The sequence below is a fragment of the Sciurus carolinensis genome, chromosome 11 (assembly GCF_902686445.1).
Source record: "Sciurus carolinensis chromosome 11, mSciCar1.2, whole genome shotgun sequence".
In the NCBI taxonomy this organism is placed as follows: Eukaryota; Metazoa; Chordata; class Mammalia; order Rodentia; family Sciuridae; genus Sciurus; species Sciurus carolinensis.
In genome coordinates, this window is record NC_062223.1 from 23668863 (window position 1) to 23740951 (window position 72089).

The following is a 72089-nucleotide window of genomic DNA, read 5'->3' on the forward strand; positions in this document are numbered from 1 at the left end:
GCAAGAGTTTGTGTGTGTGTGTGTGTGTATGCATGTTCATGAGTTTTGTGGGAGGTGGGAAATGGACCATTTGTGGAGTGCTGCTTTCTCTGTATTTAGCTAACTGCTATATTTTATGTCATTGAATTGTTCCTGCACCTATTCTTTTAAAGGGCTATTCAGATAAAATATCTTTACTCGTTCAGATTCACTCTTGGTTTCTTTTCAGCAAGAATTCTGGCAGTTCGTTCTGAGCAGTGCAAGGTACACCCCTTTGGGAACCAACTTTTAACTGGTTCTTTGGCTAACAGTAAAAATCATCCCTACCCATGGTTTCAGGTAGTGTCAGGCTGATTATTTCATTTTAAAATTATCCACATTTATTTGCCTAATGATTTTAATAACCATTGAAATCATCACCATGGTCCTTTTTTTCCTCCAAATTAATAGTCCTAAAGTTGTGATTTTCTAATTTCATGTTTTTTCCAACCATGATTTCTTCTGAATGACCTCATTGTTAACTGTTAAATGACTTTAAAATGTAATTCATACAGGAAAGATTCACTGAATACATTTTCTTTAACAACTTCCAGAGTAATGAATTGCTATCGCACCAATTTTCATAATAGCAAAATGATTCCTTCCTTCCATACATTCTATATGGACTATAGTAGAAACTGCTAGCAGAGATTCCTAGGTATGATAATTCAGGGAGTGCAACCTTTTGGCTAATAATACCAGTGTGCTATCTAGAAATATTGAAAAGATTCTCATGTTAGTCTTTTCTGAAAGACAAAATTAATTTTTATGCCCTCTTCCACTAAAAGTTTCAGCAGTGCTGTACAGAAAGAGTACTAGATTTGTAGTCAGAGAAAGAATTCAGTTCCTGTACCAAGTCACATTAGTCATTTCTCAACTAGTTCCTTCAAGGTTGGTTTAGCCATCTATGCAACAGATGTAATTGTTCTTATCATGTGTATCAACAGAAGATGACTCTTTCAAGTGCCAGACCTTACACTTAGAAATTTCACAGAACCAAGGAATGAAGGTAACAGAAAGGAATGGTTTTTTATTTTGGTGTTTTTTGTTTTGTTTCATTTCATTTTAATCACAGAGCATATCTGCCTTTATCTCCCAACACTGACACAATACTTCTGTGACACAATCCAAATGACCTTAAAAGTCAGGCACTCATTGGCATACAAATGAACCAATCAGAAAAAAAAAAAAAAAAAAAAAAAAAAAAAACATTCTTAGAGTGACTGTAGCCCCCATACTACATGATTGATCATGTTTTGTGCCTATTTTATATCTGAGTTCAGAGACTTCAAAGAAGTAGTTGTTTAATGGATCAAAATCTTATGGAATTCATCTCAGTATTAAATATTTTCCTAGACTTATTTATCTTAAGGATGATAACCTGCCCCAAATTAAACCAATTAGAGTCCCTTTATAGTCCCAAGTGACAATTGAGAAATGTAAAAGTATAAAACGTGTTATGAATTCTTACCTAAAATCTTGAGTTAATTTCATGAGAGTCAAAGACTATATTTTGATCAATGTCTAAGCAACAATGTGACATGTTCTCTCTCTCTAAAACTTATGGAATAAAAAGAGGGAAAGGAGCAAATATTTAAGCATTGAAATAAATGAAGTGACAAGACACAAAAAATCAGAAAAATAAAACCACAATGCACCCAAGCATTGCTGAATGTCTAAGTTTGTCTCTGACGCCCACTATCCACCACTCACTAGGTGCTTTGTGTTGTTTTTTCATTTATTAACCACATATTTAATGAATTTCTACTGTATTCCAGACAACATTTAAGACTCAGATAATTATTTGCTCTTCACCTCATGAACTTGCCATTCCAATTACAGGGAACAGACAAAAAAATTGTCAAATAAGTCAGGCCCCATGTCGCAGGTTTGTACCCAGCAGATTAAGAGACTGAGGCAGAAGGATCATAAGTTCAAACCTGGACTCAGCAAATTAACAAGAGTGTGAGCAACCTAGTGAGACCCTGTCTCAAAATAACAAGTGAAAAAAGGGCTAGGGATGTGGCTCAGTGGTTAAGTGCCCCTGGGTTCAATCACTGGAAGCCCTCCCCCAGGAAAAAAAAGAAAGAAAGGAAAAAAAAAAGACCAAAAAGTCTACTCTTGAAAGAAGGTAATCATAGAGTGTAATAAGTGTAATGAGAAAATGCATAATGCCCTGGGTTTGATCTCCTGCCGTGCAAAATAAATAAATAAATAAATAACCTCAGAAAACAATTTCATGAGCGATTAAGGAAAAGTTTTCAAGGTAACTTTGGAATTGAAAAATAAGACCTAAACAATCAGAAGTAACCAGCTCTTCTGTGAAACACAGGAAGAATACTTTCAGGAATCCAGGCCACGGTGAATATGTACAATGCTACTTTGGGGTAGAAAATAACTTACAGAACTTAGTTTTTGGTGATGGTGCCGAGGAGGATGTCAATGGAAGAGAGTGTAACTGGATATAATAAGGAGAAGGGAATTAGTAGAATCTGGTAATAGATTTTAATAGTACATTTTAAGTGAAGATTTTAGTACGATTTTAAGTGAATTTTACACACCGGAGAAATTTTAAGACAGATGAACAATGTGACCACCTTTAAGTTTTAAGACTATTTCTCTGTTATGAAGATAATGAATTGTAGTGATTTGAAAACAAATGATGGAGCAGAAGTGAAATTCAAAGAAACAAAGAGTTAAGCAACAGTTATGGGATTTTCCAGATGCTGACTGAACCAAGAAGGAGAAGCAGGACCTAGAGGTTAATAATTGGAACAATTAGGAACAGAAACAAGGTACTCTCAATGTAAGTCTTACAAAGAATTATGTGGGAGATATATAAGCAAAAGACAGAGCTAGTCAGGAAGACATGTGTGAGATGATTTTGGCAATTGGGTTGATATTGATGATATTTTGAATATGAAACAATGGAGTAATCAAAGTGATGCTTCCAATACAGTGTTTTGAGGTGTTCATAAAATAGTCACAGTCATTTGGGCATGTTAATATTTTTGTTTGGAGCATATTAGTGCAGTTAATTTCACAGGCATTTGAGAAACTTCAGTCTAAATCATGAAAGCATATTTTTTTACTTCTATTTCAAAGTTTTTATTGAAATAGTAATCGAAAATTTTAACACGTTCCTCATTTAATCTGCCTCATTTTCAACTGAAGAGCAATTCTCTCCCAATTGCCACTGCTCAAATGGAAGTCTTTTTAAAAAAAAAATCTAACTATACAAACTCATTTTTTATATAATTGCATTAAAACATTAGCAGATTTATTTTCCTGACAGATACAAAGTTTATGTAAATATGTTAACTTATGGCATTGGTACTGTATTGTTTCTATGTACATTTTCTTTATGTCATCAGAATTTACTGATAATTTTCTTTAAGAAATTTTTTGTCTATAGTTATGCTTTCAAAGAGGGGCTTAATTTTGACTTTGAGTAGCTATGCATCTACTTTTCTTAATGAGACATGATGCCAGCTTGAATTTGAAAACATGTATAAATGTCTTCTATCTGACACCACGGTATTTCTGAAAAAAAGTTAAAAATATCACAAACAAATTAGGCTAAGTACTATATTTTTTGATTTTAAGGAATTAACAGTATCTTCCAAAATCAAAGTAAAGTGAGTTATTTTGAGTCATGGTTTGGATGTCTTTAAGATCCTTAAAGAAAAATAAGATGAATATTTTCTACCCACCTCTAATGAAGAATCTGCTTCAGGTTTGAGTCTCTGAACTGCAGCAATGAGAATCCATGTGTCCTATATACCTTGGACTCTACCTCTGAGGCACAGGTGGCTCTGGGATCCACATATTTCCTGTTATATTCTCAGGGAAGATGCCAACTAGGATTGGTTCCTTAACAGAGCCTTCCTCCAGGAATTCTCCGTAAACACTTCTGTGTGTTCTATGTAGCAGTCTGAACCACAGACTGTCGATTCCATGACATCTCAGGGATACAGTGATTGAAGTGTGTCTGTCACAACTCATTTCCAGGTAGAAATTCATTATTTCACACATGGGATACATAAGAGCTAGGAACTAGTCATCTATCCATCAAATCAGAACAATCTGTATCTATAAGGGACATGTTTATATGCCACCATCTCTGTTAGGTTTTTATCCCTTCTGCTTCAACAATATAATTGGAATTGAAAATATTTCCTGGAAAGTTATAAAGTGGATATTAAAAGAAGGATACTCCCTCTAAAAAGCAGTCCTAATTTAATAAAATTATTCTTTTAGTCTCTCCTTTATGCTTGCTGTTCGTGTCATAAAAGAAGAGTGGACAAATAAAGAAACAGTCAAACAGCATTTAAGAGCAAAGTGATCTGTTGAAAATGACTAAGAATGATCTAATGTACAAATGATTCTTAAATATGTGCACTTCCTGCATATAATGTCTATAAAAATATATGAAGGACAATATGCGTTGGGGAAATTGTCTTCTTTGTGGATTAATCTTATTTGACTATACACACACACCCCCACACACACACACACACAATACACAGGCTTGTCTCCTCTAGACTTTAATTTAAATTTACAAGTGGGGATATAGGGCATGATGAACTTTTTGTAAATGCACATTGTACAATGATGCATACTCTGTGAGAAAATAAGGAACAGGCACATTCACAGTAAATGCTCAGGGGTGGTTATCTGATGATGGTGATGGGATTGGGTAAATAAATAAAAATACAAGGTTTATTAATTTTTGAGAGCTGCCATAACAAAATACCATACAATAAGTGAATTAAACAATGTAAATTTATTTTCATACAGTTAGGAGTCTCAAAGGTCAAGATCCAGGTGTCTTCAGGCTTGATTTTTTATTTTTTTTTTTGGTACTAGGGAATGAATGCAGAGGTGCTTAACCACTGAGACACATTCGCAGCACTTTTTAAATGTTTTATTTAGAGACAGGGTATCATTAAGTTGCTTAGGGCCTTGTCAAGTTGCTGAGGCTGACTTTGAAAGATCCTCCTGCCTCAGCCTCCTGAGCTGCTGGGATTACCAGCAAGAACTACCATGCCCAGCAGGTTAGATTTCTTGTCTACACCCCTTTGGACTGCAAATGTCTGCTTCCTCAGCTGTGTCCTGGTGTGGCTGCTCCTGGCCTATATTTGTGTCTGGTGGACCTCCCTCTTTCTACCCTAATCTCCTTTTCTCATAAAGGAACCAGTTGTATTGGAATAGGGCCCATTTTAACTCAATTGCCTCTAGAAAGACGATTTCCGAATACCATTTCTTCTCAGTACTAGGAGTAAGTGTTATCATATATGAATTTGGGGGCAGACAAAATTCTGCCTATAACTGGAGGAATTAAAAGTAAATTGAAATATCCAGCATGAGATAAAATGAGAAATGTAAATATTTTAAATTTGTTATCTAAGGCCCCCAAACAAAACAAAACAACAACAGCAGCAACAACAAATACAAATCCAGAAATAAAGGACTTGTGGATGTGTCTTCTACAACTCTGTTCTGAAGAAGTATTACAGGTTATTAAAAGACAGGAATAAAAATCTTCATAAGGTTATTATTCAATGTGGTAAAACATTGCAAACAAAATATATACTTTGAGATTTTATGTAGTAAATTGAGATATACATATATGTCAGGGACCAAGAAGAAGTTCTCATTCTGAGGATGTTCTGACCTTTACGATAAGCAGCAGCCCAGGGAACATTTTGCAGTTGCCTCCCCTGCACAAACACCCTGCAGCTGACTCAGGCACCCTGCAGCTGAAGGCTGACAGATTCCTGGAGCATGCCCCCTCCCCACTTCTGGCTGATAGTTCTGCCTATGGCCCGCCCCCACTTCTCTTCCAGGATTTCACCTTCCGGCAGACGTGAACTTGTACCTTATCAGGAGCCCAAAAGATAAACACAGCCAACCAGCCTGTGTCTCATCAAACCCCTCATTCCCTCAGCATAAATACCCATGAGAACAATAAAAATTTGCAGCTTGATCAGAATTCCTGTCTTGCTGTCACTCCCTGTGTCTCTTGTCCCTTTCATTCCTTCTCTCTTAGGTTAGCCTTCCTAGGTTGATGTCCCGCGGGCCGGGACACATACAGTGTGTATTCTTTTAAAAGCATCATAGTTTATTGAATGGTCAAACTTTATATGGAGTATAAAATACTTAAACTCATAGAATCAGAGAGTGGAATGGTGGTCTCAAGGGCTTATCTACAAATAACCACTTGGTGGGGTCAGGAGAGATTTTGACCCTGGGTCAAAAGTTTCAGTCACGGAGAGTGAAGTTCTGGGGATCTAATGTCCAGCAGGGTGATGCTAAGTAATGTTACTTGACTGTATATTTGAAATTATGTTAGCAGCATAGACATTAATTGTTCTTGCTATGCCCACCAGAAAATTTACTAGTGAGCTGATAGAGATGTAAATGAGATAGACCAATGTAAACATCAAGTTTTACATTTCACATATATAATATTTTAATTTAATAATTACAACTCAAAAACAGGATAAGTGTCATATTTTGTTGATCTCTCTTAAAACAATAATAATTCACATACATGCATAGCATATGTAAATGTTATTTCTGTTCCTAATTCAGAATATACGTTTCCAAATGGCCTTTGTGGTACATTCCCCAGTTGCATATTCCAGACCAAAATTGCTTTATTTCTCTTCGGATCAGTTCACCTGTTCCAGAGCATCATATAAAAGGAATAACAAGAAAAGTCTGTGTCTGGTTTTTGCTATTGAAGCCCATCCATGCTGCTGAATGCATGGGCTTTATTTCATTCTGTTGTGGAGTAGTACGTCATTTACCAATGTGCCATAATTTTTCTTTTTATTTTTTGATAAACACTTAAAATATTTTCCTTTTGCATGATTTTGACTACAGTATCAGTAACATGAGTATATGTGCATTTATGTGTACACATTGTCATTCCCTGTAAGTAAAACTCCCCTAGGTGAAGTTAGCTGCACATTTAATTTTATTTAAACCTGTCTCCCTATTAGCCAAAAAAATGTATAGCTGTTCATTCCAAACAGCAATGTGAGATAACTTCTGGAACCAGAGATAGCAACTGATATTTATTTTATAAAAATAAACTGAACATATTAACATTAAGGTAACTCTGAATGTATTCTCATTGCAAATTTTCTATGTCTTGGATTCTAATATGTCTTGTAGTATTATATTCTTTTTCTTATATCATAATGATTATGAATAAATATTTACTATCTATAATTAAGAAAAAAACCGAGGAGTTAAGAAGGGGAGGCATTGAGAGACTGGGACTGAAATAGAGCCACAGGTGAGTCTGCCCACTGGGTAAAGCTCGGCCCGGGGGGCAGGCCCAGATAGAGGTGGCTTATCGGAGCCGGGCAGGGCAGCTAGAGTCATCCACAGGCAGCCCTGCGCACTCCGGCGGTGGGCCCCGCCCACACAGCCAGCTTTTCCAGGTTCTCGGAACGGAACTGGCCCGCTGGTGAGAGCCTTTCTGACCAGAACAAGCTCCGAGTCCCGGAGCCAGTGCAGCTCAGCGTACTCTGGCACGCAAGCAGATTCAGGGTCCAGACAGGGCAGCCAGAGACTTCCCCAAGTAGTCTGAACCCCTGCGGTGGGAGGTGCCGTTCAAGGCTAGCCTCTCGGAGCTGACCGCCCAGTGAGAGACTTTCTACATAGAACCAGCCACAAGCCCCCGAACCAACGGAGAGCCTCAATCAGCAAACAGCCTCTGGGATCAGGGCAGGGCAGCCAGACACCTCTTCAGGCGGCTCTGCCCACTCCGGCTGCAGGCTCTCTTCTCGGGGCGATCCAAGATGGCGGCCTAGAGGGAGACTGCACCCTCTGTCGCTCCAGAACCCAGGAGTTAAGAAGGGGAGGCATTGAGAGACTCGGACTGAAATAGAGCCACGGGTGAGTCTGCCCACTGGGTAAAGCTCGGCCCGGGGGGCAGGCCCAGATAGAGGTGGTTTATTGGAGCCGGGCAGGGCACCTAGAGTCTTCCCAAGGTAGCCTTCCACACTCCGGCAGTGAGCTCCTCCCACATGGCCAGCTGCACGGTGCAGGCCCACAGTGAGAGCATTTCAGCACAGAGCCAGTTCCAAATCGTGGAACCAGTAGGGGGCTAGGGGCAGTTTTCTTTGAATACGCTGCTTTATCAGATTCCTCCAAGACATCAGGCTACTGAAGACTGGGAGGTGATACACTGGAAATCTACTGGGACACTCTAAGCCAATAGCGGAAAACTGCAATATCTCAGGGTCCCACAGACAACTGACCAATATGAGAATACAAGGGAAGAAAATGTCCCAAACAAACCTAGATACTACATCAATAAAACCCAATGACAGCACAGCAGAAGAAATGTCAGAAAGGGAGTTCAGAATGTACGTAATTAAAACGATCAGGGAAGCAAATGAGGAGATGAAAGAGCAAATGCAGGCATTGAAGGAGGAGATGAAAGAGCAAATGCAGGCATTAAATGATCGCACCAATCAACAGTTAAAAGACCAAGTACGGGAAGCAAGAGATCATTTCAATAAAGAGTTAGAGATACTGAAAGAAAACCAAACTGAAATACTTGAAATGAAGGAAACAAAAAACCAAGTTAAAAACTCCATAGAAAGCATAACCAATAGAATGGAGCACCTGGAAGACAGAACCTCAGACATTGAAGACAAATTATTTAATCTTGAAAGCAAAGTTGGCCAAACAGAAAAGATGGTAAGAAATCATGAACAGAATCTACAAGAATTATGGGATATCATGAAAAGGCCAAATTTAAGAATTATTGGGATTGAGGAAGGCTTAGAGAAACAAACCAAAGGAATGAACAATCTATTCGATGAAATAATAACAGAAATTTCCCAAATCTGAAGAATGAAATGGAAAACCAAGTACAAGAGGCTTATAGAACTCCAAACATACAAAATTACAACAGACCCACACCAAGGCACATTATTATGAAAATACCTAACATACAAAATAAAGACAGAATTTTAAAGGCCGCGAGAGAAAAGAATCAAATTACATTCAGAGGGAAACCAATAAGAATATCAGCAGATTTTTCAATCCAGACCCTAAAAGCCAGAAGGGCCTGGAACAACATTTACCAAGCCCTTAAAGAAAACGGATGCCAACCAAGAATCTTATACCCAGCAAAACTTACCTTCAAATTTGACGATGAAATAAGATCCTTCCATGATAAACAAAAGCTAAAGGAATTTACAAAAAGAAAGCCAGCATTACAGAATATTCTCAGCAAAATATTCCATGAGGAAGAGATGAAAACAACGATGCAAATCAGCAACAGGAGGCTCTAGCCTAAAGGAATAGCCAAATAAAGGAGAAACCAAATCATGTCAAAAACAAATCTGAGTCAATTGACTGGGAATACAAATCATATCACAATAATAACCCTGAATGTTAATGGCCTGAATTCATCAATCAAAAGACACAGACTGGCAGATTGGATTAAAAAGAAAAATCCAACAATATGCTGCCTGCAAGAGACTCATCTCATAGAAAGAGACACCCATAGACTAAAGGTGAAAGGATGGGGAAAAACATACCATGCACATGGACACAGCAAAAAAGCTGGGGTATCCATCCTCATTTCAGATAATGTGGACTTCAAACCAAAACTAGTCAGAAGGGATAAAGAAGGACATTACATGCTGCTTAAGGGAAGCATAAATCAGCAAGAGATAACAATTATAAATATCTATGCCCCGAACATTGGCTCATCCACGTACGTCAAACAAATCCTTCTCAATTCCAGAAATCAAATAGACCACAACACAATAATACTAGGCGATTTTAACATACCTCTCTCACCACTGGATAGATCATCCAAACAAAAATTGAATAAAGAAACTATAGATCTCAACAACACAATCAACAATTTAGACTTAACCGACATATATAGAATATACCATCCAACAAAGAACGAATACACTTTCTTCTCAGCAGCACATGGATCCTTCTCTAAAATAGACCATATTTTATGCCACAAGGCTACTGTTAGCAAATACAAGAAGATAGAGATACTACCTTGTACTCTATCAGATCATATTGGATTGAAATTAGAAATAAATGACAGAATAAAAAACAGAAACTTCTCCAATACCTGGAGATTAAATAATACACTATTATATGATGAATGGATAACAGAAGAGATAAGGAGGGAAATAAAAAAATTCTTAGAAGTCAACGAGAACAAAGACACATCATATCAAAATCTCTGGGACACTATGAAAGCAGTACTTAGAGGAAGATTTATTTCATGGGGTGCATTCAAAAAAAGAAGTAGAAATCAACAAATAACCGACTGAACACTACAGCTCAAAGCGCTAGAAAAAGAAGAGCAGACCAACACCAAAAGTAGTAGAAGACAGGAAATAGTTAAACTCAGAGCCGAAATCAACGAAATCGAAACAAAAGAAACAATTGGAAAAATTAACAAAATAAATAGTTGGTTCTTTGAAAAAATAAACAAAATTGATAAACCCTTAGCCACACTAACAAAGAGAAAGAGGGAGAAAACTCAAATTACTAAAATTCGGAATGAACAAGGAAACATCACAACAGACATGAGTGAAATACAAAACATAATTAGAAGCTATTTCGAAAATCTATACTCCAACAAAACAGAAAACCTCGAAGACATCAACAAATTTCTAGAGACATATGAATTACCTAAACTGAACGAGGAGGACATACACAACCTAAATAAACCAATTTCAAGAATGAAATAGAAGAGGTCATCAAAAGCCTACCAACAAAGAAAAGTCCAGGACCAGATGGGTTCTCAGCCGAGTTCTACAAAACCTTTAAAGAAGAGCTCATTCCAATACTCCTCAAAGTATTCCATGAAATAGAAGAGGAGGGAACCCTCCCAATCTCGTTCTATGAAGCCAATATCACCCTGATACCTAAACCAGACAGAGACACATCGAGGAAAGAAAATTTCAGAACAATATCCTTAATGAACATCGATGCAAAAATTCTCAACAAAATTTTAGCAAATCGCATACAAATATATATTAAAAAGATAGTGCACCACGATCAAGTGGGTTTTATCCCAGGGATGCAAGGTTGGTTCAACATTCGGAAATCAATAAATGTCATTCACCATATCAACAGACTTAAAGTTAAGAATCACATGATTATTTCAATAGATGCAGAAAAAGCATTTGATACAATACAGCATCCCTTCATGCTCAAAACACTAGAAAAAATTGGGGTAATGGGAACATTCCTAAACATTATAAAGGCCATCTACACTAAGCCCATGGCTAATATCATTCTAAATGGTGAAAAACTGAAAGTGTTCCCCCTAAAAACTGGAACAAGGCAGGGATGCCCTCTTTCACCGCTTCTATTCAACATCGTCCTTGAGACTCTAGCCAGAGCAATCAGACAAACCAAAGAAATTAAAGGGATACGAATAGGAAAAGAAGAACTCAAACTATCCCTGTTTGCTGATGACATGATTATATATTTAGAGGAACCTGGAAATTCCACCAGAAAACTTTTAGAACTCATAAGTGAATTCAGTAAAGTAGCAGGTTACAAGATGAATGCTCATAAATCCAATGCATTTTTATACATAAGTGATGAATCTTCAGAAAGAGAAATTAGGAAAACTACCCCATTCACAATAGCATCGAAAAAAATAAAATACTTGGGAATCAATCTCACAAAAGAGCTGAAAGACCTCTACAATGAGAACTACAGAACACTAAAGAAAGAAATTCAAGAAAACCTTAGAAGATGGAAAGATCTCCCATGTTCCTGGATAGGCAGAATTAATATTGTCAAAATGGCTATACTACCAACAGTGCTATACAGATTCAATGCAATTCCAATTAAAATCCCAATGATGTACCTTGCAGAAATAGAGCAAGCAATTATGAAATTCATCTGGAAGAATAAAAAACCTAGAATAGCTAAAGCAATCCTCAGTAGCAAGAGCGAAGCAGGGGGTATTGCAATACCAGATCTTCAACTCTACTACAAAGCAATAGTAACAAAAATGGCATGGTATTGGTACCAAAATAGACAGGTAGATCAATGGTACAGAATAGAGGACATGGACACAAACCCAAATAAATACAATTTTCTCATACTAGACAAAGGTTCCAAAAATATGCAATGGAGAAAAGATAGCCTCTTCAACAAATGGTGCTGGGAAAACTGGAAAACCTTATGCAATAGAATGAAATTAAACCCCTATCTCTCACCCTACACAAAACTCAACTCAAAATGGATCAAGGACCTTGGAATCAGACCAGAGACCCTGCATCTTATAGAAGAAAAAGTAGGTCCAAATCTTCAACTTGTTGGCTTAGGATCAGACTTCCTTAACAGGACTCCCATAGCACAAGAAATAAAAGCAAGAATCAACAACTGGGATAGATTCAAACTAAAAAGCTTTCTCTCAGCAAAGGAAACTATCAGAAATGTGAAGAGAGAGCCTACAGAGTGGGAGAATATTTTTGCCAACCATACCTCAGATAGAGCGCTAATTTCCAGAATCTATAAAGAACTCAAAAAACTCTACACGAAGAATACAAATAATCCAATCAACAAATGGGCTAAGGAAATGAACAGACACTTCACAGAAGAAGATGTACAAGTAATCACCAGATATATGAAAAAATGTTCAACATCCCTAGTAATAAGAGAAATGCAAATCAAAACTACCCTAAGATTTCATCTCACCCCAATTAGAATGGCGATTATCAAGAACACAAGCAACAATAGGTGTTGGCGAGGATGTGGTGAAAAAGGAACACTCATACATTGCTGGTGGGGTTGCAAATTAGTGCAGCCACTCTGGAAAGCAGTGTGGAGATTCCTCAGAAAGCTTGGAATGGAAACACCATTTGACCCAGCTATCCCACTCCTTGGTCTATACCCAAAGGACTTAAAATCAGCATACTACAGAGATACAGCCACATCAATGTTCATTGCTGCTCAATTCACCATAGCCAGATTGTGGAACCAACCTAGATGCCCTTCAGTTGATGAATGGATAAAGAAACTGTGGCATATTTATACAATGGAATATTACTCCCCAATGAAGAATGATAAAATTATGGCATTTGTAGGCAAATGGTCGAAATTGGAGAATATCATGCTAAGTGAGATAAGCCAATCTCAAAAAACTAAAGGACGAATGATCTCGCTGATAAGTGGATGAGGACATATAATGGGGGTGGGAGGGGTTAGCATTAGGTTTAGGGTTAGGTTTAGAGTTAGGCTAAGGAGAGCGGTAAGAATGAAGGAAAGAAGGACTGTATAAAGGGAAAAGGGTGGGAGGGGTGGGGGGGAAGGGAAAAAAAAGAAACATCATTACCCTATGTAAACGTAAAAAATAAATTAAAAAAAAAGAAAAAAAAAAGAAAATGTGGTATAAATAAATAGTGAAATACTATTCAGTAATAAAAAAATGATATTTTGAAAAAAAAAAACATTCTTAGAGTAACTGTAGCCCCCATACTACATGATTGATCATGTTTTGTGCCTATTTTATATCTGAGTTCAGAGACTTCAAAGAAGTAGTTGTTTAATGGATCAAAATCTTATGGAATTCATCTCAGTATTAAACTTCTTTGCTTTCTTCATGGGATTTGAATTCATCAGTCCATGCTTCCCAATCACCTATACAAACCTCACAGAAAAACATGCTATAGGTTTAGAAACATGTTAGGTTCTCTTTTGTTCTGTTATTCATTAGGATGAAACCATCTCTTGCGACTGCTTCAGTGAAACAGGACTTTTTTGTCTACCAACTTCCAGACAGCCTCTTTGACAACTTTGTTCCTCAGGCTGTAGATTAGGGGCTTCAGCATGGGGTTGTCAACCGTGTAAAACACAGAAGCCACTTTGACAGTTTGCCTGGAGTTTTTGGAATTGGGAACACAATAGAGGGAAAGGATGGTCCCGTGGAAGTTGGTGATGGCAGTCAGGTGGGAGGCACAGGTGGAGAAGGCTTTGTGACGCCCACTGGCAGAACGGATTTTCAACACAGTCTCAACAATAAACACATAGGAGGTGAGGATGATCAGTAGGGTACTCACCTCATTGAAGGTGGCAAAGCCAAAGAGCAGCAGTTGGGGGAGGTGGATGTCAGAGCTGGAGACAGCAATGAGGGCTGTGTACTCACAGAAAAAGTGGTTGATGACATTAAATCCAGAAAAACTCAGTCAAAGAACATAGCACAGGAGCACCAAGGGACCAAACATACCCCAGATATATGACCCTGCCACCAGCAGGGCACAGAGTTTCTGTGACATGACTACTATATACAGCAGGGGATTACAGATGGCCACAAAGCGGTCATAGGCCAGCACTGCCAATAAGAAAGACTCAGTCACCACAGCTGTGCAGGACAGGAAGTACTGCAGCATGCAGTTGGAGTAGAAAATTCTTTTATCTGCCAAGACCAGGTTCTCCAGCAGCTTGGGGGTGATGATGGAGGAGTAACAGAAGTCAACGAAAGAGAGGTGACTGAGGAAGAAGTACATGGGGGTGTGAAATTTGGGGTTGATCTTGATGATCACGATCATCCCATGGTTTCCCACAATGGTGATAATGTACATGAGCAGAAACACGAGAAAGAGAGGAACCTGAAGCTCTGGGTGGTCTGTGAAGCCTAAGAAGGTGAAGATTGTCTCCACACTCAGATTTCTTACTGCCATCACTGTAGCTCCTTTAGGAAGGAGAGTGTGGTCGAAGACACTTGCTCCTGTCCAATATGAGATGTGTGGAGGTGAGTGATCATTATGTCATGACTGTCTCTGAGCATGAACGGCACAGAACTGATGGGAAATGGGCATAAATACACAAACCAGCAAAGGGTCTGTGATAAAATATGAATTATTTGGGTCAAAATATAATATACATTTCAACTGTATTTTGTTTATTTGCACAAATCAATTAAAGCCAGTGAAAGAATATACTCTACTCTTAAAGAAACTATTTAGGGGAACATAGATAAACAGGAACAATCCCATGACAGCAACTTTTGCCCATGGTAAGTTTACTTCCTTAATGAAATATCTTACTTGCTAAGTGATCCAGGAGAAGGATGGCCCACTTTCCACCTGAGAGGAACATACACCTTATTAGGGCCTATGGCCTGTGTTAGCTTCCATTTTAGTTCAGACACCAAAGAAACATTTTGTTAATATCTCAAGATGTATTCAGTAGGAGATCTCTCAAATTTAACTAATTTTCATTCTTATAGCAGTCTGTATACCAGTTTATGGTACATATGCGGAGAGTATAGCAAGTTCATTCTTTTCTTTCTGAAATGGTTGTCAGTGGAACTGAAGCCAAAAATTTACATGAGTTTCAAATTTTTTCATGTATGAGAGTTGAATTGCATTGATATCAACTTAGAATAAAAAGAAAAAGTCAAAGAGAATCCCAGTTATAATATTAGGAAAATAATATTTTCACAATTTCCAAAGAAACCTGAATAAACTTACCTAACACAGAGAAACAGGCCACTGCCCTCCTGTTTCTCTGTAGGATAAGTAAAACTGGGACATCAAAGATCTTATATCTAACTCTATAACTCTGGGGACTGTTACTCTAGAGAATCAATGGCAAATTATTCCTTACAAATATCCAAACAGTTAATTAAGGTAAATTCCAGGTCTCTTATACCATCCTTAAAAACTGGACTTTTCTTGAAATTACAAAGAAATATTGCATCATGATGTTAACTAGGATACTTTGTTTATATATAATTAAAATGCCCTCTATAATTAACAAAATAAAGATGAAATACTACCTTGTCTACTTAAAAATCAGTGCATCTCTTAGATTTTGAAGGAAACATTTAACAAATTCAGCAGGTTATTCTAGCCAGCCTACAAAACTCACCAAAATGTGATCTCTTTGGTGTGGGTCCCATAACAAGAGAAAACTCTGTAACAAGTCCAACCCACCATACAGGCTCTTAAGTTATTTAAGCCGCATAACCCGGTGTATACGATTGTCCTTGAAGAGTGAATGGCAAATAGAGGTTTTCTGAATGTTGCATAGGCCACATAATCAATTACAGATCAGACGTTAAGAGTTTTAAGGAAAATCAGTAACATCCTCCAAATAATTATTCAGTATTTGAGAAATAGCCTCTGTCATTTTAACAGATCCCAGTGGAAACAGTGATTGGCAAGTGGTTCCCAAGTTACCGGGCAACCTGCACTTCCCATTTCAAAGAGAGTATTGGTGACCCTACCAGTCTATCACTTTAGGCATGGCAGCAGTCAACCACAGTCCTCTTCCTGATGTCACAATAGAATGTGGAACCGATATCCAGGGTTTGCACTCTTGTCTCATTGCTTCCTTCTGCTCAGCCTGAACTCATAAGCTCAGGAGTTCATGAACTCACTTCCTTGACAACGCAAATATGAAGACAATTTGAGACTTTTGTGCAGATGATTCCCCATGACATACTGACACAACATAGATAGCTGCAGCACCATCATCCTGCTCTGCAGTGGCAATGAAGGACAGCAATGAAAAAAAAAATACTTACATTAAGAACCAGAAATCTAAAATGATGGTCATCTTTTCAAGTTGGGTTCAGAGAAGTTCCATGGCAATATTTTAGAAGGATAGAATGAAAAAATTCAGAATACTATCCTCTGGAATGTGCTCTCTATAGGCTCAACATATATAGACTCTGCCACCAAAATGCATTCTGGTTTCTGTAATATTTTATGAGATCAGGATATATGAGCCCGGAGTGTAAAGGAAGTGACTCTTCTACCTATTGATGATCCAGCTGCTGAAAATTGCTTCCTGTGAGTGAAGCCATGGACTCCCGTATTTAGGAGGTCTCTTCTCTCTGGGGACATGCTCCTGCTGGGAACACAGTAAGCAATGGAAACAATAAATCAGAATTGTGACTTCCTTGACCAAGAAAGTGTGGTAGGAGTACCTTGCAGATTCCGGAGGGAGGCAGCAGGATGTCTTGTGGCTTCTACTTTCACTCTCTTTAAACTCTGAGAGCACCATGTAAGGAGGCCAGTGGAACTTACAAGCAGGTAAGTGACTGCTGGAGAGCACAGAGGCAGCACCACCAACAGCCCGCAGCAGTTCACCTGACATGAGCCGATGCCATCTTGGGGTGACAAAGTGTGAGCACAGGCTGTGTTCCCATAAGTGCTGCACTGTGCAGGCACCCTAGTGTTACTGACAGAAGATCTAACCAGTCAGCTTGCAGAATGGCAAGAAATACTTTTTAGTTACTGAGTTCTGTTTATTTTTTCCCCTCATCAAATAATAACTGGAATTTATTTATTAGAGGACTTTCACAAAAGTATGACTGCTCCAGAGGAAAAAAAAAAGAAGCAGGGCATCCACTGGATAGGAGAGAGGAAAGCAGGAGAGGTCACAGGGGGAAAATCTTAAGTTTACTCTGTGTAATATGGTGGCCACTTATCACAGGCAACTTTTGGTATCTTGTAAAGTGACAACTCTGAACTCAGGCACTACATACTTGCTTTCAAAAACAAAGTAAGGAAAAGGTAATGTAAAATATTGCAAATTTATTTTCTGATTTTATGTTGACATAATATTTTACAAATATTAGGTTGAATAAATGTATCATTAAAGTTAAACATAATTAAAATATATGCTAAGGTACATTTCAATGAATTCATTGGTTTAAAAAAATATAATAATGTTCATGAGGCAGATTTCAAAAGCATCAAGTGTATTGGATGACCATGTGTACCCACACACTCACACATGTAAATTTACATTTTCAAGTATATGGATTGAGAAACAGGAATCAGAATGTAAAGAAGACTATGCAAACCATTTCTTGTCATTAGAAAATTATGGAAAACTAAGATATAATTTTATAAAACTGAGATAAACAAATACCTAATAACTTATACCTTTAACACATACAATGTGTGTACTGATGTGTTTGTATTTTCATAAATAATATTTGGCCAGGGATGTGTGTGTGTGTGTGTGTGGGTGGGTGGGTGGTGTGTGTGTGTGTGTGTATGTGTATGTGTGAAAGGGGGGAGAGAGAGAGAGAGAGAGAGAGAGAGAAAGAGAAAGGTATTTAAACCAACCAAAACATAAAAGAACTCAAAGCAAGCACTCTGTGTTGGTAGGTTCTTGAGCAATGGAACCATTCATAGTTCCTTTCCATCTTAGTGGAATCAGAAAATAACACAATATTAGTTATCACTACCTTCATAGATGAACTCCCTGTTATTTATTCTTTCATCTAATTTGCACAATACATCTAAGAGCTAATACATTTTACTTTGCATGCAGCTCAAAATTTTTTTTGCCAGCTCAATGAAAACTTATCTTGCTTTCTATTTGTTTCTGTTATTTTTTAATTACTTGTATGCTTTGAATAATATTCAACCATACTTATTTTACATGTCAAACAAAGTTTTAAGCATTTTCTGATTGATGATATTAATTGAGCAATTAGACATCTCTGCCAGTTTTCTGCCATGGTCTGATGACTCCTCTCTGGTATAACTACTGCCTGGCACTCTTCACAGGAACAGGGACTTGCTCCACACCCTCTTCAAGAGGCCATTCTCCACTTTCTTCATGTTTTTCCTAGGTGGAGGTCAGATGAAGTAGTGGAAAACTATTTTTAAAATCCTGTCATGGAGTGGTAGGAGCAGACACTCTTCATGTCATTCAGGTTACCTTAGATTGGCTTCTGTTCTTACCTTATTCTCTGCAGTTAGTGGGATCATCAATGTCTTGATTAGTGCTTCTATTTACTAACATTTACTAACTTCTACCTTTTAGAAGTTTAATTAAAAGAAAATGCTTACACAGTTGCCATGCTACACCAAACAGCACATCTAGGCCTGTGATCTGTTTCCTGATATTTAATCTTTTATTCATTGCCTATTTTATATCTAGCATGTTATATATTTGATGTAAATATTCTGTTGACCTTTAGGACATTGTTAAACTCATCCAAATAGCTTCAGATATTTAACTTGAACCAATTTTGTTGAATTGAAAAAGTTCTCAGCCATTGTTTCTTCACTTGGATTTTCAATTCAATCCCTAAGATACCTCCTTCCAGGGTGCAGTGGAGTCTATGAGTGCTTATACCCATGTTGAACTCATAAATGTGAACACATTTAACAAGAGGTATGAAACTTTGAGTTAGTCTGCACAGAAGTTAGTAAACTCCAAAACATTTTAGCATTACATGCAATTTGAGTAAATATATTCTTGTGAAATTCTGTATATTTCTATTCAAATATCTCCTTTTTTACAGAATCCTTCTCTGAAAATCTAACAAATTGTTATTCTCTTACCTAATTTATGTACTTTCAAAACTGTAGAAAAATATTTTAATACATATAATAATTTAATTGACAATTACTGATTTTGATTACCTTGTGTCTGACAGACTTTCTGCTGATTGGATAATATATTGTGCTATTAATAAATAATAGCACTCAGTTTTATTCTGACTTTTTTTTCTATGTTGTCCTTTATCATCTTCTTTCTTATTGTATTCACAACCCCAAGATCAAAAGAAATTCATCCTCCCTCCATATACATGCCAATGTATCACAAAGACTTAACAAACTAGTTTATTGTCAAGGATATTCATTAATAATGCTCAATTTGTCATAAATGTGCCAGAAGAGGAAAATCATGTTTCTCAATCTTCAATAACAAAATGTCACACCCCCATCTCTGCCACACACACAGAAGCACAGGGTTTAGTATTGAAATTAAGACTTAAGATCCCCATTTTGTTTCCCAGAGTGAACCAATCTTCAGTTGCATTATCTGGAGAATGTGTAATACGGTATAACAGTATTGCCCAGAATCATGGTGATGTGTGTGTTACCCCTGCATTACAACTAAAATATAAGTGATGGACCTATCAGTTTTATGTTTTAAAATGATCTACTATCATATAAAAGGTTTGGTGATATATATTTATAGCAAAATGAAGTTAAAGGTTTTATTTGCCATGAATAGAATTTACTCTAGGGATATAATTAATATTTAATCATTAAGATTCTGCAGAGTAACATTTCAGATGTGTGCACAGGACATATCCTGAGAGACCTTGGCAACACAAAGTGTAATTAGTAAGGGAAAAGACAGATCAAATTTTGATCTTTTTTCAGAGTCAGAAAATCTCTAGTTTAAACCAAACTTGTGAATAATTGGTTCAGAGGATATTTGAATCAAAACAGTAGCAATCATGCCATAATTATCTAGCAAACAAAGTCATTCCATGAAGATTTAATGTGTAATCAACTAAAATGTTGCAAAGTTTATACAAACTGATTCTTAACTTTATTATACTATCTGCTCTATTAGTAAGTAGAATCTACACAATCAACTTTGACACTCGCTTTTTAAAATTAATAGTTTCTGCTTTCCCCCCCCCTCTTGATCATTTCTCAGGAACTTCAAATAAATGCAATGTTTTATTTATTGATTGATTTTACAGTGCAAGCTACTACTGAGCTTCATCCTCAGCCCAAATCAACATTTTGGTTGATAGTGAGAGTTAAGTCTAACATCATTTCCTGTAGCATAACAAAGTACAGCAGGCTGTTCAAGAGAAAGGAAAGAATTTGGTAAATTTTTAAGATAGTGTTCAAGGTGTTCATTAGTACACACATTCTTCCATATACACATTCCTATTCAACTCTGAATGTTCTCTGTATGTGCAGATTTCCACTGTAACCTTGACATTCTCATTGCTAAAATGGATTTAAAGAATCCCTCTTTACTCCTTGACTGGTGGCTAAAATTCCAATCTGGTTCCTTCTTCACATGACCCTCTTCCTCATGTGTCTGTATTTTCCTTTATTATCTCTTATAAGAACAATCTTGCTGGATTTAGGTTCCCCAATCCTCTGTGATATCATTTTGATCCTTACCTGAATTATAACTGCAAAGATGCTATTTCCAAATATGGTCACATCAGTGGTTCTGAGTGGATATTTTAGGGGACACTATTCAACTTGTAACACATTAATTCACAGAGCTATTTCGCTTAACATTGAAATGAACAAAAACCAAATGGTCAAATAATTGTCTTAAAACATAGATTTGAAACTCTAAGTAGTGAACTGAATACATCATTCAAATCAGTGAGAACCACTGAAAAACTACAGGATGGTAAATCAAATTCCTTTGGAAATATAAATCTTCAACAGGATAGTTTGGGGTGATTCATCAGCTTCCTAAAGCTCTCCTTCACATCTTTGTTCCTGAGGCTGTAGATCAAAGGATTTAGCATGGAGATGACCACTGTGTAAAAAACAGAACCTACTTTGACAATGAGACATGAGTTTTTGGAGTTGGGTACACAATAAAGGAACAAGACAGTCCCATGAAAAATGGTGATGGCGGTCAGATGGGAGGTGCAGGTTGAGAAGGTTTTTTGGCATCCACCAGTGGAGGACATTTTCATGACAGTGACAAAGATGGATATATAAGTACTGAGGATGATGAAGAGGCTGCTCACCTCATCAAATATGGTGATGATGAAACAAAGCATTTGACTGACAGAGGGGTCTGAGCAGGAGACAGAGACAATGGCAGAGTGCTCACAGACAAAATTACTGATGACATTAGACCCACAGAAGGATAATGCCAAGACAAAATAGGTGAGTGTCAGGGAGTAGACTATACCCCATATGTAGGTTCCAGCCACTAGTGATGCACACAGCTTCTGGGACATGATGACTGTGTAGAGAAGAGGGTGACAACCTGCCACAAACCAGTCATAGGACATCACTGCCAACATGAAGGTTTCCACCACTACAAATATGCAAGCCAAGAAGAATTGTGTGATGCATCCTGTAAAGGAGATGGTTCTGTCTTCCATAACCAGGTTCTCCAGAAGTTTGGGGGTCACCGTAGTGGAATACCAGAAATCAATAGAGGACAAGTGGCTAAGAAAAAAGTATATAGGGGTGTGAAGTTTGGGATTGATTCTGATGATCAGGATCATGCTCAGATTTCTGACAGCTGTGACTGTATAGATGGTCAGGAACACCAGGAACAGGGGCACCTGAAGGTCTGGGAACTCTGAGAAGCCCAGGAGGATGAAGGTGACTTCAAAAGTCTGATTTGTCTCAGCCAACAGCATGACTGTTGTGGAAGAAAAATCTGAAATAAGAATAAAAGTATAAAGATCTAGTAGTCATAGAATATTTACCACATAAAAGGCAATGTTCAAAAATATTAAAAATATTTATCTAGCTCTCCAAATGAAACAATGAATTATAAACTAGTAGCTCCACATACATATGAGTAAAATGGGGCATATACAAAATGTGGCACTTGTTCACATTTAGACAGCTTAATACCTATGAGCTGAGTTCTGGAGCAGATCCTCAGTGGCAGAAGTTAAGTGAAGCCATTTCCTTTAGAAGAGAGAAAAGATTTATGCGGTGTTATAGAAAACATGTTCCAGAGTTCCCCATTAAATTTAACAGCATGAATGTAGCAATGACTGTGCATTTAATGCTAAAATGTATAAAGGAAGTATTGGAGAGGAAAAGCAGAGAGGGGCCAATCAGACCAGGATGCCCCGTCTGAGGTCCTAAGCCCCAGCAACCTATGAGTCATAAAACAGGTGGACATTAAAGAAAACCAGCTCTCTGTCAATCCCTCCCTGTGTCACAACACTTGCCTCAGTGCTGTAGAATAAGATAGGACCTGGTAAAAAGAGGAGGACATATTTTTGGTACATTGCTTCACCATTTTTTCTTTTCCTCCTCACTGGTTTTCTCATAGGCCCTGATGCTTCTAATGTGCTCATCCAGATCCATTTTCATCTTTTTAAACTTTTTATTAACTTTCAATCTCACAACTTTACTAGTCCCATTATGTTACTAAATATTTGCAGAATCTCAGAATTTGAAATAAAAATAAAATGCATTTTCCCCAAGTCATCTGTGTTCTTCAGAACAGGCTGGAAAATATGGTAATAGTAACCAAAGGCTAGGTAACTACCCTCAACCTCTCTGGCAATGGGAATATTTTCACTCTATGTATTGAAGAAGGGTTTGATTGAAGATACATCAGTGATCATCTTAAGAGTTTTGAGTGATGCAATCATTGTTATATTTGTATATTTTATTTTCAGAAAGCAAAAATGTATTCTGTTTGCAGGGAGTTCATAATCACAGAATTCCCTATTCATTTCATCATCATATAAAAAACAAATTGAGCCAATAATAAGTGCAACTCTGAAATGTTCAAGTGAACACAAGATAATTAGTATGAATCCCATAAGCAGAAGACTCTAGTTTTAGTTTTGTACTACCAGCTCAAGGTAAAAAGAACTTGCATCTCCTTTATAGCTAACGGCTATGTTTTACACTCAAAATGTTCTTCCTTCATGAGGAAAAAGAAATCATCAGGAGAGTTCAAACAGCTCACCACAGAACACCACCACTAGAGAAGCCCAGACTTCAGAGATGGAGATTTAAAATCAATTTTAGGCTTTGGTATTTGCTGTGTTATCTCTTGTAACTCACTCAGATTTTCCTTCTTTATGGATAAAGCAAGACTAATAATGGAAAGATAATAACTATTTTGAATGTAAGCATTAAATTAGGAAATGATGTTAATATGTTTATTTAATTCTAACATTTATGCAGCCCAGGAAATGGAGGTTCCCTCAGCCTTTCCAATTTTAATTTTTAGTTCAGTGATGAACTGGTGCTGTTTTTCAAACTTCATATTATTATAAAATACTGAAGAAACAGAGCAAACATCAACGAAGGCAGCAATGAACATGTGGGTGCAGTTTAGTACTTCAAAGGCAAGTTCAACTGTTCAACTCTCATTCCTAGGTCTCCCTCACCTCCTAATTCACAGTCATCCTGCAAGAACATTTTCTGACTTTCCCTTTGTTTTCTCATGACAATCTGACTCCTTTTGGTTCTCACTTCTCATCTCAGGTTTTTGCCTGGGGAAGATTTACCAAACTGCAATGTTCCCTGGTGTATGGGAATAGAGGCTCAGTCTCCTCCCTATAGGGCTTCCACCTGCCTGTGAGAGAATCCTTTCCTCATCCCTCCATTCCTGTGGTTCTTAACAAGCAATGGCTTCAAACACTTCAATTCCTCTCTATCACTTAGTTTATTCAATTTAAATTTATCATTTTAATTTGACTTAAGACTATACCTAGCTATTCCCCAGTGTTCAACCTTCTTTAATCATGCCAATATTCTCAGTTTATTCCTTGGTTTATTTAATTTCTTTCACTTTTACCTAAATATACTATTTCCTTGGTCAATTGATGCAGTATTTGTAATACATAAGGTCTTACATGAAAATCAGTATCACAAAGAGATGTTCCCTTTATACTCCACTAATAGCTTCTTAGTGTACCTACAGTTGTTACTATCAGGGCATTGCAATGTCATGAGATGTCTGTTCCCTATTAGCTTATACTCTTATGTCTATGAGATTTTGAAATGTTGAGAGTATTCCTAGATTTTATAAAATTTTTTTCAAAAATTTGAAGTGTGACTACTAGGCACATGGTGGATATCCTGAGAGCACAAAACAAAAACAAAACAGGATTGATACTCAAAAGAAAGAAGGAGAGATTAGAACTTAAATATCTGAGCCCTGAGAAGATAAACTAGGTAGGATGGTCTTTGGAATAAGAGAGTTCCCTGCTTTAAAAGGTAGAGAACTTCAATGACTCCTAAATACTATAAAATAGCAAATGACACATGGTCTATCTGAAACCAACTCACCTGAAGATCTTGTTCTTATTTTTTGATAGACTGCAGGGAATTCAGAACTCAAATATTATTTAAATATTAAGAATTTATGATATCATCAGGCATCCATAATGAACTTTAGTTAAATTTTCTAGGAATATGTTTCAGAAAATTTCAGGGATAAAAGGGATAGAAAGGAGGAGGAGAAAGAGAGATGGGAAAAAAGAGAAATTTAGAAGCTTATTCTGACTTCTAAGCAGAAAATAAAATGAAGGACTTACTTATACCTCTATGACCTGAGGGATTTAGACCATAGAGAATTTTTACTAAATTATTTTGAACACAGAAATTAGTTTAAATGTTTTAGGTGGCATTGAGCAAGAATGTAATTTCTTCTTAATCACTTGAGACAATGACTCATCAAGCCTACTCCATTAATTTATTTTAGAACTTTTGACTATGGAAAATGTACAAACTGACTTGGAAAAAATGATAATTATAATAAAATATAAAAGAAAAGGTAAATAAATTGTAATGTAATAATTAAGAATTAACTGCTCTTAGCAATTGCTATATTATTGTTCTCATTTTCTACATGTCATGTGTGTCCTAGGATGTATAAATGACAGAATATAACCTCTGACTTTTTCTTTTAAGATAAAATAACCATCCATGTCCTTGGAAACACTGATTCACATCATTCCAATGAATTTACGTTTTCTTTCAAATATAACCACACTATGCTTCCAAGCTTATACAATACAATAAGTTAGATATATTCATGACCACACTTTCTTAAAAATTACTCAAAATATTAAGTAGTTGGTAAACATAACAGAAGTCTGAAGTAAACAGGGATTATTAATCATGGGACATAAAGACTTTTTATTATGAATGACTCAGCATTGTTCCAGAGTTCCAGAGTTCTCCCTTACGGGAACAGCAGTCTTTTCCCTACCCCTGGCACCTCTGCACCCTGCATTCACTGTGAAGTCAACTTCTGCAAAAGAGAAAATGATGAAAGCCTTCCGTGTCATTTGTACATCAGTATTCTTATGCATCATGACAAACAGCTCACAGCTCAGCGGCTTTAACTAATGCATTTTTTTTAATTTCACACTCTTTGTGGGGTAGAAGTCATGTCACAGCTAAGCTGGATATTGGTATATGAGGTCTCACCAAGCTGCCATTAAGTTTCCAGCTACAGCTAGAGTTTGAATCAGAGGTGAGACCAGGGAAAGATCTTCTTCCAAGCTCTTTGAGTTATTGACGGAGTTTGTGTTCTTGAAGATGCTGAACCTCTATGGTTTGAATATGGTGTATGTTACCCAGAGCCCATTAAAATTAAAAGCAGATCCCATGGGTGGTGCTGCTGGGATGTGGTGTGACCTTCAAGAAGTGGGGCCTGGAGGGAGGTCCTAAGGTCATTGAGGGCATGAAGTATTTCTCATGACTCCTTAATAGTTCCAAGAAGGTTATTATAAAAACCTGAGTTTGTTCCCATCTACTTCTTTCTGTTCCTGTTGGAGATGTGACCACTTGCTTCTGCTTATGGACCCCCCACCATGGTTCTCCATTCACTACACTCACCAGAAGCCAAGAAAATGGGGTCACTAATCTTAGCCTTTGAACATTCAACAATGTAAGCTAAATTAAAATTTTTCTCTATAAAAAGTGAGCTGCCTCGGGGCTTTTGTTGTAGTAATGCACAACTGACTATTTCAGGGGCTAATGCCACCTTTTCTTGCTAGTCATGCATCAGCAGCCACTTTTAGATCCAAGAAAACGCTTTTAGCTTCTCACTCCATCTCCCTCTCCACAGGCCCTCACAACATAAAAGGATTGTCTCAATGCCTTAAATGATTTCTCGTATGAACACTTCTTTGGAATGTCAGGTCCTTGAATTTGTTCTATCCTGTGTCTAAGACTCTAATGTAATAACTTCCCATTTTAATCAAGTTTAATTTCTCTGATGCTATCAATGTAATAAGTTGGGTCATGTTCAGGTGGTTCACATGTCTTCAAATTATTTTATGAAAGAGAGCTGGGGAGTTAACATAACCCTATGCAAAATGTTTAATAAATGCTTTTTATCTATCTCATGGGAATGTGAGCTGTTTCTAATTTCCTATTAAAATTAAGAAAACATTCATTTTGTCAATTCAGATGACTACATGCTGTATATCTTAAGCCTTATTAATCATCTTAGGACCTACTACTTGGTTGGGTTTGCCATAACCTACAATCATCTTCAAGATTCATCTTGTTTCCTTCTGTTAGAAGAACTTACCTTATTTTTTACTATAATTTCACTGAAGACATAGTTTTATACTTTAATGTTCTGAAAAATCTCTGTATTTAAATCTATATTTTAGAAGGTTATTTCTTAGATATAGGAATGAAATTCTACCTATTTTCTTCACCAATTGAAAAATGTCAATCCTTGCCTTCTAGTCTGTCACTAGAGGGTCAGTCACAGTCTTCCACATCAGGTAGGATGTGGAAGATAACAGTTCATCGATGCTATCTCAAGTGACAATTTCTTTTTCCAGGCTGCATAGTATGATATTGCATATATAAACCACATGTTCTCATTTCTCAATGGACATTTTGGTGGTTTCTTTACCTTGGCTATTATAAAAAAATGCTGAAATTGAAGCCAGAATTAAGGACAGGTAGTTAGTGTAGAAATAGGGAATCGGGTCAATTCGAGGAGATGAAGTCATGAAGCCATCTGCCTTTGGAAGTTGGAGACTGCCCCTGGAAGAATGGAATGTCAAAGATCTCCGGAGCCCATTGATGACCAAATTTACCTGCCTTTATCAAGGACTGCAAACAAGGAGCTGCTAATTAATGCCCCCTGGGCCCTTATCTGCCTGAATCACCTTGGCCCTCCCCCTGCCCATGGCTTCTCACTTAATGCAAAACCAGGCCTAGTCATGAAGGCAGGAAGGAGAGATAAGGGGGGAAAGAACTGGAGAACAAAAGAGACTTTAACCTATAAAAGATGCAGGGTGTGCTCACTTCTTGGGACTTTAGAACATCAGCCATGGCCCCCTTCTCCCTGCCGGGAGAAGTCTGTATTATTCCCTTTAAATAAACCTGCTTAATATGCTTGCCTTGGCGTGCTTCTCTAGGGCTTAATCTTCAACATTAGAAGAAGCAGAACTCGTCACCAGTAAACGGCGGTATCAGATTTGGAGGTCCCACCGAGATTTACGCCAAGGTAAGTAAGCTTCTCTCTCCACACACCCCACATCTGTTTGAGGTGCATCTTTCTTTCTGTCTCTTTATTTTTGGAGGGCAAAATGGGCACCCGTCGGCTACTTAAATGCAGTTAGTGCAGCTGCCATCCTTAAGACTCGGGTGAGAGGTTTCCCGGCCCAGGCAAGTTTCCAATCCCCTGCTCTGCAGGCATGTTGGGGCTCTGCTGAAGCCGTTTCCTACTTTTCTGTCCAGGCCCGGAGCGCAATTGCCGCAAGTACACAGTGTCCCTAGTCCTGATCTGCCCAGGATGCGTGGAGGTGGAGTGAATGGAGCAAAGATTTATAAATGTAAAACACAGCTTTATAAATGTAAAACAGAGCTTTATAAATGTAAAATAAGAGCTCTCTGAGCTCAGGCCAGGAGGAGTGCTTTGTAAATGTAAAACAAGAGCTCCCTAAAGTTCAGGCCAGGAGGAGTGCTTTGTAAATGTAAAACAAGAGCTCTCTAAAGCTCAGGCCAGGAGGAGTGCTTTGCAAATGTAAAACAAGAGCTCTCTAAGCTCAGACTAAGAGGAGTACTTTGCAAATGTAAAACAAGAGCTCTCTAAGCTCAGACTAAGAGGAGTACACTGATACTAATTATGCAAATTAGGTAACCCTAAGCTGTAAGACTAGATAAAGTACTAAGAGGAGTGCACTGATACTAATTATGCAAATTAGGCAACCCTAAGCTGTAGGACTAGATAAAGTACTAAGCTGTGTGTGGTAGATAAGATATGCCCTGTGTGAAACATATAAAAACCCCGGATTGTAACCCTGCCTGGGGCTATACCTGCCCCGCGACCGTCTGTGCACGGTCACGGTCAGGTCATTAAGCTGGCTGGCGTGCCCCCCTGTGTGTGAGAGCATCATAAAATAAACCATTCGTTGGTTTGCCATCTCCGTGTGATCGTGTCCTCAATCCCGTACGTCTCGTCGTCCTCTGATTGGCAACTCAGAGAAGTCTAGCTGCCCTTCAAGACAAAGAAGCGCTGCGGTGCTGCTCGCTTCAGCGAGGAAGGGTTGGAGCAACTGCGGGGTTCTCGGCCCGGGCTACTCTCGGGTGGACCCCAATGGTTCCTTCTCCGGACTCCCCCTCCCGACAGCCCTGAGGGGTATCCAGGGCGATCGGTAGACAATGGCACTGAGGGAAAGCGCCAATCACCTTTGCCTCCGTATGGGCCGCACAGTGCACAACACTCCCGCAAATCCACTCCCTCCTGGATGCTCCCCTTCCCTTGCCGGTCAGACATTAGGAATTCAGACTGTAGAATTAAGGCCTGGGATGATTAGTATGAAAATGCCCAGGTTCCCTTTGTTCGCATAGTTAGCCTTCACTAGTCTAGACATCTAAAGTCTCCCCATTACTGTTCCCATGCTTAAATGTGCTCACTGTGTTCTCTTTAAGCTGCAAGAGGGAGGCATTTAAAAACCCCTCCCATGGGACCCTCCAAGCAAAGGGTGTTATATGCCTAACAACCAATAGATGTCCCCTCACCCTCCGGAGATTCCTTTAGTTTACAGGGCAAGAAGATAGGTAAAAGGCACACTTTTTACTTTTGTCATCATTTTTCATAATTAGGAGTTTATAGTGGCAGGGAGGAAAGCAGTAATGCCCTTAAGTCTGAATCCTCCCAGGGTCTCTAGCACAGGGCAAACTAGGACCCTAGCACTTTGCCGAAGAAGGCCAGAAATAACTTTGGCAAAGCCAGGTGGTGAGAGATGGGTTTTTCTGGACTGTAAGGAAGCTCAAAGTTAGGGAGACGTCCCTAATACTTCTAACTCAGAAGGGAACTTCTCTCTCAACAGTATTGCCAGGTTCACCACTAGCCTGCATACTGCTAAATTGCAAATGATCAAGAAAAATGCCTTTCATATGTTACCATGCTTGACAGCAATAATCTCTACCATGAGAGGTGAAAGCCTTGAGGAATTGCCCACTAAGGGAGGAAAATTGAGGGAACCCTCCCAACTTAAGATAGGCAAAAATAAATTTAAGGAGGCTTTTGGAGGATCCTAATAAATATTGAGATGTTACAAAACTTACGCAGGTATTTGACTTCACCTGGAAGATTATGCTATTAACCATCTAGAGAACAGGCAGTTCCCAGAAACCATCCTAACTGGGATTCGAATAATGAGTAGAATGCCAAAAAACTATTATGCAGCCTTCAGGAAAGTCCTGCTATTTTCATGGGGAGACTTAGGAAAGCAATAAGAAAGCACACCACTCTGAATCCTGAATCCATAAAGGGCCACCTACTTTTAAAGTATAAATTTATCATTTAGTCAGCCCCAAATATTTAGAGGAAATTCCAAAATTGGCACGTGGCCCTGATCAATCCTCAGATGATCTTCTCCAGCTTGCATCTTCCATTTTTAATAGACATCAAAGGAAAGAAAAGGGAACATATAGGCAAGAAAAAGGACTTATTAAAGATCATTCAAACTGATAGAAACTTTTAATGCCTTGCAATAGTCCATGCAATTTGCCCATTTTAGGAGTTAAAAAGTAAACTGCCTAGTCCAAGACCTTAGAATAATGAAGCAGTAATTTCCCCCACGCTATAGTTCTTAATTCATACACTTTTATCTTGGATTCCAACTGCTGCTTGGTTTACTGTTAGATTTAAAAGATGGTTTTTCCTGTTTATGCTAGACTCTGAATAGCAATTTGTTTGCCTTTGAGTAACCAGATACTGTATCTCAACTAACCTAGACAGTATTGCCTGAGGATTTAGATGGCCCTCACCTGTTCCGGACAAACCTTAGCTAAGGACTTAACAAAATTCAGAGATAAAACATTCTGTGATTGTTCTCCAGTAAGTACAGTACATACTTTATGTGCCTCCACCCAGGAGGAATATCAAAATGCCATTGCAGAACTCCTAAACTTCTTAGCTAATAGGAATTATAAGATCTCAAAAAAATAAAGCTTAATTATGTCATCAACAGGTTCAATACTACAGGAAATAGCCACCATAGGACAATATTCTGCCCCAGGAAGGGGCCTTACTTCAAGCTCCTGTCCTCAACTTACCTATGAAGCAAGATTTAACCTGTTTATCACAAAAGGGGAAAATAAATCCTGGATAGACAGCCATAGGCAACTCAATAACCAATGGCATATCTCAGTGAGGAACTTAGCAAAGTAGCTTCATTCTCAAAAGAAATGGAAAATAAGGTCTCTGACGCGAGCACCCGGCTCGCGTCTTCTTCTTGAAGTGCACCTAGGAACCTTCACCTGAGATACAGATCAGAGGAAACAAGAATTGACTCTTACCAAGAAGTTGGGTCCAACGTGTAGCTCTTTATTGACGGTTCTCTCATACAGCAAAACAGTCTCGGAGGATGGCGAGGCAATGACCAATGGTGGCTGGTACCGACGGGGCAGTCATGCTCCGGGAGGCAAGCAAGGAGGACTGCCACCAGTCCAGTTACAACGTTGGGTTTTTATACATTTTTAAAATCAGCAAAAATCACAGCACACACTTTATCACACTCTAAAACCTTAGGGTTACATAATTTGCATAACTATCTGAGCACACATAGTTTTTTTGGCACAGCACACATTCCTTATCATACTGTAAAACCTTAGGGTTTACTCATTAGCATATCACTGCACACCTTAGGGTTTCCTAATTAGCATATCAGTATGGCTCACACAGAAAGGAAGGAAGGACAGAGAGAAAAGAAAAATTACACAATCAGATTGGTCTGGCAGCATGGAGTCACTCATGTCCAATTATATGCTCCAATCAGTCTCATAATTTTCTTTGACATCCAACCTGTCCTAATGAAATGACTAAAATGCCCTAGGCACAAGGTTTCTGTTAAAACCTGTTAGATCCTTCCAGATCTCAGTCAAGGCTTACATTGAAATGTAAATAGGAAGCCTAAAGGCTCAGTAGGAGACCGGTCTCAAACCCAAGAAAAAAAAAGGTAAAAAAGAGCCTTACCTAAACTCCAGCAAAAGTAAATTTTATGGTGCTTTACTAAAGTAATTAACGGCCGTATCATTTTTCCAGGACTCTTGTTTCTTTTAATTCTATATTTTTTTGAGCTCATGATTTTTTTGATCAGTTCTATTTTTTTTATTCAACTAGAGTTTTTGAACATCTGTTACATTGCAATGGAGATTCACCTATAAAGTTACAAGGCCTTTGATTTTGTGTTATTTGTATGTCATGCTGTCTGGTGTTGTCTGTATCAAAACTGAGCGCTCCTAAAATTAAAATTTAAAAATGGATCCAAATACTTTTAATTCACGTGATTTAAAGGTTCAATTCAAATTGGGTAAACTAATGAAAGTAAAATGTCTTTGAAAATAACTCGCAAGTCTCTAGGTGGTCAAGCTAATAAAATATTGATGTTAATAAAATGTCTAATATCAATTGTTTCTAAGACTTTTCTTCAACAGGAAAGAGACAGCAAATACTGTTCAGGACACTTGTCTGATTTCTTGGTTTTTACAGAATAAGTGAATTAGAGTTAACATGTATGGGATTATTCAAATGTGTTTGTAGAGACATCTGATTAATTTTCAAAGTTAAAATGCTAATTGTTAAATAACATCAAGTACTCTTAACTCCTTAAATTCCATGGGGTATCATACTCAAACATTATTGGTGTTTTCATAGGTTAGTAAATAAAAGGGTTTAAACTTGGTTTGTGTCATCACTAAACTAAAAACAAGGTTACTAAGAGTTATGTCCTAACAAGTGCAATTCTATATACAAAGGGTCCCAAAAGTTTCAACTGTGTTTCAATTAGAGTACTATAAACAACAAACTATTTAATCTTATTAAAATAGAGCAATTTATCTAAATTCAGAAATTTCATAAGAGTTGTTTCAGAATGCGAACAAAAAGGGGTCAACGAATAGGAAAGAGAAAATAAAAGGTTCTGGGTATGGAAATATATTTAGTAAAAGGAAAAGGAAATGTTTCTGGGTAAGAAAGTGCTTGTGTGATGAAATACATGAGGGTCTAAGTAAGTGCTAAGAAAGTCTGTGTACATAAAGGGCAAGTTTCAACAAGTTTGCGTGTAACTAAGTTGGTTGTATGTATGTGAGACAGCTAAAGCTATTTAAGGTTTTTCCTAAGGTGAAATACTAATGTTCTGATATAAACCAAAGTTTAATCTATATGGTAAAATGGCAAGGATTTCTTAGAAACACTAAGAAACACTAATTTACTCTTAACTTTGTGTCTATTAAGTTTTATTCTTTAGAACAATTAGTCTTAAAAATTGGGGTGTATACAATTATGGTTAAACAACTGTTAGAGTATTGTACTGTGTTACAGAGTCTACATTTTTCTTAAAAAACTAAATTTGGTAAGAAAAAAGTGTCAAGGTAGTTGTGAAGTGGTCACTAGTTGTATATTAAATGTGTTCATATTTTTCAGGTATACAAGTTTTAAAGCAGGGAATTTATCAAGCTGCTATTCTCCAGGTTAAACTTGTCTGTAATGGTAATTTTAAGCTTATAAAGAGTAAATTTTATTGGGGATTAATTTCTATCATTTAATGTTCTATTATAGGACCTGTTATCAATAGGGTATATGTAAAATTTGTTACTTTTTACACTGAGATAAAGAATTTCAAATGTAGATGTATTTCTAAACATTAGAGCCTGACTTGTTTAAAGGTTAATTTTGTGAAACATGAAAATATTTTGCCACTTTGACACACAAAAGGAAAGTTAAAAGCTCTCTCAGCCTTTCTTTGATTCATGTTTTAGATACAATGTTAAATTGTGTTAATTATAAAGTTTATATAGACTCAGGAAACAGTATATGTAAACTACTTAATGATATTTAAGGAAGAAGCAAAAATCAACATCAGAATAAGAACACTTAAGATCTGTAAAGAGCCACGCCTTACCTGAGATAAGACTCTGCCTCCCACCTTACTGCATGTTAGAGTGACTCCAAAATAAGTCAGACTTCAGCTTATTTAAAGTTATATGATCTCAAATAGGGAATATAATGTGGTTCTCAGTCAAAATTCAAGATAGCTATTATACAAGCAGAATATATTTTTACTCTTGCTAATTTCATTTTGTAAAACTGTTACCTGTTAATGTTTTGCAGAAGTAGGTGCTTCAAGAACACGCAACCTAGGTAACTTGTGATAATAAGCCATCACCTAACAGATAGTGGTAACTTCCAGAACTAATGCAGACTCCAGTTAGATAAAAGGGTAAATAACTGTAAAGTTATGGACATTAAAGTTAAAGCCCAGTACTCTTACTTTATGACTGGTGAGACTGGCTTGCTGGATGATTAAGATCAAACTTAGAGATTGGAATTAAATACAGAAGGCAAGATAGACCAGTATTTGGATCTTTTGCTCTCAGTCAGCCTGAACCCAGGGAGCAAGAGAACTTCTCTAAAGAGCTTTGCAACTCTGGGTCACACAACCTCCTGATCAAGGAGATTGTTGAGACTAGAGGATGAAAAATCACTCAGTGCATCTGCTGCAAAGGAGGGTCATGGAAAAAGGGAGACATCCCTTAATGCTTCCAAAGGAAGTCACCTCATCAAGGAGACCCTACCTAACCAATGGCACTGGTGGAGCTAAGAAGCTGCTCTTAAGTTCTCTACGAGTGGCCCCTGTGGAAAATCAGCTGACTCTTTAACAAGACAGGAACCAGGTCAATTTGACCAGCTTGATCTTAGACACCCAGCAAAACAGTTAAAACCAAAATATAGCCATTCTTGGGCATTTAAAAGAAATAATAGTTAAATGTAACTTAAGATGTACACTTGTATTAGCCCACTAGAATAAAGACTGGAAGCTACAAATGAAAGAAAGATTCTTCAGCAGATGTGCCTGATAACTATCAAGAGAAACTGCCAGAGTCAGAAGTTTTTAGTCAGTTTAAGGCCTGCAGACCTTCCTAAGCTACACAGGTAGATTTAATCTATGTTTGCTCGTATGATTATCTAGCCCTAAGTAACAGAAGTATAGAGCTCTCTACTAAACACAGGTTATACCAATAAAGGGATATTTTACAAGAATCAAATGACATTAAGTAGCTTAACTATATTTTCTGGGGACATCTATGACATTAAGAGTTAAATGTTGTGTTTACATTCCTGATAACCTGGACAATGTTAAAGCCCCCAAATAAAGGCCTTGTCCTCTCCAGCCTTTTGCTAGGCCTAGTTATGGGAACAATTTCTCAGTTCTTCCACCACCTGGTGAGAGATTGACTTCTGTCATTTTCATGATACTCAGTGGCATGTTCCAGATGCTGCAACATTTACTTTGTACTCATCTCATTTCAGTACTCATGTCTTTTTGTTCTTCTATCATAGAAGCACCCACCCCCAGTTGACTTTACAACCTGCTCTTCCCCAACCAGATTTCTACCTTGGACCCCTCGATTGACCCGATTTTTAAAAAAAGGAACTCCAAACTGCTTTACCCCTCGCTGCCCCCTTTCAGCTTCGAAGCAGCCAGAATGACCGACGCCCCCTTTTCCTTAAAGCAGTTAGGAGTTCCTATAGCTAAAGGGGGGAATGAAGCCAGAATTAAGGACAGGTAGTTAGTGTAGAAATAGGGAATCGGGTCAATTCGAGGAAATGAAGTCATGAAGCCATCTGCCTTTGGAAGTTGGAGACTGCCCCTGGAAGAATGGAATGTCAAAGATCTCCGGAGCCCATTGATTAACAAATTTACCTGCCTTTATCAAGGACTGCAAACAAGGAGCTGCTAATTAATGCCCCCTGGGCCCTTATCTGCCTGAATCACCTTGGCCCTCCCCCTGCCCATGGCTTCTCACTTAATGCAAAACCAGGCCTAGTCACAAAGGCAGGAAGGAGAGATAAGGGGGGAAAGAACTGGAGAACAAAAGAGACTTTAACCTATAAAAGATGCAGGGTGTGCTCACTTCTTGGGACTTTAGAACATCAGCCATGGCCCCCTTCTCCCTGCCAGGAGAAGTCTGTATTATTCCCTTTAAATAAACCTGCTTAATATGCTTGCCTTGGCGTGCTTCTCTAGTGCTTAATCTTCAACATTAGAAGAAGCAGAACTCGTCACCGGTAAACGGCGGTATCAAAATGACCACAGGAGGGTCAATATCTCTTACACATACTAATTACAATTCCTTTAAATATATGCCCAGAAATAGAACTGCTGGATCATATGGTAATTCTATTTTTGCTTTTCTGAGGATGCTCAGAATTATTCTTCAACATTGCTGTAATAATTTGTATGCCCACTACCCGCATGCCAGTGTTCCCTTAAATGCTGCATGCTCTCAGTTTAAGTGGAATCAAAAAAAGTCAAACTCATAGACTCAGCTAGTAGATGTGGTTACCAGAAGCTAGGAAAGTTGAGAAATGGGGAAAGTGGAGGTGTTGGTCAAAAAGTATGAGGTTTCAGATAGACATGAAATATGCAATTCTATGCACAGCATGGTTGCAATGATTAATAAAATGCATTGCACAAACGGAATGCTCCTTGATAAAATCCTAAGAGGATATCCCAAAAAATGCATTGCACAATTATAAATTGTCAAAAGAATAGTATTGAAAAATCTCTTCACTAAAAAATAAAGGTAGGTAATTGATGTGATGATAACATTAATCAGTTTGATTCAATCATTTCACAGTGTAAGCATACACCTGAACATCATATTGTACACCTTAAGGATATACAGTTATTATTTGCCATTTTGTACAAAGGCAAATTGCAAAAATCACATTTTAAGATAAGTTGGAAGCAAACAGAAATAGATAATTAAGTTTCTAAATAAGTTTGAGACCTTCACTGATGAGCTGGCTGTGGCGGGCGAGACCCGGGGCACAGGGTTATACCACATGCATCTAAGATGGCGACTGGCAGAGAGCCAAAGGGCGTGCTGAATGCGCCTTGAGAAAAACAGGAAGCATTTACTATTGGTTGTATGATAATTAGTTCAGCCGCCTAGCACGTGGACAGATATATCTTACATGTATGCTTGAGCTCGTGATTGCTTGACCTTTAATAGGATTGGATGGACATATCTGGTTACAATTGCATATGCATGAGACTGCTTATATATTGAGGGTGTTATCTGAATAAAGCGGAAGCTGCTTCGTGACCTTCTGAAGAGTACCTGTCATTGTCCCGCTGGTCGGAGGCAAGCAGCACTGGCCGTGGCTAGCATTTTGCTCCATCCCATGTATTTTGTGATTCTTTTAGTAGATGGGAATTTTGGTTTGGTGCTTTCAAAGGGTTGTGACTAGGATAACAACAAAACCCAGCAATTCTTTGTGAATATATACAAAACTATATTTATAAAATAAAAACTTAAGAACCCAAAATGTAGCTTGTCTTTCTTTCTTTTCTTTCCTTTCTTGATTTGTTTCCTTTCTTTATTTCTTTTCTTCATCCCTTAAGATATGAACTTAGGTTTTTAATTTGAAACCTGTCTTCTTTTTTAAGGTAGGCACTTATCATTTTAAAACTTCCCTCTTAAAGCTGCTTTTGCATAGTTATATAAGTTTTGGTATGTTGTATTCCCATTTCTGTTGACTCAATGTATTTTTTTTAAATTTGCCTTTCACTTTGTCCTTTGATCCATTGGTTGTTTAGCAATGTGCAATTTAATTACCACATATTTGTTTTGATGTAACACTTTTTCTCCTGTTACTGATATAGTTTCATACACTTTTGGATAGAAAAGATAATTAATATATTTCAGTATTTATGATTTTTTTACTTGTTTTGTGGATTAACTCATGATTTTTACTAGAAAATATTTCCTACATGTTTCAGAATAATGCAACCATTTTCTTACACCACACACACAAAATAAATTCAAAATGTTTGAAAGACTTAAATGCAAAATGTGAAATGTATAGGAGAAAACAGGAAATAAGCTCCTTGATGTTGGAGACAGTAATGATGTTTTGGACTTTTTATCAAAAACACAGGCAACAAAAGTATAATTAAACAATGGGGAATATATTAAACCAAAAGATTTCTGACATAAAAGGAAATAATCAACAAAATGGAAAGGAAATCTGTGGAAAGGGAGAAAATATTTGTAAGCTATACATCTTTTAAGAGTAATAACCATACTATCCAGTGAAAGTTTATCACTTGAAGCAAATAAACAAGACAATTTTTAAAAAGCAGGCAAAACCTTAAATAGTCACTTTTCCAAAGAAGACTTGCAATTAGCCAACAGGCATATGAAAACATGCTTAACATAACTAATCACCAGGGAAAGGCAGATCAAAACCACAATGTGGTATCACCTCAGGCTTGTCAGTCTGGCTATCACAAAGAATCAAAGTTAAAGAGGTGGAAGGCAGGGAACCCTCATATACTCTTGATGGGAAAGTGACATGAGGCATTTATTGTGGAAAACAATGTAGTGCTTTCTGAATAAATCAGAAACAGACCTACTTGTTATTTAGAAATGCCATGATACACACTTTCCAATTTTCTCCCTAATGATTATTCACCCTTTTAAAAGAAGGAGATCCTGCCATTTGTAACAATATGGAAATACCTGGAGGACATGAATCTTGCTGAGCCAATTAAGCTAGACATAACATGGTCTCACTTCCATGTAGAATCTAAAACAAATTTTAAAAGTCAAACTTGTAATGGGGAGTAGAACCATAGCTATGAAAACCTGGGGTTTAGGGGATAAAGAGTAGAAAATGATCAACTGAAACAAGCCTTCAGTTATAAGGTGACTAGGAACTGCATGTAAAACATGGGGACCATAGTTAATAAGAATGTAGCTTATTTTATTTTTATTTGTTTTTTTCATTTACTTTTTTTGACAGTGATAAATATATTTTTTTAGATTTTTCATACATGTATATAGGGTAATAATGTCTGACTGATTCTACCATCCTTCCCAACCCCACTGGCCCCCACCCCTTTCCTCCTTCCCCTCTGTACAATCCAAAGTTCCTTCAAGAATGCAACTTATTTTAAATATTTGCTAGCAGAGCAATATCAGGGATCTCATATCCAAAAATTGGTGATGATATGAGAGGATGTTAATTATCTTGATTGTGGTAATCATTACACAACGTGTACTTTTTCTTTTCACATTTTTATTGGTGCATTATAGTTCTACATAATGATGGGATTTGTTATTACATACTCATATGTGCACATAATAAACAGTACAGCAGTATAATTTGGCCAGTATCTCTCCCCAGCCCTTCCTCCCCACCCTACCTCACACACCATGGACCTTTTCCTCTGCTCACTTCCCTTTGCTTCTCCTGAGATCCCTGCCTCCCCAACTGTCTTTTCCTTTTTCCTCTTTATCTTCTACATATGAAATAAAACATATGACTCTTGACCTTCTGAGTTTGACTTACTTCACTTAACACAATCATCTCTAGTTCCATCCACTTTCCTGCAAATGACATAACTTTATCTCTAGAGCTCCTCCATTGTGTATATACATCACATTTACTTTATTCAGTCATCTATTGATGGATGCCTAGAATGGTTCCATAGTTTGGCTATTGTGAATTGTGATGCTAAAAACCTGGGTATGCATATATCATGCATGTAACATCCTTTGATTGTATCCACCCATACTGCAAGCCCCTTTCCTCTTCAGTAAAAAGTCCCCTGTATTTCCATATTATGTTTTTGTTATTGTTGCTATATTTTAGATTCCACATATGAAATTTAAAAAAATACAATACTTGTTTTTTTGAGTCTGACTTATTTCACTTAACATGACCTCCTGTTCCATGCATTTTCCTTCAAATGACATGGTTTTGTTATTCTTTGCGGTGAAATAGTTCTCCGTCCTGTGTATAGGACATGTTTTCTTTACTCATTTTTCAATTAATGGGGATTTAGGCATAATAGCTTGGTTATTATGACTAGAAGAGATCTGCCTATATCAGCTTTTCAGATTTGAGGAAGACACACACCTGTCAGGACTCAGTGCAAACCCCAGGAGAGCCATCCCTAAGACACATAAATAAATTATGGGATGACCGAGTCATGAAAACTTTTGTTCCTCCATTTTGATGGCTTCCATAGTGCTCCATGGAAGATCTCTCTTCCCTTTTTAAGTCAAGCAGAGCTTCTAACACTTTTAGGATAAATCCCTATTCTAAATCCACTAGGTTTAACAATAAAGAGTAGTTATTTTCTTGTCCTGATAAAACATTGGCTAATACAAAGTCTATATTTACCAGAATTAACAGCAATGGACAAACCATTCTTTATGAACAAATTACACTTCTTATCTTTAATCTCAATAGTACAATTACATGGGAGGACAATTATACCTCATCAGTCAAATTCTCCAAGGTGAATGTATGTGGTTACTATGAAGAGGTCACAAAAAGCACAGTGCACATAAAGGATTACACACATTATGGAATACTTGTATGTTGTACCATATCTGAAATGTACATAATTATGACTATGTTGGAATATGTACATACATATCTATATGGGCTTACTTAAGCTCAGTTATATGTAATTACATGCAGTATATATAATTAAATAAGTAATTTTAACTTTCTATAATCAGTTTCTCTAGGATAAAATGATAAGATACATCAATATTTTTTTCTGCTTTTGCCCATTTATCCTTAATAGGTCTACAGCATAAGTCCTTCATGAAAGAAAAGTTGCATTTTCCAAGAATATCACTTTTTAAAGGAACTGGGTCAAGAAAATCTCATCAATATCTCCTCCTACTAATCTCCCTTCTCTTTTCCCTATATTATTGAACAAGTCATAGAGAAGAATTTTATTCTGAAATATTCAATCTCACTTCTCATGAACAAATAGGAAGAAAGGAAATTGCTAGGTTCTTTGAGAAATTTTTCTATAACATCATATAGCATTTTACAACTGTCTTCAAAGTCATTTTGTCTTTTACCCTCATCTGAAATGTATGAGCATTCCAGTTGCTCACCATTACGTGGAATTTCACTTGCATGCATTTTCAATTATTTGTTCTTTTCTAACTGGAGAGTCTGAATTTTAGTCATTCATTTTTTTCAAATATAGAATAATAAATATAAGAATATTATATTGAGTGCCAAAGAGATTTAATGACAACTAATTTTCTGAAAGTGTCCTTCACATCTCTGTTCCTAAGGCTGTAGATCAATGGGTTCAGCATGGGAATCACCACTGTATAAAACACAGAGGCTACTTTAACTGAGAGCCAAGAAGTCTTGGGACTAGGAGCGCAGTAGAGGAACAGGATGGTTCCATGAAAGATGGTGATGGTGGTCAGGTGGGAGGCGCAGGTGGAGAAGGTTCTCTGACGCCCATTTGCACAAGGGATCCTCATAACACTGATGAAAACAAACACATAGGGAACAGTGATAATGATCAGGCTGCTCATCTCATTGAATACCACAATAATGAAACATAGCATCTGGCTGATATGGGGGTCTGCTCTCTCTCTCTCTCTCTCTCTCTCTCTCTCTCTTTCCAGAGACCCATATTCATGCACCACAGATAGATACATATTCAAGGGAGAATGCAGGCTATCTCAAGAGAAAACACTTCTTTGAAGTAAAGCAAGAAATACCCATTTAAGAGAGAACCAGTTCAGTCTTCAGAGAAAGAAACTTTTGAGGTGAAGCAAACAAATACACTCAAATGAGAATGCAGGCTATCTCCAGAGGTAGAGACTGTCCTTCTCTTATCTTTTAAAGTACCTTGCCAACTTTGATTAAGCACTGAACATTATGTTCAAAACTCAGGTGTAAAGATAACTTGAGGTCTCAAAGCATCTAATCAGGACCAAAATGTTTCTGCTTCCAAGTTACTTAGAGCACAGGCAATCCAGTGCTCTTTCACCCAACCTCCAGGCCCAAGGTTTTCTGGTCACTGAAATGAGTCACATCTCAGTAAGTGTTGTCTATCACATGATCATTTTTATACCTGTGTCATCAGTTCAGGGTCTCAACCTGGAAATTTTCCAACTTTGGTTACCATTAAAATTTAACCCTTTCCCTATATGTGTCTGTGTGACCATAAAACTTGTAGCTCATACGTTCAGTGAATGGTTTCCAGGGAAATGCAGGTGCAGGTATCTGGCTCATCTTTCTGGGATCATGTCTTATTATCAAAATTGGCCTGTTCTACATTCTTCCTTGAATTATATAAATTCATTTTTCTACTGACTGGGCATGGTAACTATAATTGGGTACAAATCATACTACTTCATATACTTCATAAATATTTCAGGTATATAAAAATACTAAGTCTCTTTTCCTTGAGACAGAGTCTAGCTAAGTTGCTTGGGCCCTCCCTAAATTGCTGAGGCTGGCCTCAAATTTGCATTCCTCCTGCCTCAGCCTCCTGAGACAGTGGGATCACATAATGCCCTACCATACCCTGCAATAGTTTTCTTTAGAAGGGTGGCAAATCCAGATTTGGTGGTGCACACCTGTAATTTCTGTGATTTGTGGAGCTGAGTGGGAGGAATATGAGTTTAAGGCCAACAAGATTAACCCTACCAAGACCCTGTTTCAAACTTAAAAAGTAAGAAGTGTGGCAAATTCTACAATATACACAGCTTGCGAACTACCAAAAACAATTGAAACGTGAGCTGAGGATTTGTTTTTTGGACCCAAGGGCACTCTCCCACTGAATCACCTTTCTAATGTTATTTTTAGATGTACTCACTGGGTTGCTGAGACTGACATTTGGAAACAGTTGAGGCTTAGAAGACCTTGAATATTGCCTTTTGATCTATTATTTTTCTCACATGTCCATTACTTTTTTAGATACTTTTTCTGATGCTGTGACCAAAAGACCTGACAAGAACAATTTTAGAGGATAAAAAGTTTATTTGGGGCCTTACAGTTTCAGAGGTCTCTGTTCTTAAATAGCCAACTCCATTGTTCTGGGCCTAAAGTAAGTCAGAATATCCATGGCAGAAGTACAGCAATGGAAAGCAGCTCAAGACATGGTAACAGGAAGCAGAGAGAGAGAGAGAGAGAGAGAGAGAGAGAGAGAGAGAGAGAGAGAGAGAGAGGAGAGATCCCTTCACCATGGACAAAAATGTGGAATGCCCCCAAAGACCCACCTCCTCCAGCCATACCCAACCTGCCTAGGGTTATCACTCAGGTAATCCCTATCAGGGGATTAATGCATTGATTGGATTAAGACTCCTGTAGACCAATAATTTCATCTTCAAAATTCCTTGCATTGTCTCTCACATGACCTCTTGGGGGACACCTCACTTCTAAACCACAGTACATAGATAGCCAGTTATTCTAAAGATGATGAGAGATGGTTGAGCAAACCCATACTCAGTAGCAATGTGCTGTGAAGCAAGGCTTTCCTAAAGTACATAGCACACAGCAGCCCCACATCAGATTGCCCACAGTTTCTAGAAAATTAATTAATAGAACTCTTAAAATATTGACTATGGAATGGTTTTAAAGAGTTGCTGAGGCAGTAGTTTCGAGTGCTCCTGAGAATCACAGACTTAAATGCTTTCTTTATGACATTCTTTGGCATCTTTAGAGCATAAGACATAATATTTTATTCAGTGAACAGCATGTGACAAATATATATGGTTCTGGGTAAAAATGAAGGAGCTAAGCAGTGTTGACGCTGACTGCATCTCTGCTCTGCTGGTGTTCACTATCGTTGGTTAACTTTCTGTAAATGTTCATTCCAGAACCTGGGTTGAAGGAATGCTCACTCTTTCTGTTGTGCTTATCTGTAGGTGGAAGGCATCCACCCCAGGAGGAAAGAATCAAACCAGGAAGAGACATTTAAGGCCCCTTCTGTGCAATAGCTTACAACACATTCACCAACTTCACATTGTCTAGGGCGAGTCACATTGAATTATTCTTCCAACCTGCAGGATGAATGCAGACAATAGAACAAATAATGATGGTGACTATATCATTATCCTCTACCCAAGCCTCACATCTGCCACAAAATGAATGTGAGGAAATTCATAGGGAAAATATAAAGAATTTAATGCACTCTTGAATATAATAGAGTAGAAATTCTCTGGAACTTCTAGGGAAGATGAGTATGGTCTTAAACAATTACAAAACCATTATTCAAAACAAGTTTTTTTTAATTCTAAGTTAAATTTTTAATTTTAATTTAATTTTGAGTTAAAATTTAACTTTCTCCTTTTCAAAGGATATTAATTATTGAAAAATAAAGCAAAATATGAAAATGTTTTATGTTACAAACAGAAAAAGGAATAATATCCACAATACACATAAACCAATTGCAAATGCAAAATAATTCAAAGGGTTGGCTAACATGGCATACAAAGATAATTTGGAAAAGAAATATATCCATGGAAATATTAAAATATGCCCAACCTCAGTAATTGCAAATATTTAATCATGATCTACAATGAGCAAATTATTAAACTTCCACAGGTCTGAAAATACTGAGAGCTGATGGAGTAGATTATGACTTTGGAATATTCAGACATTGCTATTTATTATAAATTGATATAACCTTTTTGAAAAAGTAGAGCTACATAAATGTGCACAAACTTGTTATCTCATTCTCATGGAGATTCCTCAGAAAACTTGGAATGGAAACACCATTCGACCCAGTTATCCCACTCCTTTGTTTATATCCAAAGGACTTAAAATTAACATACTACAGTGATGCAGCCACATCAATGTTTATAGCAGCTCAATTCACAATAACTAAACTATGGAACCAGGTTAGATGCCCATCATCAGATAAATGGATAGAAAAAATGTGAGATATATTTTATCTCACAGGAAGCAGAGAGAGACAGAGAGAGAGAGAGAGAGAGAGAGAGAGAGAGAGAGAGAGAGAGAGACAGAGAGAGACAGAGAGAGAAGAGAGATTCCTTCACCATGGACAAAAATGTGGGATGTCCCCAAAGGCCTACCTCCTCCTGCCATACCCAACCTGTCTAGGGTTATCACTTAGGTACATACATATATACACACAATGGAATATTACCGAGCTTTCGAGAAGAATAAAATTCTGGCATTTGCTGGTGAATAGATGGAGTTAGAGAAGATCATGCTGAGTGAAATAAGCCAATCCCAAAGAAACAAAGGCTGAATATTTTCTCTAATAAGTGAATGATGATATATAATCGGGGTTGGGGGTAAGAGGGGAGAGAAGAATGGAGTAACTTTAGATTTCATAGAGGGAAAAGAGAGGGGGGTATGAAAAATTGTGGAATGAGATAGACATAATTACTGTATGTACATGTACATGAATAGTATGAATTTACATCATGCACAAACATAGAAAGGAAAAGATGTACCCCATTTGTGCACAATGAATCAAAATGTGGTCTTTAGAAATTAAAAAATAATTTAACAAAGAAAAAAGAATAAAAGCCCTTCCCCCTCCCCCCCAAAAAAAAAGTTAAACAGGGACAAGATTGTACAAACTATAAATATATGCAAAATCTTGAATGATTTATAAAGTCATAGAGTACACAAAGTATGATACATGAAATAAGCAATATATCATTATAAAGTTTTTGAACAGGAAATATCATTTACTATTTTGAGGGAGATATCTTTAAATAGTGAATCTCTATAACAAGTGCATCTTTATTGTGAAAGTCTTAATTTTGGCTATTGCACAAGTGGAGAGAAATAGCCAGACATTGATTTTTATAGTACTGGAAATAGTTTTGCTCTGATATATTTGGGAGTTACACAATATTTCCTTTAAAATGCACTTCTGTATGTATTAAATTTTAATTACTGATACAAGAGAGGCAAATGCCATGTTTTCAAAGAGACTGATTTTCATTTTAAAATAGAAAAAGGTTAGATAATTCTAACCATTTAGGAAACAGAAATAAACAGATTGTATGTTTTACAAAACAATGAGTAATCTATGATTAATTAATTATGAAAAGTAAAGAAAAAGAAATGTAGGGAAATTTTATATTAACTACTATAAGTCAAATGCATTATTATAATGATTTTGAGAACTGAAAAGTGAAGAAATTCCCAATTTTGTAGATATAAATAATATGACTTATTGGCAGATATGTAGAGGTTGGGTAGGAATAATTAACATTTTTTTCCATAACAATGCTCATATTCTTTATTCAAGATTTTGGGGGATTTACAAGGAATTAACAAAAGCAAAAAGATGAATGAAGATATTTTGAGTAGTATTATTTATAAGAGAAAAACATGGAAACAACCTGTGTTTGAAATTAGAAAACTTTAAATATCATATTACATTAAAATATTGTTATAGTAAAATACCTAAAATAACTATGTAGATGTTTATTTTGTTTATTTTATTTTGATTCATTGTACACAAATTGGGTACAACCTATCATGTCTCTGGTAGTACACAAAGTAGAGTCATACCATTGCATAATCATACATGAACATAGGGTAATGATGTTTTTCTCATTCTATTATTTTTCCTTCCCCCACCCTCATTTTCCTCTATACAAGTCATCCTTCCTCCATTCTCTCCTCCCTCTCACCCTGTTATGTGTCATCATCCACTTATCAGAGAAATTGTTTGGCCTTTGGTTTTTATTGGCTTATTTCATTTAGCATGATATTCTCCAATTCCATCCACTTACCTGCAACTGCCATAATTTTATTCTTCTTTGTGGCTGAATAATATTCCATTGTGTATATATACCACAGTTTCTTTATCCATTCATGTACTGAAGGGCATCTAGGTTGGTTCCACAATCTAGCCATTGTGAATTGAGCTGCTATTAACATTGATGTAGTTGTATCACTGTAGTATGCTGATTTTAAGTCCTTCAGGTATAGACCAAGGAGTGGGATGGCTGGGTCAAATGGTGGTTTTATTCCAAGTTTTCTAAGGAATCTCAATACTGCCCTCCAGAGAGGCAGCACCAATTTGCAAACCCACCAGCAATGTATGAGTGTACCTTTTTCCCCACATCCTCACCAACACCTACTGTTGTATGTATTCTTCATATTAGACATTCTAATTGGGGTGAGATGAAGGTAAAAGACCTCTACAATGAGAACTACAGAATATTAAAGAAAGAAATTAAAGAAAATCTTAGAAAATGGAAAGATCTCCCATGTTCTTGGATATGAAGAATTAATATTGCCAAGATGGCCATACTACCATAAGTGATATACAGATTCAATGCAATTCCAATTACAATGCCAATGATATACCTAAAGAAATAGAGAAAGTGATCTTGAAATTCATTTGGAAGAATAAGAGACCCACAATAGCTAAAACAATCCTTAGCAGGAAGAGTGAAAGAGGCAGTATCACAATACCAGACAATAGTAACAAAAACGGCATGGTTTTGGCACCAAAGTACACATGCAGACCGATGGTATGGGATAGAAGACACAGAGACAAACCTACATAAATACTGTTACCTCATACTAGACAAAGATGCCAAAAACATACAATGGAGAAAAGATAGCCTCTTCAACATATGGTGCTGGGAAAGCTGGAAATCCATATACAGCAAAATGAAACCAAACCCCTATCTCTCACCCTGGACAAAACTCAACTCAAAATGGATCAAGGACCTAGGGATTAGACCAGAGGCCCTGTACCTAATAGAAGGAAAAGTAGGCTCAAATCTTCACCAAGTGGGCTTAGGACCAGGCTTCCTTAACATGACTCCCAAAGCACAAGAAATAAAAGCAGGAATCAATTATTGGGATAGATTCAAACTAAAATTTTTCTTTTCTTTTTTTTTTAAACAGCAAAGGAAACACTCAACAATGTGAAGAGAGAGCCTACAGAGTTGGAGAAAATCTTTGCCTCACACACTTCAGATAGAGCACTAATCTCCAGAATTTATAAAGAACTCAAAAAGTTTACACCAAGAATACAAATAACCCAATCAATAAATGGGTTAAGGACATGAGCTGATACTTCACGGAAGATCTACAAACAATCAACAGATATATGAAAAAATGTTCAACATCTCTACTAATAAGAGAAATGCAAATCAAAACTACCATATGGGATAGTTAACATTTTTCACATCATTTAAATAACTAATTAGATGGGGATGTCATTTATATTTAAAGAGTAGATAAGTTGATGGTGAGAATGTGTAATCAAAGGTCGGATTTTAAAAATTATCATTTAGTAGTACTAAAAAATGTATATAAGTATTAGAAATGAATTGGGGATGGAATGCTTATTTCACACAATAAGGCCTTTATTACTAAGGTAGTTTTTAATTACAATGGTTTCACCTAATATTCTTCAAATATAATAGCTTATGTTGATGTTTGATTGTTGAACCAACATTGCATTCCTGAGATAAACAGGAGTTGGTAATGAAATACCATATATTCCTAGATTGGTTTGATAATATTTTGTAGAGAGTTTTTATATCTAATAATCTATCTATATCTCTCCATATACTGGAGGAAAAATATCCATGTAAAGTTATTCCCCAGAGTCTTTATCAGTTTTTTATAAAAGGACTGCCTTACTCCACCTGCGCTCTTTCTTTCCTGCTGTAGTTAGGAAGCTGTCTCTGTACAGAGAGTTGTGACACAAGTGGAATTTACTGGGAAGTTTTAATTCTTTCAGAGATTGCAGCATTTCAGTACTTTTTGTTCAACATCTCACACTGTTGCCTCATTTATTTTTCTAGTTTATAGTTGTCTATTGTATGAGAACTGTCAAGAACAAGTCAGTCATGGCCAGCTCTGACCACTATGATGACCTCATGGATTATTCTGATTTAGGGTTACCTTAGTAATAATGGCCTTATTGTGTGAAATAAATATTCCAACCCAAAGTAGAATAATAAGAAATACTTAAAGAAGGTCTAAATAGAACAGGTTCACATAATTTGGAGGAAACAATAATTTCTAAGAGAACAGAAAATGGAAACTGACATCAAGACCTAGGCCTAGCCCTAAACCTAGACATAGATATAGATATATAGATTATAGAAACATCATTATGTAGTTATCTTTATAGAGAGAGACTTTTTAACCATCTCTGCAAATCCTTTTAACTTCATCATAAGCCTGAGGTAAGGAACCTCTCTGGTTATTCCTAGGCATGTACATAGAAACACCATAGATATTGTTTGGCCATCAGTGTTCAGTGATTAAATGGATAAAGAACAGTAAATTAGGAAAGATAGGAAAATGACTCAGATATAACTTTCCTATGTTCATATATGAATAATGGCCAATGAAACCCCACATCATGTACAACCATAAGAATGGGATCCTAATTAGAATAAGTTATGCTCCATGTGTGTGTAGTATGTCAAAATATACTCTATGGTCATGTATATCTAAAAATAAAAAATATAATAGCCAAAAAAAGAAGTGAATTTCACTTACTTCTTGATATCAATACCTCAACATTTATTGAACTTCAATATATTACATTATACATTACATTTATACTTGAGAAAAATGAGTGACACATAGATAGTAACTAATATTTTCTACATATTTGCCTAAATCAGATAATCATTTCATAATATAAACCAGGGGTTCCTATTTTAGTTGAAATAGTATAAGAGGAAATGAAAAGCCATGTTTTGTAAAACTTGAGTCAAAAGTATGAGTTTCAAGGATTTGAGAATGCCTCCAAGTGAGGACTTTTATAATCTATTTGTTCTTTATTTTAAGAACAGTTTAAAGTTATGCCATGACATAAGGTTCAAACACTAAAATAAATATATCTTCAATTTTCCTTCCCTAGTGTTCAGTGAGGAAATGATGAAGCATAACTATTCAGATATCTTCAGATTAAGTAGAGATAAGTGCATTATATTTGTGTGAAAACAGAGAAAATAGTAACTCAATTTTCACACTGAAAACCACTCTATATTTAATATTCAATTGATCTAAAGTATAACCATGTATTAACTTCAAGTTAAAGTATCATCAATAAGTATATGAAAAAATTAATAAGATTAGGACATAAATAAGCTTTTTAAAAATTATACTGGATGAGAATGCAGTTTGGAGTTTATCAGCCTCCTCAGTGTCTCTACATCTTTGTTCCTGAGGCTGTAGATCTGGGGATTCAGCATGGGGATCATGACTGCAGAAAGTGCGGTCGCCACTTTAACCAGGAGCCAGGGGTTTCTGGAGTGGGGTACGCAGTAGAGAAGGAGGATGATCCCATGGAAGATGCTGATGGCAGTCAGGTGAGAGGTACAGGTGGAAAAAGCTTTGCAGAGGCCACCCTTGGAAGGCATCCTGATGACAATGACAACAATGAAGATGTAGGAGGCAAGGGTGATCAGGAGGCTATATGCCTCACTAAATATAGAAATGACTAAACACACCATCTGGCTGAAGAAGGAATCGGAGCAGGAGACGGAGATGATGGCAGAGTACTCACAGCCAAAGTGGTCATGAGGCCTGATCCACAGTAGGATAGTTGCACAAGCAAATATGTGATTATCAAGGAACAGAGGTCACCCCATGTGTAAGTTCCAGCCACTAGGAGGGCACAGAGCTTGTGAGACATAGCAACTGTGTAGAGCAGGGGGTTACACACGGCCCCAAACCGGTCATAGGACATCACTGCCAACATGAACATCTCTGTAATCACACATGCACAACCAAAGAAAAACTGTGTCATGCATCCATTGAAGGAGATAGTTCTGTCTTCCACAACCAAGATCTCTAACAGCTTAGGTGTAAATACACTGGAGTAGCAAATGTCCAGAAATGAGATAGCTGAGGAAAAAGTACATGGGTGTATGCATTTGGGGATTTATTCTTCTCACTAGGATTATGCCCATGTTCCCCACCAGAGTGACAGTGTAGATGGTGAGGAACAGTAGGAAGAGGGGTGCCTGGAGGTGTGGGAATTCTGAGAATCCCACCAGGATGAATGTGAACACAGAGCTCTGGTTTCCTGTGTCATGTGCCATGTGTACCACGATCCTTTGTGAAGATGGAGAGAGAGAGAGAGAGAGAGAGAGAGAGAGAGAGAGAGAGAGAGAGAGAATAAAATTGAGCATCAGAACTTGAGAATTCCGAGAAGGAGAAGCTCTGTAGATGCTCAGTATAAACCAGTGTAAACAAATGTGGTCAGTTCACCCTCATAAGTGGTTCTGCTTTGCTTGGGATTCTTATTAGAATACTCATTGACTTTTTATAAGAGAAAATCAGTTTTATCCTTCAGCATTATAGTTTTCTACAAAACACAGTAGTACCTATCAACATTATTATTTCCTACAAATATTTCCTAAAATGCATTTGTAAATGTATGTGATGCTTAGAATGTTCATGATAAATATAAATATAATTAGGTAAAAGAAAAAAGGCAGAGAGCAAACTCAGGAAATCATTGGGCAGATTGTACCAGTTATCAGGTGATGGAAGAGCATATCCTTTTAGAAGAAGAAGTTACGATTTAAAAAATAAAAACTTTGTAAGCAGTCACAGAGGAATACTCCGAAAAACTGAGGTGTTTGGAAGGAGAATCACTAGAGCTTATGATTTCAAGACCTACCATGGCAAGATAGCAAGAACTCATATCTGAAGCAAATACCAGTTAAAACAAACAAACCACCAAATAGTATGAAATGTATTTTCCAGACATTCACAATTGTATATTGATTCATTGAAATTTTACTTCTTCAAGGCATATTCTATTATCAAAGGTTCATAAAACATCCAAGAGCATCTTTAAATGGTCTGAACAACAACAAAAACATTCCACTGGTTGACTTGACATGTGGCTTAGTGGGAACACTTCCCTGGTACCTGTGAGGCCCTGGGTTCCATCCTCAGTACTGCATATAAACAAATTCTACTGATAGCTATGTTCAGTAGAATTATCACCAGCATATAATCTTTTATAAGATCATGAATTCAATATATCAAGTAATATCCTAAGAAAACATCTCAATATATTCTTAACCTTTTCACATTTTTCACGTAACTTACACAGTTTGTTTTTAGTACATAACCTATAAAACAGCAATAAACATCCACTATTTATTAGCAACTAAAAACTACAAAAAAGGTACTACTAAAAATCAATCTCTCATAGAAAACAAAACAGAACCAAAAAGCCCTTTTGTCCCCAAGGCAAACTTTGTTGTGGTAGCCATGGAAAAACTACATAAAAAGATTGAAAAATAGAAAAAATATTGTGATCTGTAGGTGTATGAATATTTGAAATTTCACATGATACAATTTAAATAAAAGGTTAATTTTGAAATGAATGTGGAGACCCATAAAATATGACAGAGCTACCTTGTGCTTATCTGAACTCTGACAATTATTTTTCCAGTCTGTAATAGCTGAGAACCTCAGTTATTACACTGGATCTGCTGCTACTCATCCCAGCAGATCATCAACTCTACCACCACAACGTCCATTGCACACAACATCCAGTGGATCTTGGTGAACCATATTCATTTGAGCTCATGTGTTAACACAAAAGGCTCGTCTTTATGTTTAGTCATGGAAATTACATTTATTTCACTACAATTATGCACGTGAAGACTTTGGAGACACAATCTACTAAGATAGCAAGGAAACTTGTGAAATGCTGACTTTAGTTAAATTAAGTGACCTTTCCAAAAATTCGTATGCCAAGATTAGAATAAGATGTGGAGTAGTTTAAAAGCAGAAAAATCCTAATTCTTTCTGCATATTTTGTGCAGATGTTCTTAGCAATATTACTTTTGTCCTTTCCTTACATCGAGGTTCTTGAGCTCACATCTAGTGATCCTTCTTCAAAACCTTTAACTGAAGAAAACCATGTGCCTAATCATCATAGTCAATTCTCTATTTAAATATTTATCTTAATGTGTCATTATCAATAATGACATTTCTGTTTTTAGACTCTAATAATTATGTTTCAGTCAGCAAATTAAAGGAGAAAAATTTGATTCACTCTTTTTCATAGTAGAGACTTTCCATATGTTTTAATTGGTCCTTCTGCTATTTCCTCAGGATACATCTACATTTGTTTATGCTTTTCTGTCATTTATCTTTCACAATGATTAAAAAAAATTGTTCATAGAGTTCACTCAATACTCTTGGTGCATAATTAACCTTCCTAAACAGGTGTCAGCATGAAGCATTCTACCCAAGTCTGAATGGGTTGAAGTCAGGAAACTGCTATCATTTGCTATATACCTAATGCTTAGAACTACTTGTGGTTAATTATGTGAAATGAACTCAATTCACTGCAACAGCACAATTATTCAATGATTTACTGGTACAACACAAACCCCAAGCATATACACTTTGAATTTTAAGGTCAAAATTGAGGATTGTGCATTATTATTACATTTAGTGCCTTGTGAATGTCCTCTGGTCTCCCATTGCTGCCTGCATGGCCTTCCATTTTACCTGCAAGTATATTTGACACCCTTCTTGTCTTAATTTGGTACTCTCTGTCTACCCAGAATCCTTCACTATAATTTCAGTTTCCCTTATTCTTACTGATCATCAGTGATCATTCTGGTGTTCTACACCTGAGTATGATTTTGAAAATGTGTGAAACCTTTTCAAAATGTTGTGTCATTTCTACTTTGGAAGAATACCTGTATTGTCTAAATCATGTGATTTAGTTTAATAAGTACAGGGGCATAAATATGTGGAAGGATTCCCGATGACATAAAGGTTGTCATCTCACAGTTGTTTTGAGTGCAAGGTGTGCGCTATGTATTTATTTGTTTATAAATGATCAGGTACATAAAAACAATGGGCACCATCATTGCTAAACTATTACCATGGTGATAATTCTGTGAAAGTAGTTAGGTGTTCCTTGCAGCTAATTAAGCTAAGTATTTGAAGGATTCCTGGGATAATATGTATTAATTACCCTTATGTCTACGGCATTATATACAAAAAAATAAATGTTCTAGAGAATTTACATTCTGTAGTCTTTAGTAGTAACTGGCTTGATGTCCAGTTTGGGCCTCAACTGTCCACTCATTCCTCAATCCAGTCATGTATTAATCTTAATTTCCCAAAGTTCCTAATCAATGTCTAGTGCTTTCTGCTCATCATTGAGCAGATCTCATGTTGTGCCTACAATAAATTCAGTCAGGAAAATGTGAAAAGCAGAGAAATTTGGAAGTGTTTCTCCTTATTCACTTCTACTGTGAACATCTGTCATTTAGCTACAAGGGTATTTGTGACCCATGAAAATCCATCCCAGCTACACTTTAACCTTGAACCCAACAACTTAGTTGTGATTGACAGCTTTTCATCTCAAAAGCATGAAATCGACACAGTTCTACTTGGGTCTCTATGATATCCTCAGGAAGTATTAAATATATTAATTTGTCACTAAATATAATGCTCAAATCATATTATTGTTTGAAAATGTTACTCTATAAAAATGGTTATTTCCTCTAACCCTCACAAATGGCCCCAATTTTTCCTCTAGTATTTTATAGCATGTCCTCTTGCAATGAAAAGATCTCTAAGTAGCTTCCCCAAGAAAATATTTCTGGTTATCCAAACCTCACTGTTGTTTTCTGTTTTGTTTTGTTTTCTGGCTCAATATAAGGGTTATCAAAATACCAAAGTTTTTCTGGCTCCTATTTATTTTGCATGTGTGTTATTACACTATTTATCAAATACTTGGCACATTTTGCCATTTTATCTGCATATTCATGTTTGTGCATGGTACTTTATTTTCACTGAATTTATTAATATAAAGAAGACAAAGTTTACATTTAATATTTCATTAAAAACCTCTCATATCTCACATGTTAAAGGACATAGTTTCATAATCAGTAAAATGATTCTAGGAACAATGAGAGTAGAGTTTGGCACCTTTTGTAACTGAACATTGTAGACTTCCTCTCCCTCAATCCACATAATTTTTCTTATCACAAATTTTTTCTCAATCTTAAAATACCCCATATAAGAAAAATAAAAAAGGCCCCATATAGAAGCAACTCACCAAACCCCAGATTTTCTTGATATATGCTTTTAAATTGTTGGCTTCCTTGTTAATGTTAATAAGCTGATGCACAATCATCCTCTAAATTACAACATTTCTCTAAATTTTTGCATTCCTTTAAAAGCAATGAGTGAGTCTTGTAAAATAGAATTCAGTAAAGAATCTCACTCTTGACTTTTATCCAATTGTTCAACATTTTTTTAAAGGAGCATAGAAATGCCTTTGAAAAGAAACAATCATTGGATTTGTCTTCCATGACCAAATTGCTTGTTTTGTATCTAACTACTCAACTTTGGGGACCCAGACCCTGGAGAATCCATGACACCTTGTTGTCATGAACTACATGAAAAATAATTAGAGGTAGTTTCCTCTTCTATTAGTTAGAAGATAAGTTCTCTAAATCAGTTATATGTTGATCTTCACATTAAATAAACCAATTTACCTCTCTATATATATTGTTCTTCTAAAAATTATAGGGAAAAAAAAACAGGAAAAAACACTGCCATATCTCCTCTTTTAATTTCAATATAGTTACAGTTCATGTGTGTTTCCTCTACCCTTAGTGGAATATTTGTGTATTTATTTACAGGGAAACATACTGAACAATGTATTATACGTCCTTTTATACTCCACTCCACAGACCCAATGTGATCCCGAGTATGCCTTCACTGGAGAATCAAAGAACTGTGAGAGGTTTGGATTCAGAATTGTGCTGCAGATCCTTCTCCTTCTCAGCATATGCCTAAAGGTGTAGCACTGATATTTTAAAAAGAGTTAGCATAATTCATAAAATACTTCCTAGAATCAAGGCAGTGAAGAAAAACAGTGATTCCACAGATTGACACATTAAAACACCATGAGACTGGTGACTGACCATGAAACCTTGAGAAACACACATATTTATAAGCATTTTGAAATAAAACATGCAAATATTAATTGTACAAATTGAATCATCTGGTGCAGGTAATTTGTATTATCCAGTATAGGCATGCTAAAATTAAGCATCAAAAAACTGTTTTCCTTAACAAGTGTGAATTTTTTAAAGACCATGGCTAGGAAAAACTAAATATTTGATTTGGATGCTTGAATACCAGACCAACACCAATACATTTGGTCTGTATTCAGTTGAAACCATGGCAGAGATTACATCAATGAGAACTGCCTTTAAAGTCTAAACAAAGGATTACTTTAAAACCAATCCTTAAGAAAAAACTGCATTTTATTTTCATTTTTCTTTTCTTTCTATTTAACACATTGTTTGTATGATATATAAACTAAAAGTAAAAGAACAAAGGTAGGTGGAATTTATGTGGGCAGAACAGCAATTGTACAAGTTCTATTTTTGAAATCATTATGTTATGTCCAGTGATGAATATACCACAGTGAATTTTGCTTTTATAGATAAGTTTCAATGGCACAATTTTTCCAGAATGATATGCAGGCTTTGGTTAGGGAATCTGGGTATATGGCTTTAACTTCTTTTCATCATCCAATATGTGGTTTTCTTATGGTTTTATTCATCACTTAAATAAACTCTGAGCATACTTTTAGATTCTGAAACCCACTCACTGGCTGTATTAATATAGAAGTAGGATAGTGTGTATCACATAAACAGATGGGAAGTACAGAACTAAACTGTGGATTACATGTCCTATGCTCGAGTTAAAATGTAGAAATATCTCAATGAGATTCTGTATAATTAATGATAAGATTTATTTAAAAGAAAGATGTCATCTAGCGAGGTGGTTAACATGCATATAACCAACTCTGGAGGCAGAGGGATGAGGATTGCACATTGGAGTCAAGTTGGGGTAACTTAGGACAACCCTGTCTCAAAACGAAAGATGAAAACCTCACTGTAGGTCAGTGGTAGATCGACCTTGAAGAAAGATGTCATGCAACCAATAGAAAATGGACTTGGTCATACTATGTGTCGTTTTCATTCCCACAGCAAATATAGAAAATAAGTAAGTAAATAAATAAGTGATAGTTTACAAAAATATATATATATATATATATATATATATATATATATATATATATATAAATGTAGCCAGGTGTGGTAACTCACACCTATAATCCAACAGTTCAGGAGGCTGAGGCAGGAGGATTGAGAGTTCAAAGCCAACCTCAGCAAAAGCGAGGTGTTAAGCAACTCAGTGAGAACCTGTCTCTAAATAAAATACAAAATAGGGCTGGGGATGTGGCTCAGTGGTCAAGTGACCCTGAGTTCAATCCCAGGCCTTCCCCTCCTCCCCCAGAAAAGAAGAAATATGATCCAGGAAGTATGACTCAAATTATAAGAAAGTTTAAATGGACCCAATCTTATTGATAAAAATATTAGAACAATAGAAAACAATTTTCAAAAGGAAGAAAATATTTGTTTAAGAAGTAGATTTGCCCCCAGTGAAAAGGAGTCTATTGAAATAAAATATGAAAGTAGACTTGGATAATAAATCTAGTACACTCAGTCTCAAGAACAAGTGATCCATACCTTCTTGGATTTTCAATAAGTTTTCCGTGACAATAATAATTATAGTCAGGCTCTTGCCACAGGGCGATCCAAGATGGCGGACTAGAGGGTGACTGCATTCTCAGTCACTCCAGAACCCAGGAGTCAAGAAGGGGAGGCATTGAGAGACTTGGACTAAAATAGAGCCACGGGTGAGTCTGCCCACTGGGTAAAGCTCAGCCCAGGTGGCAGGCCCAGATAGAGGTGGCTTATCAGAGCAGGGCAGGGCAGCTAGAGTCTTCCACAGGTAGCCCTGCGCACTCCGGCGGTGGGCCCCTCCCACACAGCCAGTTTCTCCAGGTTCTCGAGCAGGCCCCCTAGTGAGAGCCTTTCTGATCAGAACAAGCTCCAAGTCCCGGAGCCAGCGCGGCATGCTCCGGCCCACAAGCGGCTTCAGGGACCAGGACAGGGCAGCCAGAGACTTCCCCAACAGCCCCCTGGGGTGGGAGGTGCCTTTCAAGGCTAGCTTCTCGGAGCAGACCACCCAGTGAGAGACTTTCTACACAGAACCAACCACAAGTCCCTGAGCCAATGGAGAACTTCGATCCACAAGCAGCCTCTGGGAACAGGGCAGGGCAGCCAGAGATTTCTCCAGGCGGCTCTGCCCACTCCGGCTGCAGGCTCTTTCCATGGGGCGATCCAAGATGGGGACCTAGAGGGTGACTGCATCTCCAGTCGCTCCAGAACCCAGGACTCAAGAAGGGGAGGCATTGAGAGACTTGGACAAAAAGAGAGTCATGGGAAGAGTCTCCCCCACTGGGTGAAACTTGGACTGGGTGGCAGGCAAAGATAGGGGTGGCTTATCAGAGCAGACAGGGCAGCTAGAGACTTCCCCAGGTAGCCTTGCACACTCTGGCGGTGGGCTCCTCCCACACGGCCAGCTGCATGGTTCAGGCAACCAGTGAGAGCCTTTCTGCACAGAGCCAACTCCAAGCACTGGAACCAGTAGGGGGCTAGGGGCAGCTTTCTTCGGAAGCACTGCATTATCAAGTTCCTCCAAGACTTCAGGCTACTGAAGGCTGAGAGGTGATACACTGGAAATCTACCGGGACACTATAAACCAATAGAGGAAATCTGCAATATCTCAGGGTCCCACTGACAGCTGACCAATATGAGAAAACAAGGGAAGAAAATGTCCCAAACAAACCTAGATACTACATCAATAAAACCCAATGACAGCACAGCAGAAGAAATGTCAAAAAGGGAGTTCAGAATGTACATAATTAAAACAATCAGGGAAACAAATGAGGAGATGAAAGAGCAAATGCAGGCATTAAATGATCACACCAAACAACAGTTAAAAGACCAAATATGGGAAGCAAGAGATCATTTCAATAAAGAGTTAGAGATACTGAAAAAAAACCAAACTGAAATCCTTGAAATGAAAGAAACAATAAGCCAAGTTAAAAACTCCATAGAAAGCATAACCAATAGGATAGAACACCTGGAAGACAGAACCTCAGACATTGAGGAAAAAATATTTAATCTTGAAAACAAAGTTGGCCAAACAGAGAAGATGGTAAGAAATCATGAACAGAATCTACAAGAATTATGGGATATCATGAAAAGGCCAAATTTAAGAATTATTGGAATTGAGGAAGGCTTAGAGAACAAACCAAAGGAATGAACAATCTACTCAAAGAAATAATATCAGAAAATTTCCCAAATCTGAAGAATGAAATGGAAAACCAAGTACAAGAGGCTTATACGACTCCAAATACACAAAATTACAACAGACCCACACCAAGGCACATTATTATGAAAATACCTAACATGCAAAATAAAGACAGAATTTTAAAGGCCACGAGAGAAAAGAATCAAATTACATTCAGAGGGAAACCAATAAGAATATCAGCAGATTTTTCAATCCAGACCTAAAAGCAAGAAGGGCCTGGAACAACATTTACCAAGCCCTGAAAGAAAACGGATGCCAACCAAGAATCTTATACCCAGCAAAACTTACCTTCAAATATGATGATGAAATAAGATCCTTCCATGGTAAACAAAAGCTAAAGGAATTTACAAAAAGAAAGCCAGCATTACAGAACATTCTCAGCAAAGTATTCCAAGAGGAAGAGATGAAAAACAATGATGCAAATCAGCAACAGGAGGCGCTAGCCTAAAGGAATAGCCAAATAAAGGAGAATCTAAATCATGTCAAAAAACAAATATGAGTCAAATGACTGGGAATACAAATCATATCACAATAATAACCCTGAATGTTAATGGCCTGAACTCATCAATCAAAAGACATAGACTGGCAGATTGGATTAAAAAGAAAAATCCAACAATATGCTGCCTGCAAGAGACTCATCTCATAGAAAGAGATACCCATAGACTAAAAGTGAAAGGATGGGGAAAAACATACCATGCACACAGAAACAGCAAAAAAGCCGGAGTATCCATCCTCTTTTCAGATAATGTGAACTTCAAGCCAAAATTAGTCAGAAGGGATAAAGAAGGACATTACATGCTGCTTAAGGGAAGCAAAAATCAGCAAGACATAACAATCATAGATATCTGTGCCCTGAACATTGGCTCATCCATGTACATCAAACAAATCCTTCTCAATTCCAGAAATCAAATAGACCACAGCACAGTAATACTAGGCGATTTTAACACACCTCTCTCACCACTGGATGGATCTTCCAAACAAAAATTGAATAAATAAACCATAGATCTCAGTAACACAATGAACAATTTAGACCTAACTGACATATATAGAATATACTATCCAACAAAGAACGAATACACTTTCTTCTCAGCAGCACATGGATCCTTCTCTAAAATAGACCATATTTTATGCCACAAAGTTACTGTTAGCAAATATGAGAAGATAGAGATACTACCTTGTACTCTATCAGATCATAATGGATTGAAATTAGAAATAAATGACAGAATAAAAAACAGAAACTTCTCCAATACTTGGAGATTAAATAATACACTATTATATGATGAATGGATAACAGAAGACATCAGGAGGAAAATAAAAAAATTCTTAGAAGTCAACGAGAACAAAGAGACATCATATCAAAATCTCTGGAACACTATGAAAGCAGTACTTAGAGGAAGACTTATTTCATGGGGCGCATTCAACAAAAGAAGTAGAAATCAACAAATAAACGACTTAACACTACAGCTCATATCCCTAGATAAAGAAGAGCAGACCAACACCAAAAGTAGTAGAAGACAGGAAATTGTTAAAATCAGAGCTGAAATCAATGAAATTGAAACAAAAGAAACAATTATAAAAATTAACAAAATAAATAGTTGGTTCTTTGAAAAATAAACAAAATTGATAAACCCTTAGTCACACTAACAAAGAGAAAGAGGGAGAAAACTCAAATTACTAAAATTCGGAATGAACAAGGAAACATCACAACAGACACGAGTGAAATACAAAACATAATTAGAAGCTATTTTGAAAATCGATACTCCAACAAAACAGAAAACCTCAAAGACATCAACAAATTTCTAGAGACATATGAATTACCTAAACTGAATGAGTAGGATGTACACAACTTAAATAAATCAAATTCAAGCAATGAAATAGAAGAGGTCATCAAAAGCCTACCAACAAAGGAAAGTCCAGGACCAGATGGGTTCTCAGCCGAGTTCTACAAAACATTTAAAGAAGAGCTCATTCCAATACTCCTCAAAGTATTCCATGAAATAGAAGAGGAGGGAACCCTCCCAATCTCATTCTATGAAGCCAATATCACCCTGTTACCTAAACCAGACAGAGACACATCGCGGTAAGAAAATTTCAGACCAATATCTTTAAGGAACATCAACGCAAAAATTCTCAACAAAATTTTAGCAAATTGCATACAAATATATATTAAAAAGATAGTTCACCACGATCAAGTGGGTTTTATCCCAGGGATGCAAGGTTGGTTCAACATTCGGAAATCAATAAATGTCATTCACCATATCAACAGACTTAAAGTTAAGAATCACATGATTATTTCAATAGATGCAGAAAAAGCATTTGATAAAATACAGCATCCCTTCATGCTCAAAACACTAGAAAAAATTGGGGTAGTGGGAACATTCCTTAACATTATAAACGCCATCTACAGTAAGCCCATGGCCAATACCATTCTAAATGGTGAAAAACTGAAAGTGTTCCCCCTAAAAACTGGAACAAGGCAGGGATGCCCTCTTTCACCACTTCTATTCAACATCGTCCTTGAGACTCTAGCCAGAGCAATTAGACAAACCAAAGAAATTAAATGGATACAAATTGGAAAAGAAGAACTCAAACAATCCCTATTCACTGATGACATGATTATATATTTAGAGGAACCTGGAAATTCCACCAGAAAACTTTTAGAACTCATAACTGAATTCAGTAAAGTAGTAGGTTACAAGATCAATGCTCATAAATCCAATGCATTTTTATACATATGTGATGAATCTTCAGAAAGAGAAATGAGGAAAACTACCCCATTCACAATAGCCTCAAAGAAAATAAAGTACTTGGGAATCAATCTCACAAAAGAGGTGAAAGACCTCTACATTGAGAAATACAGAACACTAAAGAAAAAATTAAACAAAACCTTAGAAGATGGAAAGATCTCCCATGTTCCTGGATAGGCAGAATTAATATTGTCAAAATGGCCATACTACCAACAGTGCTATACAGATTCAATGCAATTCCAATTAAAATCCCAATGATGTACCGTGCAGAAATAGAGCAAGCAATTATGATATTTATCTGGAAGAATAAGAAACCCAGAATAGCTAAAGCAATCCTCAGTAGCAAGAGCGAAGCAGGGGGTATCACAATACCCAATCTTCAACTCTACTACAAAGCAATAGTAACAAAAACGGCATGGTATTGGTACCAAAATAGACAGGTTGATCAATGGTACAGAATAGAGGACATGGACACAAACCCAAATAAATACAATTTTCTCATACTAGACAAAGGTTCCAAAAATATGCAATGGAGAAAAGATAGCCTCTTCAACAAATGGTGCTGGGAAAACTGGAAAACCATATGCAACAGAATGAAATTAAAACCCTATCTCTCACCCTACACAAACCTCAACTCAAAATGGATCAAGGACCTCGGAATCAGAACAGAGACCCTGCACCTTATAGAAGAAAAAGTAAGTCCAAATCTTCAACTTTTTGGCTTAGGATCAGACTTCCTTAACAGGACTCCCATAGCACAAGAAATAAAAGCAAGAATCAACAACTGGGATAGATTCAAACTAAAAAGCTTTCTCTCAGCAAAGGAAACTATCAGCAATGTGAAGAGAGAGCCTACAGAGTGGGAGAATATCTTTGCCAACCATACTTCAGATAGAGTGCTAATTTCCAGAATCTATAAAGAACTCAAAAAACTCTACACCAAGAGTACAAATAATCCAATCAACAAATGGGCTAAGGAAATGAACAGACACTTCACAGAAGAAGATGGACAAGCAATCAACAGATATATGAAAAAATTTTCAACATCTCTAGTAATAAGGGAAATGCAAATTCAAACTACGCTAAGATTTCATCTCACTCCAATTAGAATGGCAATTATCAAGAACACAGGCAATAATAGGTGTTGGCGAGGTAGTGGTGAAATAGGAGCACTCATACATTGCTGGTGGGGTTGCAAATTAGTGCAGCCACTCTGGAAAGCAGTATTGAGATTCCTCAGAAAGCTTGGAATGGAAACACCATTTGACCCAGCTATCCCACTCCTTGGCCTGTACCCAAAGGACTTAAAATCAGCATACTACAGAGATACAGCCACATCAATGTTCATTGCTGCTCAATTCACCATAGCCAGATTGTGGAACCAACCTAGATGCCCTTCAGTTGATGAATGGATAAAGAAACTGTGGCATATATATACAATGGAATATTACTCCGCAATGAAGAATGATAAAATTATGGCATTTACAGGCAAATGGATGAAATTGGAGAATATCATGCTAAGTGAGATAAGCCAATCTCAAAAAACTAAAGGATGAATGATCTCGCTGATAAACAGATGAGGACATATAATGGGGGGTTGGAGGGGTTAGCATTAGGGTTAGGGTTAGGTTTAGGGTTAGGGATAAGGAGTGTGGTAAGAAAGAAGGAAAGAAGGACTGTATAGAGGGAAAAGAGGGGTGGGGGGGAAGGGAAGAAAATAATGAATCAAACATCATTGCCCTATGTAAATGTATGATTACACAAATGGTATGCCTTGATTCCATGTACAAATAGAGAAAAAACATGTATCCCATTTGTATACAATAATAATAAAAAAATAAAAATAATAATAATTATCAATCAATTAGTGTTAACTTACACTCCACTAAATCCAAAGAGATTGAGACTGTAAATACATGTGATATTAATATTTTCAGAAAATATTCTTTTAAAAATTTAACAACAATCCATGTAGAAATTTCTTCAGTTAAAAAGATAAGAAGTGCCTCGATTTGATAAAGGATATTTACGTGAAAACTAAAACTGTGTTTTCATGAAACCTCAAATAATTTTGAAATTATAATGAGATATTATTATCATTTTTTTCATATTGGATCACATAAATTTTAAGATGTATAGCTGGTAATACATACATACTTTTAAACAAATGATAGGGAGGGAGATACTATATAAGTAGATAAATGTATCATCATCAGAAGACATGACTTTTTACACAAAAAACACATAAAATGTACAGATTAATGTTATACAAATGTTTGAAGTGGAAAATACTGTAAATGCATGAATTTGACCACTCTGTTAAATACATGTGTATTGAAAAACACTACTACTCTATAAATTTGTAAAATTATAAACAATTAGACATAAAAATTTCAAAAATCTTTAATAAAATATGTACACTCACCTATGCATTTTATAATCTAATCACTGGAAATTAAATTGTAATCCATGGTTGACTAAAAATTAAAATTTGAGGTGATTTTTTTTAATATTGCAATATTCAATAAGTGTTGAATATACCTAAATGGTAAGTTGTATAAGGCATGTGTTTTGAAATAGTGTTATAGGAAGATTTTTTTCAAGTTTTATTTGGTAGAACAAAGAAATCCTAGGGAAAAACAGGTGTCTCCTAATAGGGTAGAGTGAACCTATGATGTATGGGTATGTTCCCTGTTCTCTATGCTACATGGTGGTCAAGAAACAAAGACAAGAGAAGTTCTTATATTTTATCTCAATGAGCCATTAAGTGAAGGCAATCAAGTGAACTAAAAAGTAATAGAAAACTTCAGTAAATCAAGTTACATTCATGGGTTATCTTTTATACATACTAAATCATCTGGCACAGTTAAGAAAGAATATGTTGAGTTATACTAATTTTCATGAATTTGGAGATATTGAGTCTAATTCCTCACACCTACCAATACCCTGACTGATGACATATAACTTTCTATTTCTATAAGAGGGAGATTACTTTCTCTCCACTTGATTTTTGACTTAACCATGTTATTTGTTCAGACTCATAAAATTTACACTGGAGAGTCAATCAGCAACTTATAGTATTTTATTATTGGCAAAGCCTATTGTAACTTTTACTATGAACAAATACAAGTAGGCAAATGGTCAAGGGAAGATAACAGACAGACCTAAGTTGAAGGTGAGCTGAACAAGTCAGCTCCTTCTCAAGCCAAAACAGCTCAATTCATATCAACAGAACTACCTCAGTCATTGATCTAGTAGTTAAAGACTGCATATTACATTTTTCATCTAAAAGTAGCTGATGACTGAATAATGTGTGTGTGTTACCTCAACATTCTTGTTTCACTGGAAGATTATGAAATAAATGGAGTGAAATAATTGAGATTGCTACATTTTTTTTCACAAATGAAAATGCATCTAAAATTATTCTAGTCAAATTTTCAAAAATGTTAGTAAGGATTTGAAAAAATAGGAATGCTTATACATTTCTGGGGGAACTGAAAATTGGTGCAACCTCTCTAGAAAGCAGGATAAAGATTCCTCAAAATCTAGGAATAAAACCACCATCTGATCAAGTTATACCACTCTTTGGCATGTATATGCAAAGAAGTTAAAATCAGCAAACTACAGTGACACAGCCACTGTCGCAGCTCAATTCACAATAGGTAAGCTACCAACCCAGGTGTCCAATAAATGAATGTATAAAGAAAATGTGGTGTATGTGTACACAATTGAATATTATTCATTCATAAAGAAAAATGCCTTTATGACATTTGCTGGTAAATGGATGAATCTGGAGACTGTCATGCTAAGTGAATTGAGCCAATCCCAAAACCAAAGATTGAATGTTCTCTCTGATATGTGTATGCAAACATACAAAAGGATGGGGGGGAGGAGAATAGAAGTTCAGTGGATTAGACAAAGGTGAATGAAGGGAAGGAAAGGGGGATAGAATTAGTAAAGACTATAGAATGAATCTGACATAACTTCCCTGTATTCATATGCCACAGTGAATGTCAACATCTTGTACATCCACAATACTGGAATACTAGTAAGAATAAAATATATTCTTTGTTTGTATAAATATGTCCATATAGACTTTACTGGCATGTATAACTAAACAGAACAAAAATAAATACATAAAATGCCAAATAAAATTTGACTACTTAAAAATCTGAAATTTTAAAGATAGGTAAGATTTTGTTTTTTTTCCTCCAAAAGGTTCAATGCCAACAACCCATGTGGAACTAAATGTGAATAATTTTAGAGGTTTCATCTTTTATGATAAGCAGCTCTTTGTTTACTAGTTTTACACTATGTGGTACATGTCTTATGCAAATTATAATTTTTGATGATATCCTCCAAAACTAATATTTCCCAAGATTTAAATTGAACTTAATATTGATCTGACAATGACATGGTATAGTAAAACAGAAACCTTTGATATGACATCTAAATAAAAGATTTGATATAAGTCTTCTGAGACTTTAAGCAAGAGAATTTTAGTTTTTGAAAGTTACTGTACTGAAGAATAGGGTGAACAGACATCAGGATCCTACTTGGAGATTCATCACAGATTCATGTGCTGATTTTTTGTTGAACAATAGCACTACTAGTGTGAGAAGTAATTGGTATCACTAAAGTTATGGTGTAACAATTGGGTTTTGGTAATTTTTGTGATACCTCCATTCACATTTTGCTCCTGAGGCTATAGATGGTGGGCAGAGCATGGGATGGCCACTCTATGATAGACAGGTCGCTTTGGCAACAAGTGATTGCATTTTAGAAGTAAGAACACAGCAAAGAAAAGGACTGTGCCATGAACATAGCAATGACAGTATGATAAAGACTCATGTAGAGGAGGTTTGCAGCACCCCCAGTTGAAGGTATTTTCATGATCAAAATGAAACATGGGGCACACAATGATTAAAAGCCTGGATATTTCATTAGAAAAGGCAAAGGCAAAAGTACTATTCTGCATTAGGTAGGGGACAGAGCAGGAAAAGCATCAACAGGACTATGCTCACAAAGCTATATGTTAACATAGTTGCACCAAAGACAAAGCCAACCAAAAGTACATGGATACTAAGGAACTGATGAAATCCCTAGAGTATGTCACAGTCCATAGAAAGGTGAGAGCTTTAGAACATTGCAACTGTGTGGAAAGGAGGGTTAAAAACTGCTAAAAACTACTCCTAACACACCACTGCCAATATGAATATATCTGTCCCCAAGAGAATGCACACAAAGAATTGCTCAATGCATCCTGAGAAGGACATGATTTCTTCTTCTACAAACAAGTTTTCTAAAAAATTGGAAATAATTCAATTAGATTAACAGAAATCCACATAAGGCAGACCTTCAGAACAATGTTCTTAGAAGCACTTACAATAAGATACTAAAAAGGAAACAATGCCAAATAAAAAAATAAACAGTAGTATGAATAAACTAATTATGGTAGATTCATTTAGCAGAACACAATTCAGCAATAAAAAAATAAAGTGTGGTTACAATTTATGACTTAAACACAGTTGTGAACAAAATCCTGAAAAACAACACCAGATAAAATGGAATGTATATGTTAAGATTTAGTTTAAATGCATCTTGAATGCAGAAAAAAATAAAATGTACATGTTCAAAATCCATATGTACAGATTGTAACTGTAAAGAGAAAGATTATGGATGCCACAATCTCCAGGCAGAGCATGTAAAGGGAGTGGGAAGGTGCTTATGTGCCAATTAAGTAGTGTTGCTTGTGTTTTGTCTTCACTTTGTTGGAGGAAAACACAGAGAATCATTATTAAAAAGTTCTTGTGTGTAAGGTTGCCACACTGGGAGAGAGAATGACAGAACGCTGAAAATGCAGAAAGGAAATGAAGGGTGAGGAGGGGAAGAGAGTGAAGAGGAAGGGAAGGTTGAAATAAAAGATAAATACTTAAGTTATAAAATATAGACTGCAGACATCATAGAGGACCATGGTTTAGCCTACTACATTTTAGTTGAGGCAAAAGCAGGATTACCTTTCTCTTTTTTCCCTTCACTCATAAGTGATTGTTAAAGTATAACTTGATTTGACAGTCATATATATAGATATATATATATAGATATATATATATATCATATATATATCACAATCTCACAAATTCTCTAAACAATGTCATAGCATTATTTGAAGAGACAATTGAAAAAAATGCAATGTTGAATGCACATTATTTTGAAGTTGGAAGAGAAACACATGTATGCGTGTTTTTAACTATCATGAGTGAGAAAGCACTTTTAAGTGCACTAACTTTCTCAAGGTCTCCTTGACATCTTTATTTCTTAGGCTGTAGATAAGGGGGTTTAGCATGGGGATGACCATGCTGTAAAACACCGTGGCAAATTTGACGAGGAGCAAGGAGCTTTTAGATTTGAGCACATAGTAGAGAAGGAGGATGACCCCATGGCAGAAGCAGATGGCAGCCAGGTGGGAGCCACAGGTGGAAAAGGCCTTTCTGAGGCCACCCTTAGAAGGGATCTTGATGACTGTAATGACTATGACGACATAGGAGGTAAGGATGATCAGCAGACTGCAAACCTCATTGAACATACAGATGACTAAACACGCCAGCTGGCTGATGGAGGAATCCGAGCAGGATGCAGAGATGATGGCAGAGTACTCACAGCAAAAGTGATTGATGATTCCAGAGCCACAGTAAGATAGTGCCAGGAGAAAATACGTGAGCGTGGAGGAACAGATTCCGCCCCATATGTAACTTCCAGCCACCAGGAGAGCACACAGCCTTCGCAACATAGCAACCGTGTAGAGCAGGGGGTCACAAATAGCCACAAACCGGTCATAGGCCATCACTGCCAAAATAAATGTTTGCGTAATGACACACATTCAGCCAAAGAAAAACTGTGCTATGCATCTTTTGAAGGACATGCTTCTGTCCTCCACAATCAAGAGGTCTAAAAGTTTGGGTGCAATTGTGGTGGTATAGCAAAAATCAACAAAGGATAAATGGCTGAGGAAAAGGTACATTGGAGTGTGGAGTTTGGGGTTGATCCTGATAATCAATATCATGCCAAGGTTTTCCAGTACAGAAATTGTATAGATGGTCAAGAACACCAGGAACAGGGGCACCTGGAGTTTCAGATATTCTGAGAAGCCCAAGAAGACAAAGGTGAAGACTGCACTCTGGTTCCCCTCCTGCATCCGGCTCTTGTTGGAGGAAATCTGAGAGTTCATCCTGAGCAGTGAAAGAGCAGAGAGACTGGTGTCAAGAAAGGAAAGCAGAGGAGCATGTCTCAGGACATCGCAGAGCCGAGGTGGCTAAGCACACCTGCCAGTGGGGATCCTCGCATTGGATTTCGCCAGATATTCCTTGTTTTTAATCCAGTCAGGGAAGAGGGCAGATAAGCATTCCTGCAGCTTCATTGGTACTGAGCAGTTCTCTAAGGATATTTTAGTTTTACTATTCCTAGAAACATCCTGTAATCAAAGTTGCTTAGAATCTCCTTTGGTCATCAGAAACTGATCCCTGTTCTCTAATAACATTGACACACGTTTCTAAGTGCTGTTGTTACACTTTGACCATCTGAAAAAGCTCTAGTATCTAAACAATTGCTGAGGAAAAATGTTAGGCAGTCTTTTAATTTTCAGAAAATTATCATCTTGTTTATGATGGTGTAGTACTTCATTTCACTCCATATGTCTATTTGTCTGTCTTTCTGCCAGTCTCTCACTCTCTCCCTCTCTATGTAAAATATATACATTTTATTATATATCATATATTTATTGAATATATATTTATTATATATTTTTAAAATGAAAATACCTTATTTCCCAGAAATTCAGACCAATAAAGTGTGCATTAACAAAAACCATAGAAATTATATAATCTCTTATATACAGAGAAATTGTATACATAAACTACATATAAAACATTGTATAGGTGAAGCACGGGGTTCAATCTGCAGTACCATATAAAAATAAATAAAAGTACTGTGTTCATCTACAATTAAAAATAGTTTTTAAAAATTCCAATTAACAAAAAGCAACTTTTGATGTTGGATATGAAATACTATGATATAAACACATGTAATAAGGATTGAAGACTATACCAGAGTTTGGGTTCACAAGCAGAAATAATTCTAACATTTTTACACTGGAAGTTGGAGCAATATTTAGTCTGAACTTTAAAAAGCAAATTCCATGGGCTTTTCTCGGTTATACAAAATCTTGACGTTCTAGATATTTTATCATGGCTAATTCACCCTACAAACAGTGTACCCATATGAAGGGCATGGAGTCATTGGATTGGTTCATTTTCAAATTCCTGTATTGTTCATATGGTTGAACAAATAGTTCTTTTCAAATACAGAAATGATTTGCTTTGTTTGGGGAATCCTTGCAGATTTGGAAGGCTGAGATATAAATCGCTATTTCTATCAGAAATCCCAGAAATGTAGACCAATCTATGAGATCAACACATGATGTAGAACTTGAGTTCCATTTTTATGGGTGTGATATAATTAAGCAAGTCAAGCAGTTGAAATCTGTGGAACAAGATCAGGAACCACTCCAAGGTAGGTGGAAACACAATGATCCTTCTGTGTTAACATCGTCAATAATATTTTCCCTTTGTTTCTTAAAGTTCACATCTGCAGAGTTTGATTTGGGCTTCGTTCTGTCCATCGGGATGTTTTAGAAAAGGCCCACCCCTGCACATGGTAAGTCCCCACGTATCTAATTCCAAGAGTGAGTATTTATTGCTCTCACCTTTTCCTGGCTAAGGGTGCCTGGATTACTCAGGGGCTCCTCACAAGTCCATGTCTCCAAACTCTTCCACACTAACTGTCTGGATTTCCTTTAAACTCTTAATATTGTACTGTGCTTTGACCTTTTGGAATAACAAAGCAACTCTCAAAACTAAAGATATTCTTCCTCAATAAAGCACACTTGAAATCAACTGCGAGTACTAGATAATGTAATAAGATAGCCCTAAGCCTGTTTCTTCAATTGTCTGTTAAGGGACAAATCCAGCACATATGCACCACTTTCATAAGATTTTAGAGCTGAACATTTATACCCACTGTGTATAAAGCACTGTCTGAATCTCCAAATCTACCTGAACTATGTCCCCTTTCTTTCTTCAAGTTTGCTTCCTTTTAGTTGGTTATATAATGCTGGCATCCTTCTGACAGATTACCAGTATTTGGTAATGATTTTGTTGATTAGTCAAACCTTGTTTAATAGGTCATTTACTGGATCATCTTGAAAATATGTACACCTTTGTAAAAATCTTAAACTTCAGATCAGATCCCCTACTTGGAAATTCTGCCTCAGCAGCCTATGTGTATCTGGCTCTGAGAAGCTGTTCATGTTCTCTGCACCTCTTCTCCTTATCTATACAAACATAGAATCTACAAGCATTAGATTACCAATATTATTATTACTACTACTGTCACTGCCTCATTTACATGATAAGATGATACATATGGGATATCATAAATTAGAAAATGAAGTTAAAGCACCCGAGGTGTATTTTACATTGTAGATTCTGTCCCCAGGACTCAGTTTCTTTTCTATTCTTTGTAAAGTTGTCTTTTTAAATTTACTCATAATTTTTAATGAATGAAGAAAAATTGTATAATATAAAGCCAGATATCATTTCAGAAATCAGTGTACACCAATAGGGAACAAGAAGTAGAAAAATTTTGGCAGAGATGTTGTAAAAGCAGTACTCTTTTCTGATTTCATTCTGAGTGCTCCTTTGGTCTTATTTACAAATTTAATCCAGGATCTCCAACCTTCAAAACTAGTTTCTTATTCAGTTAATAAAAATAATGTTACAAAGAACAGAAAAAAATAAACTAAGTTCTGGGGACATTCCCTAAATGTGGAATAGACCTGGATGTTTTCACATCATTTTCTAATTTGAGATGCCCCATATACATTATGATATCATATAAATGTATTCATGGCAATAATATTAATAATAATTTAATGCCTGTGGGACTATTTTATTTGCATATTTAAGTAGAAGAGTTCAGAGAGAACTAATAACTTCCAGAGTCACATATGAAAAGGCAACTGAGTCAGAATTTCCACCTAGGTTGACTTAGTACAAAGCCTAACCATTATCTTCTCTTTTATTCCCCCCTTCCTGTCTTTCTCTGGTTCCCTTCAGCTCCCTTTTCATCTTGGTTTCAGGCTAAGAAAAACAACTTAGAGCCAAATGAAAGACCTCAAAATGTGCTCTCAAGGTAATGCCTAGCTCACATATAATCACCTAGATA

The 72089-nt window shown here is 36.7% G+C and overlaps 1 protein-coding gene and 3 pseudogenes across 1 annotated transcript; all 4 read right to left on the bottom strand.

Annotated features, from left to right (window-relative positions):
- Positions 1 to 13787: 13787 nt before the first annotated feature.
- Positions 13788 to 14726, bottom strand: LOC124960536 (olfactory receptor 5D14-like; annotated as a pseudogene).
- Positions 14727 to 21229: 6503 nt separating this feature from the next.
- Positions 21230 to 22174, bottom strand: LOC124959207 (olfactory receptor 5D13-like). The gene has a single exon (XM_047517801.1). It carries the CDS (start codon positions 22172 to 22174, stop codon positions 21230 to 21232), a length of 945 nt encoding a protein of 314 aa, XP_047373757.1.
- A 27748-nt stretch (positions 22175 to 49922) lies between these two features.
- Positions 49923 to 50867, bottom strand: LOC124960534 (olfactory receptor 5D18-like; annotated as a pseudogene).
- Positions 50868 to 68061: 17194 nt separating this feature from the next.
- On the bottom strand, positions 68062 to 69036 carry LOC124959208 (olfactory receptor 5D13-like; annotated as a pseudogene).
- Between the last annotated feature and the right edge of the window lie 3053 nt (positions 69037 to 72089).

What these genes read in the sequence shown, in the direction of transcription:
- LOC124959207 (XM_047517801.1), bottom strand. Translation starts at nt 22,174, where the DNA reads ATGCTGTTGGCTGAGACAAATCAGACTTTTGAAGTCACCTTCATCCTC.